We start from the raw sequence: 72,089 nt of genomic DNA, 5'->3' as shown, positions 1-72,089 counted from the left end.
TATACATATGTATATAACTGTAGCATTTAACTTATATCTATGATCTTATTCCTATAAGCTCCCAGGTGAGGAAACTTTCAATGAAGATGAGTAACCCTTCTGCAACTACAGTTACTTGTATCACTGAGAAGTGACTTTGACAGGGTCACATAAACATTAAGACAGACTTAAGTGCAACTGTTTACCATCCAGTTGTTGCCTCAGTGTGGGTGCCTCCATAACCCTGCTATCCCCTAACACCTTTCCCCCTCCCCTCTCCCCCCTCCACAACGTAACTGGTAGTCACTCCAAATAGCATTATTAGAAAAATGAATTAACTTGTCTTACTTTGTCTTTAATTGCCTGGTACTATAGCCTCTGAATTTTTTCCATAGTGAGAAATGTTACTTGAGCAATGAACTATGAATACTGAGCACACACACACCATAGTATATATGAAACATTTTATAACCCAAAGCAACATGTGCCTCTGCTCAACCTGGATCTTGAAAGACTGGCTGCCCTTTGGTGAAGTTCTTATAGATCCTAGTTCTGGGTAGTTCTTAGATCTCAGTTCAGACCTGATTTTATCACACCACAGGATAAGGCTCTGGAGAATGGTTTCATGGTAACCACGCTCACAAGACAGTACTATAGCAGAACATCAGTGTTAATTTAAAATGGAAGAAACATCTTGGTGAGATAACTAATAGCAATTATTTGGTCAGGATATTCCCTCATGGTGAATAGGTAAATCTACTCATGAGACCAAATTATTTAGACAAGTTGCTTAGCAAGAATTAAGCAAAGGGAGTTGAATGTTCTGAAAATATTTCCTTCAACCTCTCATACATAGAGATGCTTTAAAATAACTATTATTGACCTTTAGAATCTACTCTTTGGAAAGCCCTGGATATAGGCTTATGGAAAATAAACTTAAGAGAGCATTACTTTAGTTATATATTGAGGGGGGGTCTCAAATACTCGGAGTAGAACTATATCTAGCCTCATGACTAACAGAAAGACTATAGCCATCATATACTCTTAATTCCCCATACACACACACCACCCACACACACTATAAGAAAGGCAACCACTTTGACTTGGAGAGATGGAGTAAGATTGCACAGAGATAAGATAGGTTGAAAGAATCGAGATCTGGTCCTACATCCTGCTTCAAGCTATTGACATGAGCTTAGCTAAGTCCCTTGATAAGGTCCCTTGATATGTATATATCTTCAATTTTCCTTATCTGTAAAATGGGAGACTATTACACTTGTATTGGCTACCTTTCAGACTTAATGAGATTAAGCACGTTCTAAACCTTAAAATGCTATAGTAATGTGAATTGCCGTTTATGGCAGTCAGACATGGAATCATGAATATTATGTTACTTTATAATGCTTTGTCAATTGGACCAAATCAGCTTCTAACCGGTGGGGGACTGGAGGTGAAAAAGCAGGCTAGACATAGACTCAATATTAAAATGGAAGTTTAATTGCAGAGGGAAACTGTTAGGAAGCATGTATGTGGGGATGTGGGGAGATTCTCAGTATACCAGTGGCAGGAAGCTGTACCTTTCACAATGAGGGGAAAACAACAATGAGACGTTTGGTTAGGCTTTGTGATCAGAATTTGTCCGAGCTCAGAAAACAAGTAGTGTTGCTCAAAGCAATACAATAATTAGTGATTTTGCCAGAGGGTGAGCACAAAGGGTTATTGTGCCAGGACACAGTTTAGTTCTGGAAAACAGGGTGTTGCTTAATATCTTGACAACATATATGTCAAGAAGGACTTTCATACAGCCAAGTCAAGTTTATACTGGGGTTTTTTTTTTCCTTGTCCTCTAGAATTTATATGAAAAACATTGATAATGGTTTCAACTATATAGTTGAATTCCTATCAAAGGCACACTTTGAGCTTTTAGAAACAAAACTTGCTCAATTAAGCTCTATTTCTAAGTTACCTGCAATATAAGCTTAAGGGGAACTAAGTACTAGAGTTGGAAAGAATCTCAGATGAATGAATTAAATGTAATTCCCAAACAATTGTGTTTACAGAGCACCATTCTAAGCTTGGGAAACAGGATTTAGAGGAGGTTAGGTACTTGTCTACACGAAACTTGATGAAACATGAGACTAGATGGAGAATATAGACAAATAGATCATGATTATTAGAGAACTGCAAAAGCATTAAGTGTGAGTTCTGCAAGGGAAAATGGAAAGGAAACATCTTTATAGACGTTGAGGATCATAACTTTAAAGCTGGGAAAGGGACCTCAGAGGCCATCTTGTCCAACTCATTTTTACAGATGAGGAAACCAAGGCACAGGGGAATTAAATGATTTGTCTAAGTTCATACAGGTAATAAATACAAACATTGCCATCTCATACCTCTGCTTTCCTCCTCTGTATCCCAGATGCTGAAAATACAGAATGCATCTCTATATGTCCTTCCTTCTGCTTTGAATCTTTTGGGAGTCAGGACATGTGGGACTTGACTTTTGGAGGTTGTGAGTATTTTAACACCTCTTAGGTAGAGATGGGAGGGGAATGATAGAGCTTCCATCTTGGGCCAATGAAAGAGGGGAAGTTTTGAGGGAATATAGCAGAAAACCTCTGAGTTATTTTAAAAATCTTTGTGTTTGATGGGGAATTTTAAGGACTCTTTTTTCATGGGGGACCTTTAAAGACTTTTTCTTTTTTTTTAAAGAAGACAAAGCTGTTTGAAATTAAATTCAAAATCAATAGACATTAAATGATGAATCTATACAAAACATCACAGATACTGGGCCGGGAAAGACAAAAAGTTACTGCCCTCAAAGAACTTGCATTCTCTTGAGAAGAGATGGGTTATAATATGCACTTCCATTCTTTGAGAGATATTCAGATAATTCCTCCTTTGGCATAGATCACTAAACTCAGTCATGTCCATATTCTTCAGATTCTCCACAGATCATCACTTAACATGTTGGGCTTTACATTTTATTGATATCATAAAGCATTGGCTATTTCTGAAAGAAGCAGAGCTTTAGAAACTGAAATTGAACCATTTAAAATTTTAGTTTCTACTTTTCTGGGAAAATTCATGGTCACTCTACTAGGCAAAACTTCTTGCTAATTTCATTACTTTGTGAAAACTTGGTGAAATAATTTTCTGCTCTTATTGATAACTTCTTCACATGCTTTTTGGGTCATACACCCATGATCATAAAGTCAGAACTGGAAAGGACCTTAGAGGTGTATTTAGAGGTGTAATATTTCAAAAATTTAAGAGATATAATTTCTAAGTAATTAGTCATTTTAGTAATATCAGCATTTTTATTAATAAAAGAAGTCAGTGACTCTCTGGAATGTCAAAGATCCCCATGGAAATGGGCTCACAGTTTGTTTGCCTTTGGAAGAGTAAGTGTTTGTGAAAGGGATTAACAATTAGAAGATGAATACTACAATGAGAAGTAGGCTCACTCCAAGGAGAGGGACCTGAGAGAGTGATGATGTCACTCTTGGACAAAGAGACTATCTCTATACCCACCCAGCTTTGGACAATCAAACAATTTATTCCCATCTATCCTGAGTAAAATAATGGATTTCTCCACCTTAGTCTAAATTCCATGTAAGGTTGAAGAGGGTTAATTCAATCTCATTGCTAGTAATGTATTTCAAGAAACTGAGCTTTATATCCCTATCTAATATTCAAATTAGAAAGGAAAAAGGAGCCAAATGGAGAACTATAATTAATATAGTTAACAAATATGAATGCAGAGTTAGGTAAAGATTAATAAAAAGGCTAAAGTAATATAAAAATATTCATTAGGCTCAAGTGGCTTTTATACTAGAAATTCAAGAAGAGTTAACTAGTAATTACTATATGTTATGGTATTACCTACTGTAATTACATTAGTAATTTTAAATCACAATTATATTACTAATGCAAAAAATGCATTTAAAAAAAATTCAACTTTTATATGTGTTAAAAAGACCAAAAAGTGTCATAATGAAAAGACCTTTCCAAAAAAGGATCAAATGTATTTATCTAAAACCTAGAGACAATATTAGAAGCTTTTCCAGTAAGGCTTCCATTGTCATTTGACATAATGCTGGAAATGCTAGCTGTGGCAATAAGAAAAAAAAAATTATGGTAACAGAGATAAAACTAAGACAAAAATGATTTTTTTCATTGCTATATCATAGTTTACTTAGAAAATTCAAAAACCAACACAAATTAAACATCAAGAAACTAGAACTATGCAAAATAAATATAAAAAATCGCAAGCATTTCTGTATATTACTAAGAAAAAACAGCAAGCAGAATATATCTAGGTTATTTCTTTCATGCTTTTTTATCTTCTAATATTACTCTAGCTCCTCTCCCATTGAAGAAGTGGCTCTTTTCTTTCCTCTCTTCACTCTTCCCTCCTCCCTGCCCCCTTTCTCCTTCCTCCCCTCCCCATAAGAAGCAGGCTTTGGAAGTGAAATGGAAAGGAAAAGCAGTAAAAACTCTTTATTTCAGTACAAATCCAGCCGGTCAGGCCAACCCAAGTCTACAGGGATTCCAGTATAATTAATCTCTGTAAAAAATGAATAATTTTTTTTTTTCCTCTATAGCTTTGAGACCCCAGGCAGAGGCAGTATTCTGGCAAAATGCTGCAGTTTTAAATATCTCTTTCTTCCAGCTACATTTGCAATGCAAGTGGCTACCAAAGGTTTACTGGTGATTGCTAGTTTAAAAGACAAAGAAGCCATAAAAAGTATTTTTTTTTTTTTAAAGACTAGATTTGTTTTACTTAGGGTAGAAATAATGGGGCTGTGGACTCAATACCACTGCTAAGAAGCACAGGAATTTTACTTTCTCTGTTTCTGACCTGGACTGTTCTAACTCTTGTTAGGCAATCTTGTGGGCCCCTGAAATTTAGGGCTCACTGCATTGATGCTGACGTGGATAACTCACTGAAGCATAACCCACTGTAGCTCAGAACTGAGCCAAGGAGATCTACCTATTTTATCTTTCCTGGTATCTGATAGTATAGATATGCACCATGATATCAAACAATAATCTCAAATTAGACTTTCATAATCCGAAGAAACCAGGTTTCCACCCTCTCTGAAGGGGGATGGAAAGAAGAAAAGGGAGGAATGAAAAAGGAGTCCTGACCAGTTTCAGCAATGAAGCACCTGACCTGGGTTTCATGTATGATTTGATTACATTCTTTGGGTCCTAAAGTGTCTCTAGTACTTGCTCTTAATACAGTTATCCTTTTCAGATATCCTACTTTACTATCATAAGTTCTTGTGATTTCTTGAATTCTCTTCCATAAATTTGAAAGGAAAGCAGATCGAGTCTCTTAGTCAAAGCCATATTATTTACCTTAGAAAAGGAAGGGAAAATACTGAGAAACTTCTATCCACAATAGCTGGTAAAGGCGTCCACTTTGAGCAACCCTGATTTCCTTGACCACACTAAGATAGCACTGCAGATAGGAGGGGAGGGAAAGGTCAAAACAAAGAAAATTAATGTAAAATAATAAAAATCAAAGGGAGTTTGGTGCTATCTAATCTTAGTTTATACACAAAACAAAAAATGTCAAAAAGTATTTAGTTCCAGGCAAAACACAGAAATCAGATTATTTGGACTAGATTAGATAAGCAAAACCTAGAAGTACACACACACACACACACACACACACACACACAGAGAGAGAGAGAGAGAGAGAGAGAGAAAATTAATGTGCAAAAGTCCCAAGAAAGCAAATAAAAAGTGACTGTGAATCCTGGAAGGCAGTTTTATGGAAAACAATTTCTTATACAATATACCATAAATTCCAAATATATATATATATATGATCTAAGTAAAAATTAGAGAGATGGATATGTAATCTAAACAAAAAATAAAGAATGAAATGTTATTGCTTTCCTAAATATGGGTAAGGGTACAATTAGAAATTAGATACTATATATAGGAAAGATGTTATAAAAGGCAAATTTGTGATCTTTATATAATACAATCGATGCACCAACTAGAAGAAAGAGAAGTTGCAGAAAATAACTTTGCAATAAAAATCTCTGATTAAATTTTGGTAGTCCAAATCTATAGGAAATTATCGCAAAAATATATGATTAAAAGTAAACAAATACTTACTGAATGAGTAGACTATTGAGAAATAGTTTGCAAAAGAAGATAAGCTATTGACAAACATGAACAATAATTGCTGATAAGAAGAATGCAAATTAGAACAAATATTATTACACTTATCATATTTGCAGTACTGGAAATTCAGTGTTGGAGGGTCCATGGGAACACAAGCATGCTAATTTATTGTTGCTGAAATTTTAAGCTCGTCAGTCATTCTGATGACAACTTGAAATTATTGACTATATGCCAAAGAGGTTAATGACAGCAAGACCATACAGTTATCTCTTCTACATGGCGACTTTCCTCATCAAAATTTTTATATGATGTGGATTGGCAGAAGAAATTAAATGGAACTTTTTGGAGACTTTTGTAAAAGCTGCGGATGACAAGTGAAGGCCAGCAGACAACACAAGAGTCTAAGACCACATATTTAACCCAAATTTTATAATAAGGTACTATAAACACCCCGTAAAAGAAATACAGACTTCTCTGATACAAAAGAAGGGCCAATAAATTCTAAGCAGATTTTCTAGATGGCAGGGGTGCTATATCATTAACTCCTGTGATATGGAAGGGATAACTACACACACACACACTATATATATATATATACACACACACACACACATACACACATACACACACATACACACATATACACATACACACACATATATGTATGTGTGGGTAAACATTCGTAGGATTATTTTGTTACTAAAAACTACAAAAAATTATATATTCATCACTTGGAAAATGGCTAAACAAACTGGTATGTGAATATAATAGAATATTACTGCATCATAAGGAAAAATATATAGAATCCAGACAAACTTTGGGAGATTTTATGAAGTAATATTGAAATTATTGGTCAAAAAAGATGACCTCTTTTGAGACAGGTCAAAGAGAATTATCTATAATGACTTACTGATATGTATATATATATATATATATATATATATATATATATATATATATTACTATATATAAAATGTCTATAGCAATCTTTCACTTGAAGTTTCCTTTGCTGTGCCGGCCCTCTTCTCCCATTGGTGGTTTTTTCTTGGTGTTTCTATTTGGTTGAAGGGGATAGGCAAACCAATCTTCATTCCACTCCGGGCTGAGCTTATGACTTTCCAGACTTCTATAGGGTGTCCTTAGCACTAGATACCTACTTACAATCCACCTCCACCCCTTCAGCTACTTTTTTATGTTGTCTTCCTCCATTTGATTATAAACTACTTGAGTAGTTTATATCTCAAGTTCGTATAAAATTGGAAATTGAGACAGGTAATCATGCATTTAGATAATTTTACTTAAGTGTTTCTAGGCAATGTATTTTTTTCAGGATTAAAAAAATGTTTAGTTAGAAGTATACATTGTACCAAAACAAACTACACTTTGTCCTACATGGTTATGTGTATCCACTTGGGTCTGCCTAGATGAGGCTTACAGAGAAATAAGAACAACTAGATATATTTAAAATATATTCCTCATACATTGCTCCAAGGGAAAATTTGTTTCTTGCCAGGAAGAAAAGTAGGAGGTTGTTGTCAGAGGCTAGCTATTCTTTTCTCCTTAGAAAGGGAGATAGTGTCAAAATAGAATATATTGATCCTCACCCTAACATATTGTTAATCCAGGAGAAGGAATTTTTAGGTTCAAAATGAACACCTGATAAAGTTCTTTTAATCAGCATAGATGACCCCAACGTTATATAACCAAGGTTTGATTCCCTTCTAACCAAATGCCAATTTCAAAATGAGCACATGTGGCAAATAGTGAATAAACTCATTTATCCAAATCAATAGCAAAACAAATACCAGAGAAAACATAACAAGAGAATATAAACCAGACAATAAGTAAATGAGGTCTTCCTTTGGGAGTGACATAGCATATCTCAACCAATAGAGTCTCACATCTAACTCAAGGGGAAATTCCCTGATGTGTCTTTAGTGAAGTAAACTGGGAACAAAATGGCAACCGCCTTCATGTTGACTTCTTCTCAGTCTTTCTCTCCCTTTTGGAACTGGAGAGAATTTGGAATCCCATGTCTTTTCTCTCAAAACTGGAAATCAGAAGACTAGAATCTCTCTTTACTTCTCACCAACTTCACTCCTAATGCAGGTGCAGAGGACCAAGCAATCAAGTTTGACTAATAAGGATAGTCTCATGTAATCTTTTGAGCTAAGGGTTATATATACTAAAAGACAAAGTTAGCTTTTAGAACAATGGAACAGGTTGAGATTGTTTAAAAAAAAAAAAAGCACTTCATTTCTCAAATGAAGTCCAACCTTCTCTCTTAGTGTAACTCCTGATCCAGGTATATGTATATACTGATATCTCAGCTCTATGGACTGGTCATTCAACTCCATGCCATAGTCACATAACTCAAATATATAAGCTCAAGAGACATTACTCAATGGAGTAGTCAAAGCAAATGAACAAACAAGCAAAAGGAAAATCAGAAACTATTAACCACCATCTGACTACCAGATCACAAATTAGAGAAATATGAATCAAGTATGAAATTTCTCTTCATAATATATGGCAAATTGGCAAAGATGGCAAAAGTTTGAAATAGTGTTAAAGAATGACAAGTACATGAATGTAACGGAATACTGGTTTAAACATTCTGGAAAATAATTTGAAACTGCTAAAAAGTGACCAAAATGTCCAAACTTTGGCCTAGACATTGCAAGCTAGGGTAAAGACATAAACAAAGTGTAACATATATAACAAAATAATTTATAGCAGTACTTTTTGTGGTAAGAAAAACTGAAAACAAAAGAGAATGGCTAAAAATAAAGACTATTATCATTATACCATATTATTATTGTGTCACCATATCATTATACCATAAGAAAAGATGAATATGAAAAATTAGAAAAGTGGGGGAAGACATATAAAATGATGCATAATGAAGCAGTCATGAAAACAGAATCCACAATGGCTACAACAAAGAAAATGAAGAAAAGAAAGATGTTAAAAAAATGAACCTGAACATTGCAGAATTGTAGTGTGGTATAAACTCTCAGACTTAATTGATTGTTTATTATCTACAGCTACTTCTTCCCTTTCAAAAAAATTTCTCTCTTCCTTTAATGTTTCAGTAGCAGAAGGCAAAAGAAAGACCCAGAGATGAAAGTTTTCATCAGTGAGTGTAAGAAGGATATTTTGTTCCAATGTAATGCAGTACTTAAAAATAAAGTTTTAGAGACTGTTTTACATTATATCTCCCAAACCTAAGCATAGTGACTGGCATGGTAGGTACTTAATACATGCTTGTTTGTCAGAAAAAAAAAGTTTTATGTCTTTTGTATTCTTGTCCCAATCATTCTCAGGTACACCTCCCTTCTCCACACCTTTAAATGAGTACTTCTTTGTAACAATATAAATCAAGACCAATGAACATCATGATCTCATCTGACAGCATATGTAATACTTCACACTTGTTGAACCAGTCCTCTTTGTTAAAAGGAAGAAAATGGTAAGCACAATTTCTTAACTGAGTTGTCAAACAATGTATTGAATGTTTTGGGAAGTAATGAGGATCCAACAATGCATATGTTCAAATGGAGGGTGGAAATTCATTTCTCTGGGATGTTGGAGAAAAAATAGGATGTTGATACATGTATGATAAGGTGATTCAATTGATCAATCAGTAAACATTAATTAAACTTCCAGACATTGTATTAAGCAATGGGAATACCAGAAGAGGTAAAAGATAATCCCTGTCCTCAAGGAGTTTATAATTTAATGTGAGAGACAAGATGCAAACAAATATGTACAAAGCAAGCAATATGAAGATAAATAGGAAATGATTAAGAGAGAATGCCTTAGAATTAAGAGTAGTTTGGCAGGGCATCCTGTGGAAGGTAGGATTTGAATTGGTTCTTAAAGAGTGGAAGGTCAGTAGGAGGAGTAGACTTGAAGGGAGAGTATTGCAATTATTGAAATCAGCCAGGGAAAATGCCCAGAGTGGAGAGATGAAGTGTCTTGTTTGTGGAGCAGCCAGGAGGCCAATGTTACTGGATCAAAGAACAAGTGTTGGGGTGTAAGTTGTAAGAAGATTGGAAAGGTAGAGGAGGGGGTTCGTTTATGAAGGACACTGAATGCCAAACAACATTTTGTATTCGATTCTGGAGATGATAGGGAGCCACTGGAGTCTACTAAGTAGGAGAAGGAGTGACATGATGGGACCTTCATTTTAGGAAAATCACTTTAGTGGTTGAAGGGTGGATAGTCTGGAGTGGGAAGAGAATTGAGGCAGGCTGATATACTTGTAGACTTTAGCAGTAGTTCAGATGTGAGATGATGAAGGCCTATACTAAAGTGGTGGAAAAGCATAAACAGGTTTAAAAAAAGAGAGAGAAAGAAAACAGAAAGGATTCAATATAGCAAAACTGTTTTCATCCATACATGGGGAAAATGATACTTGTAATTCTTAATAATTAGTAGTATAGCTAGAAGTAATAAGGATATGTATACACACATATATACATATATAGATATAGATAGATATATGGAATGGGTATAAGGTGAAAATGAGGGAATGACCAAAAAAAAAAAAGGCATAAGAAGAAAATAGGGACTGAATGGGATAAATTATTTCACATGAAGAGATGTGAAAGGCCTATTACAGTGAAGATCATAAGGGGGGCAGTGAGCATCACTTGAACCTTAAGCTTATCTGTTCTGGTTCAAAGAGGAAATGATATATACAATCAATTGATTATAGAAATATATCTTACCCAATAGGGAAGTAGAATGGGAGGACATTAAGTAAAGATGGAATGGGAATTGATAGAAGGGAGACCAGATAAGGAGAGGAGGTAGACTGAAGCAGAATACTGATGAAGGAGGGAAAGGGTGAAAGGAAATAAAGATAAACAGGAAGAAGAATAGGATGGAGGAAAATACATAGGTAGTAATAATAACTGTGATACTGTGAGTATGAAGGGGATGAACTTGTCCATAATGGATGCAGATAACAGAGTGGATAAAAAGAAAAAAAACAGAATCCTACAATATGTTGTTTAAAAGAAATACACTTAAAATAGAGAGACACATACAGTAAAGGTGAGCAAAATCTATTGTGCTTCAACTGAAGTAAAACAAGCAGGGTAGCAATCTTGTTCCTCAGACAAAGCAAAAACAAAAATAGATCAAATTAAACCAGATAAGGAAGGAAACTACATCTTGCTAAAAGGTACTAGAGAAAATGAAGCAATATGAGTGCTAATATAAACCAAATGGTATAGCATCCAAATTCTTAAAGGAGAAGTTATGTGAATTATAGAAAGAGAAATAGACAGCAAAAGTATAGGAGTGGGAGATCTCAAATGTCTTCTCTCAAAACTTGATAGATTAAAAAAAAAAGCAACTAATGAGGTAAATAGAATATTAGAAAAAGTTAGATATGACAGATCTTTTGAGAAAACTGAATGGTAACAAAAAAGAACATACCTTTTTCTTAGCAGTATGTGACACCTATACAATAACTGACCATGAATGTAATAGGGCACAAAAACCTCAAAATCAAATGAAAAAAAAAAACAGATATAGTAAATATATTCTTTTCAGATCATAACAACAATAAAAATCACATTCAACAAAGGGCAGTCTAAAATATATTAAAAATTAATTGAAAACTAATCCAATGATAAAAAATAAGTGGGTCAAAGAGCAAATCATAGAAATAGTCAATAATTTCATTAGAGAGAATGACTATTATTAACAACATGCCAAAATTTATAAGATGCAGCCAAAGTAATAGAGGAAAATTTATTTCTGTAAATTCTTACATCAACAAAATGGAAAAAGATTAGCTTCAATGAATTAGGTATATAACTAAAAACCAGTAAGATAGATAAGTTATTGGTTCATTTGTTTAAAAAAAAGAAAGGAGAAAATAAAATATCTAGTATCAAAAATGAAAAAGATGAAATAATCCCCAATGAAGAAGAAATTAAAGAAATTAATTAGGAAATATTTTGCCCAATTATAGACCAATGAATCTGACAATCTGAGTGAAATAAATGAAATAAATGAGAATATAAATTACTTAGATTAACAGATCAGGAAATAGGAACTCTAAATAATCCTATTTTAGAAAAAGAAATTAAGCAAGCTATAAACAAACTCTCTAGGAAAAAAATCCTTAGTGGACAGATGGATTCATGAATGAAATCTACCAAACATTTAAAGAAAAAAATAATTTCAGTACATGAACTATTTGGGTGAAAAGTGCAAAGGAGGAATCTTATAAACTCCTTTTATGTCACAAATATAATGCTAATACCTAAACAAGGAGGAGCAAAAATAGAGAAAGAAAATTATAAACCAATTTCTCTAGCGATGCAAAACCTTTGAACAAATACTAACAAAGTGATTACATCAATATATCTCAAGGATTATATGCTATGACCAAATGAGATTTGTGCCAAGAATTCAGGGCTGATTCAATATTAGAAAAATCATCAACATAATTGGTTGATAACATCAATAACAAAGTCAACAGAAACTATATGATTACCTCAATAGGTGCTGAAAAAGCTTTTGACAAAATTAAAGCACCCATTCCAATTAAAAACACTAGAGACCCATAGAAATAAAGGAAATGTTCCTTAAAATGATAATCAGTATCTAAAATATCAACAAGCATTATCTATAATAGGGATAAGCTAGAAACATTCCCAATAAGATCAAGGGTGAAGCAAGGGTTTTCATTATCATCATATGTAATAATAGTACTAGAAATGTTAGCCTTAGCAATAAGAGATGAAAAAGAAGTTAAATGAATTAGAATAGGCAATGCGGAAACAAAACTATCATAGAGTACATAATGACATGCTTAGAGGGCCCTAGAGCATCACCTAAAAAATTACTTGAAATAATTAATAACTTTATCAACATTGTAGGATAAAAGATAAACATAAATTATTAGCATTTCTTTATATGACACACAATGCCTTGTAACAAGAAATAAAAAGAAAAATTCCATTTAAAATAACTATAAACAATATAAAATATTTGGGAGTCTACCTGTTGAGACAAATTGTGGAACTCCTTGAACACAATTACAAAACACTTTGTACACAAATAGAATCTGATCTAAACAACTGGAAAAATATCAATTGCTCACACATAGGCTGAGTCTATAATTTAAAAAATGGCAATTTTGCCTAAACTAACTTACTTGTAACCATACCAATCAAATTATCAAAAAAGCTGATAGAACTAGGAAAAAAAATAATAAAATTAATCTGGAAGAACAAAAGATCAAGAATATCAAGGGAATTTAAAAAATACAAAGAAAGATGGTCTAACAATACCAAATCTCAAAATATTATAAAGGAGGAATAATCACTAAAATATCTGGTATTGGCTAAGAAATAGAGTGGTGGATCTGTGGAATAGACTTAGTAAACAAGTAGTCAATGACAAAAGTAACCTAATATTTGATAAATTCACAGAGCCACAGCTTTGGGAATAAAAACTCACTATTTAATAAAAACTGCTAGAAAAACTGGAAAACACTATTATAGAAACTAGGTATAGACCAACACCTCATACCATATAACAAGATAAATTCAAAATGGTACATGATTTAGAAATGATAGGTGACATCAGAAACAAATTAGAAGAGTAAAAAACTGTCTTGTCAGACTTGTGGGAAAGAGAAGAATTCATGATCAAACAAGATATAGTGAACAATATAAAATGTAAAGTAGATAATTTTGATTACATAAAAATTAAAAATATTTTGTACAAACAAAACGGATGCAACCAAGATTAGAAGGAAAGCAGAAAGCTGGGAAACAATTTTTATAGCAACTATCTCTTAAAGGCCTCATTTATCACTTATCATAGAGAATTGAGTCAAATTATAATAATATGAGCCACTCTATAATTGAAAAATGATCAAAAGATATGAACAAGCAGTTTTCAGATAAAATCTAAGCTATCTAAAGGCATATGAAGAAATGCTTTAAATCACTTTTGATTAGAGAAATGCAAATTAAACTAGTGAGACAGCACTTCACACCTATCAGATAAAATAAAAGAAGAAATGACCTACATGTGCAGAAATATTTACATCAAGTCTTTTCATAATGGCAAAATATTGGAAATTTAGAAGGTGACTCTCAATTGGGGAATGGCTGAACAACTATGATATATGAATGTAATGGAATACTGTTATACAATAAAAACTGATGAACACAGGCAGACTTGTACAAACTAACGTAAAGTGAAATGAGCAGAGCCAGGAACACAGTGTCAGCAACATTGTGTGATAATTAAATTTGAATGACTCAGCTCTTCTCAGCAATATAATGAACCAAGATTAATGCAAAGGTTGGTTGTTGTCTTTGTTCTTAAAGAGGACCAAAATTACATCATTGTTAGAATCAAATTACAATGTATCCAACTGTTTTTGATCAGTCCAATATGAGCTCAGAATATTCTGCCATAATAGTCTATATGAATATTTAGGATAGCTTCTCTAATTTTGTGTATCTCATATTTCTTTTGGGCTAATTCAATTCTACTTTGCTCATAGGCACAGCACCTTCTTTGATGAGGGCATACCATGCTGGAAAGTCTTGTGCCAACATCTCTTATGTCATACAATTGATTCTAAAGTTAGTAAGAGATAGCTTGAGAGTGTTCTTGTATTGGTTTTTTTTGACCACCTTGTGAGTGCTCGCTATGTGTGAGTTCTCCATAAAATAAATTTTTTGCCAAGTGCACATTTGGCATTTGAACAACATGGCCAGCCCAATGAAGTTGTGCTCTCTGCAGTGGAGTTGGAATGCTTGGCATTTTAGTTCAAGAAAGGACCTCAATGTCTAGTATTTTATCCTATCAGGTGATTTTCAGCATTTTCCTAAGACAATTCAGATGGAAAATATTGATATTCAGCAAAAGTGGTGGCTCCAAGGCAAAAAGATTACTGAAAGAATTAATGTCAGCAGATTAGAGTGTTTCTCAGAGAGGGAACAGGTTGTTTGCTAACTTGGAGGGTAAGTTGAGCCAACACACAGTTGGCAACAATAGAGCAGAAAAGAAGTGAGTAGCTTTCAGAGATTTGGTGTACAGCATGGCATTTGTTCATCTGGGTTAAAATACTTGCAAATTTCAAGTCTGTTTCATGAAAATAATGGGGAAATTAAGAAGTTGCTAAATGGAAAAACAAGAACTCCAGCAGGATTGTTCATCTCTAAGAGGTAGCATTCAATTCCATGAAAAGTAAAGTAAAAGTACAAAGGACTCCCAAAGGAAAATGCTATCCATAACCAGATAAAAAACTTATGGACTGATAAGATAATATATTTTTCACTTATTTCATTCTTTCTAATGATTTTGGGTTTTTTCTTTTTTTCTTTTTTTTTTTTTTTTTTTTTTTGCTTTTGATCTGTTTCTTCTTTCACAATTGTGACTAATATTGAAATATGTTTTACATGATAGCTCATGTATAAACTATATCAAACTGCCAATCATCTTGAAAGAGGGGAGAAGAAGGAGGGAGGAGAGGAAGGGAGAAAAATTTAGAACTCAAAATCTTATGAAAGTTAATACTAAATTTTTACTTGACTTGTTATTGGGAAAAAATAAAATACTATTAAAAATAAAGTGGTAAAAGTGTCAGAAGAGAGAAGGGGGCATATTTGAAAGATGTTGTAAATTGTGAAATTGATGGACCTTGGTGAATGTTGATATACAAGACTGAGAGATAATGAAAGGATCCATATCTCCTGGGTTGTGATTCTGAGAGGTCATAATAGTGATTAATAGGGAAGATAGGAGGGGAGCAGTATGTAATGGGGAAAGATAGTTTTGTTTATCATATATTGAGTTTAAGATGTCTATTGGACATCCAGTTCAAGATATCTGAAAGGTATGTGACATAACAAGACTAGAGGTCAGCAGGATAGATAGATTCAAGAATCACCAGCAAGAGATGGTAATTAAATCCACAGGAATTAATGAGATCACTAAGTGAAATATATAGCATTGCGGGAGAAAAGTATCTAGGGCAGAACCCAAAGTATACATATAGTTAGAGGATATATTCTAAAGGAGGGTCTAGCAAAGAAGACATTGAAAAAGAAAAACTAGGAGAGAGTAGCATCCTGAAAACCTAAAAAAAAAAAAAAAATTAAAGAAGGAAAGAATTATTTGTAGTGTCAAAGCAAAAAAGTAAAGAAGGATGAAATTGGAGAAAAGGCTATTGAATTTGACAACTAAGAAATCATTGGTAACTTTGGAAAAAGCGGCTTTGGTGGAATAATAATGTAGGAAACTGGATTATAAGGGATTAAGAAGGTGAGAGGAGAGAAAGTTGAAATACCTACTATAAATAATTTTTAAATTAATATCTTTTCAAGAAATTTAGCTACAAAAAGCAGAAAAAATAAGAGGATTTTAGTTATTAGGGATGGATAGATCAAATAAAGGTTTTTCAGGATAGGAAAGACATGGAAATGTTTGCTGGCAGTAAGAAATGCTATTGATAGATAGAGAAAGATTGAAAATCTTCCAATTATACATAGTGATAATAAGTAGGATTTATCAGAGGGGCAATTTATTGGAGGAAACAGGATGGACTGGGATTTCTTGAACAAATAGAAGGGTTATTAAATGGTAAGGAGTAAGATCATATCATGTGAGACAGGAGTGAAGGAGGAGATAGTAGCAGAAGGCATCTGAGTAATAGAAGATGAGGAGGAGAGAATATGTGGTCTCAGTATTTTCTGTAAAATTGAGTAAAGTTCTCAGCTGCCTCCCAGTGGAGGGAGGCAGAGACATGGAAGGTTTGAGGAGGGATGAAAAGGTTTAGAAGAGTTGCTGTGGATAGTGGAAGAATGAGTTATTAAAGGAGATATTGTAGGATTTAGCAGTGAGGGCCCAATTGAGGTCATGTAACATAAATTTTTAATGGACTCAGTTGCATGATTTCCTCCCATTTTTATTAAGCAGAAAAGATTTAGGGAAAAAAGATGACCAATGTTGTGAGGGATCCAAGATTGAGGCTTGACTTGGTTTAATCAGTGATGTGATAAGGGGGCTAGAAATTCAATAGAGGAGGACAGAATTAAATCATCAAGAAATTGAGGTGGGAAAAAAGTGAAAAGAATGACTAGATCAGGAGAGAGAACTTGAGAGAAAATTGAGGGGTCAAAGGATTAGAAGTCATGGAGAAAATGAAAAACAGGATTTTTTTTTTTTTTTTGGTAAGGGAAGGTTGAGGTAAAAAACCAATACATTATTGTACATAAGGGGGTTTCAAAATTTTTGAACATAAAAATGCATTTGTGTGTGATGGCAAGAACAGGGACACACAAAAATGAGTGTAGTTAAGGGGATAGAGGAATAAGTCATGGGAAATGCATAGATTGAGAAGTTGGGGCAGTTAAGAGCATTTGAGGGCATGTCAATATATATGTTAAAATTTCAAGTATGTATTGTTATATAAGAAATGATGAACAGGCTTATTTCAGAAAAGCCTAGAAAGACTTCTTACATGAACTGATGCTGAGTGAAGTGAGCAGAACTAGGAAAACATTGTACGCAGTAACAGCAAGATTGTGTAATGATCAACTCTGATAGATTTAGCTGTATTCATTAATACAGTGATCTAAGATAATTCCAATAGACTCTGAGATGGAAAATGTCATCCACATTCAAAGAAAGATCTATGGAGACTGAATGTGGATCAAAGCATACTATTTTCATCTTTTTTTATGTTCGATTTTTTTTCTTATGGCTTTTCCCTTTTTTTCTGATGATTGTAATGTTTAATCTATATCACATTGCTTGCTCTCTTGGGGAGGTGTGGGGGTAGGGAGGGAGAAAAAGATTTAGAGCTCAAAAATATTACAAAAATGAAGTACATGTAAAATAGTATAAACATTTTCCAAATATGAGGGCAGGAGTTGAAGAGGAAAAATTGACATTGAAACTCATTGAAAAAAGGGCAGTCACTTGGGAGTCTGTATATAGCAAATAATAGGATTTTGATCAAGATATGATCATGAATAGCATGAATCTTAAAGGAAGAGAGGTTACTGACTGATGAAGGAAAAGAACCTGCAAGTGTCATTTGGGAGCAAAGATAGTTAAAATTCCTGCATCTTGACAAGTGAGCTGAGGAGAACAAGCCAAAGTACAACCAGTACTGGAAAGGGTGGCCAGGGGAGCTGTGTCATAGGGATAGAGGGAGTCAACTTTCAGTAAAAGCTAGTAGAGGGAACACAGTTGTCAAACAATTCATTGAATGTTTTGGAAGGTAATGAGGATCCAATATTGGAAATGTTCAAACACACTAAAAACTCCTTTGTCAGGGCCATTGAAGAAAGGATGATCTATTAGTATGGGATGGGAAAAGAAAAGATTTAAGCAATATAAGGATGTAAGGAAGTTTGTGGCCTATGGAACAGACATTATAGAGGGCATAGTGAAAGAAGTAAATGGACAGTTAGTTTGAAATTTTGGGTTGAGAGGTTTGGGTTGAGAAGGAGATAGGAACAGGGAATCAAATGGTGGGAGGCATGAGGAATGAGGTTTGGATGATTATTTACAGGAGTTCAAAGTCACTGGGATGTGAAGGATATGATCGGGTATAAGAATGTTCTTTATTGGAGGTCAGTCAACAAAGGGCAATGCAGCAGGAAATGGGAAAGGCCTGAAGTCCAAGTGAGTATTGTCCTTCTTTATATGGAAGATTCTCCACATCCCAGTTGGGAGACTTGACCAGCAGCAGGAGGTGGAAATTGCCTTGTTCTGGCACAGATGGGAATATTTATGTTTGGGAAGATGGGAGATGCTCAGACTAGCCTTTGCAGCTTTCTCTCAGATAATGTGATTTTTCTCACCTGAGGAGGCTGGGTGTGAGGCAATAGCAATAAGTTATGGATTCCCTACACAGTAGGAAGTTCTTTGGTGGTAGATTGAACTGACCTTTAGGTTCCTCCTACCTTAGATTCTGAGCTTTTCTAACTTTAGAATTTTAACACAACCATTTAAAAAAAGACAATCACCAGAAAATACTCCAGTAAACTTTTAAGGGTCATTAGGAAACCCACTTATCTAAGTCTGCTACAGGTGATCTTCACACAAATCTCCTTAAAGCAAAATCAATATTCGATAAAATGACTATTTGTTTGGGTTGCTACTTTGTCAAATTTTCTACTGATAAGTGTTTTAGATCAAATACACTATCATTTACTTTGCTTTTGTCTATTTGCTATTTCTCTGCTACTTTGAAAAAGTTAAAAAAAGTTCTCTCTTAATGCTTCATTTCTTTTTTTCTTTTGGTGTTGAAATTGTTAACTGTTGCTTCCTGGCAGAGACTGCTAAACTGAATGTTTTTCTTTGTCAAGACAAAGGGTTAACTGGAAAAAAACGAAAACTGATATGAAAGTAGCTATAGTACTTTAAGCTTTGCAAAGAACTTGTCTTACCTTCATTTTATGGATGAGAAAATTGAAGGTTGAAAAATGGCTAAGATGTCCATAAAAACATTGTTAGTGATTGAGTATATAAACTGATAGGTCTTCTGGCTTGAAAGTCTTATTCTCCCATTCCAGAATGGATTGTTAAAGAGAAGCTTGTTGGTTGCTACTAGTTGGGTAGCAAAGGAGAAGAATAAGCCCTCAGCCTTCTATTTTTCTACTCCCTTCCTTAACGCCAGCTACTTTTCACTTTATTCCCAAATTTCCCTTTCTAAGGATACTAATGAGGGACTGTTAACACCATTGTTTATTTTCATGTCCTTGAGAAGACATACAGTTAGCAGTGCTAGAGCAGCTTGCCTAGTCCTTCCATCAGAACAATGATGCTTAAATTCAAAATCTGAAAGGAAATATATTTTGTCTTTGTTTTCCTTTTTAAATTTCTCTTTGTGTCTCTCTGCTTCCTTCTCTTTGACTCTTCTCCCCCTTTCCCTTCTTCCCCCATCATACACATATCCCTCTGCTTAAAGCAGTGAGAAATTATAAAAGGAACAGAGGAAAAGTTAAGAGATCTAGATTCTAATTAACTTTTCTATTGATTTCTCTATAAATCTGGATGAGTCATTGCTCGTTAATAAACGAGGGAGAGAATCTTAAAGATTAATGAAGTTGCTGAGGATGCAGGAAATGCGACTTAGATACTTATGTGTTTCTTTCCCTCACCCCACCCAATAAATATTGTACATGTCTTCCATTAAAGAACAGAGCCAAGTCATATGCCTTTGTGCAAATAAGCTCTATTCCCGTATGTCATTTCTCAAAGTATGTTTTATCCTTATTAGTTGTGGATGTGTCCCTGAAAGTCACAATGAGGGATCATGAAGCTCACCAGCCTGTGGACTTCTAAATATATCACAAGGGGGAAAATGTCAAAATTTTTCTGAAATGCCTGAAAATGTCAAAAGAATTAAGATCCAATAAGAGTTTAACTTAGTTTCTACCAACATCTATCTATCTGAATTTTTCATATGCAAAAAATATCATTGGTGACAAGTAACCATAAATTGTGACATACAATGAAGCAGCATGATTTAGTGGCTAGTAGCTGGGTTACAAAGACCTGGGTTTAAATCAAACTCTTAGTTTGTAACTCTGGGCAAGTTACTTTACCAATGGGGTCTCAGTTTCCTCATTTAGATAATGAGGGGGTTGAGCTTGATTATCTTTGAGATCTCTCCAAGCTCTAAATCTATGATTGTATGATACTCATTCTATCTTCTCTTAACCTCTCTGTGCATTGGTTGACCTTGTATTACAGTCACAGAATTGGAAGGGAGCTCAGTTGCCTTCTAGTCCAGCCCATATACCAAAGGATTCCCTACTATAATATAGAACACAATTGATCATTTAACCTCTACATTAAGACCTCCAAGGAGGGAGAACCCACAACCTTTTGAAGAAGCCTATCCCCCTTTGTTTTGTTAGCTTTTATTGTTAGAAAAATTTTACTGACATCTTGGTTTTATCATCTGAGACTAAACAAAATAAACTGAATTTCTCCACCATATGACAGTCTTTCAAATGCTTGAGTTTTTACTCTACCCCAAGCATTCTTGATACCTTCAACTGGTACTCATGTATCATTACTCAAGCCTCCTCCATTATCTTGGTTGCCCTCCCCTGGACTCTCTCCAAATTATTAATGTTTTTCATAAATCATGGTGCTCATAACTGAAGGTGATATATTCCAGATGACATCTAATGAGGGCTGGACTATCTCTCCTGATTTCTAAAAGCTATGCTCCTTTTCATACAACCCAAAATCTGAAGTATGGGACAACATGGCTTTTATTTGTCAAACAAAAAATTACAACTGTACAAACAAATAATTTACTACTGTATATTTTATATTTATTTTCTTTCACTGATCCACTTTTCTATATTTTTAGCTAGTACCAAATGTTTTGATACTGCTGTTCCTTCTTTTTTTACATTTTTTCCTCATTAATTCCTTTGATAATTCTTGGCTCTTTGTTCTTCCAAATGAATTTTGTTATTATTTTTTTTTTCTGGCTCAATAATTTTTTTAAGTAATTTAATTTGGATGGCATTGAATAAGTAGATTAGTTTAGCTGGAATTGTCATTTTTATTATTTTGGCTCTGCCCAGACATGAATAATTAATATTTTCCTAATTATTTGAATCTGTCTTTATTTGTTTAAAAATGTCTTATAATTATATTCATGTAGCTCCTGAGTTTGTCTTGGCATATATATTCCTAGATAATTTTATACTGTCTACAATTAATGTGAAATATTTCTTACTATCTTTTCTTGTGGGGTTTTATTGGTGGTATATAAAAATGCTGATGATTTATGTGAGTTTATTTTATATTATACTATTGTGAAAATTATTGTTTCAACTAACTTTTTAGTTCAATTGCTAGGATTTTTCAAGTATATTATCATATTATTTGCAAAAAGAGATGGTTTTATTGCCCTCTTGCCCATTCTGATTCCTTCAATTTCCTTTTTTCCTCCTATTGCTATTACTTGGATTTTTAACATAATATTTAATAATATTGGTGATCATGGACATTCTTGTTTCATTCCTTATCTTGTTGGGAAACTTCTTATTCTTTTAAGGAAAAATCTATTTAAACTAGGCTTTCAATTGTTTTTAATAGCCATGAGTATTGTATTTTGCCAAAAACTTTTTTTTTTTGCATCTATTGATATATTCATGATTTTTCTTACTTTTGTTATTGTTATAACCAACTATGTTAATAAATTTCCTTATTTTAAAACGTCCCTGTGTTCTTGGTATAAATTTCTCTTAGTCACAGTATGTAGTTTTTGTGATATATACTTGCAGTCTTCTAGCTAGTATTTTATTTAAGATTTTTTTTTGCATTCATATTCACTATTGAAATTGGTTTATTGGTCTTTCTCTGTTTTGTTCATCATACCTTACATATTTATTCTATATTTGTTTCTTAAAAGTAGTTTAGTAAAATTCCTACTTTGCGTATTATTTTAAGTAATTTATTTAATACTGGATTAGTTGGCCTTTAACTGTTTGATAGATTATTTGTATATCCATTTGTTCTGATGCTTTTTTCTTAGGAAGATCATTTGTGGCCTGTCCAATTTCTTTATCTAAAATAGGTTTATTTAGACATGTTGTTTCTTCTGTTTTAGATCTAGGCTTTTTATGTTTTTGTACATATTCTTCCATTTCACTTAAATTGTTAAACTTATTGCATTATAATTGGGCAAAATAATTCCTAACCATTGATTTGATTTCCTCTTCATTAGTCGTATATTCCCTCTTTTCCTTTTTGATACTAGCAATTTGATTTTGGGAAAAATAACTCCTAACCATTGGTTTGATTTCATTTTCATTAGTCATATATTTCCTCTTTTCCTTTTTGATATTAGCAATTTGACTTTTCTCTCTCTTAAAAATCACATTAACTAATGGTTTATCTATTTCATTGTCCCCTCCTCCCCTCATAAAACCAACTTCTAGTTTTATTTATTTATTCAATGGTTTTCTTATATCCAATTTTATAAATCTCACTTTTAATTTTTAGGATTTCCATTTTGCTGTTTTACTGGGATTTAAAAATTTGTGTGTTTTTTTTTTTGCTAGTTTGTTAATTGCATATTCAATTCATTAGGTTTTTTCTTTCTCTATTTTATTACTGTAATCATTTAGAGAAGTACATTTTCTTCTGATTACTGCTTTTGCTGCATCTTATGGGTTTTGGGTGTTTCATTATTGTCATTCACTTTAATGAAAGTATTATTTCTATGACTTATTCTTTAATTCATTCATTCATTCCTTAAAAATAGGTTATTTAGTCTTTAATTTTTAATCTTTATTTCCATGCCCTTTATTAAATATTATTTTTATTATATTATGATATGAAAAGGATGCATTTAATATGTCTTTGGCATTTAGCTATGCCTTAATATATGGTCAGTTTTTGTAAAAATACCATGTATCTCTGAGAAAAAGTGTCTATTCTTTTCTACGTCCATTCTATTCTTTCCGGGTATCTATTATATCTAGCTAATCTAAGATTTTATTTATTTCCTTGGCTTCTTTTTACATTTATTTTTTGGTTAGATTTATCTAGTTCTGAGATGGGAAATTTGAAGTTCCCCCACTATCAAATAGGTTTTTCTTTAATAATTTGGATGATATAGCATTTTTGGATGTATATAGGTTTTAATATTGATATTATTTAATTACCTATAATAGTATCTTTTATCATAATGTAATTTTTCTATTTTTAGTTTTAATCAAAGTTAAAACTATTTTTTTTTAAGTATTAGTTAAAGCATAATGAATTCTGCCCCAGCTCTTTATTTTTACTCTCTGTATAGTTCTCATTTTTAAATGTGTTTCTTATAAATAGGATATTGTCAGATTCTGGCATATTGTCAGATTCTGGCATATTGTCAGAGTCTGTTTTTTACTTCTTTTGGCAGGAAGTAGGTAATGTGGTTCATCTTCAGCACTTTGTTCTCATGGTTAATTATTTCATTGGTTAGAGTCCTGAAATTTCCAGAGTTGTTTTTCCTTATACTTTTATCATTGTATAAACTATTCTTCTAATTCCATTCATTTCAGTCTGCTACAATTCAGAGATTTTTCCCCTATTTCCTCTAAAATTATCCATTTTGCCATTTCTTATGGCACAAAAATATTCCATTACATAAATATTTATACACATACACACACACACACACACACAAAACACAACACAGAAACAGATACATATATTTATTTAGCCAATCTCTATGGGGAGGAGGGAATCCATTCGTTACTAACAACCATAATTTTTTTTTTTTTTTTTTTTTGTACATACAGGTTAATTTCCTCTATGATCTTTGAGGTATAGTCCTAGTGGAGATATTGCTAAGTTAAAAGTAATGAACAATTTAGTGACTTTTTGGATATTCTTCTGAATTGCTTTCTTGAATGGCTGGATCAATTCACAACTTCACCAACAAAGCATTAGTGTAGTTGTTTCCCAAAGACTGATCTCATTTGCCATTTCCCCTTTCCTACATTTTTGCTGATTTGAATAGGTAAAAAGCAGAAACATCAGAATTTCTATTTTTCTAATTTTATTAATGATTTGTAGCATTTTTCATGTGGTTGTTTCTAGCTTGGATTTATTCCAAGCTAGAAATGGTTTTAATTTGTATTTCTCTAATTATTAATGATTTAGAACATTTTTTCAAATTGCTATATTAATAACTTTTCTGAAAACTGCCTATTCATTTTACCATTTATCAGTTGGGAAATGGCTGTATTGTTATTATTATTATTTTTTTTTTTACAAATTTGGCTCAGTACTATATATTTGAAAAATCATTTTTTTTTTTAGAGAAACTTGTTATAAATTCTACCTCTCCTATCTCCTTTCTTGCTTTTCTTCTAGTTTTACCTACATTGCTTTTGCTTATGTGAAAACTTTTAAATTTACATAATGAAATTTATCCATATTACCTCCCACAGTACTCTTTCTCTATCTCATTTGGTCATAAACTTTTCCCTTATGCATAGCTCTGACAGGCAATTTTTTCCATACTTTCCTAATATGTTTATATCACTTTTCTCTCCCTACTAATTTTGACTACATTAGATTTATTTATGCAAATAACTTTCTATTTTTTCTAAATGAAATTATTAATTATATTTTTGTGATCTTTTTTAATCAAATATTCATCATGGACTCTGTATTGATCTAAAAAATGATTTTTTCCTTTTACTTCCAATTTGCTTATAATGTTACTTTTTATGTCAAAGTTACATATCCACTAAAAATTTATCTTCGTAAATGGTTTAAAAGAAATTGAACAAGTCATAAAAGAACTCTCAAAGGAGATTGGAGGAAATTCTTGAACTAGATAAATTTTCAAGTAAATTCTATTAAAAAAATGATTAATAATTTCAGCATTAAATAAAGTGTTTACAGTACTAGGAAAAGAAGAAAATGCATCTAAGATGTAAATATGATCTTGATACCTAAACAAAGACACACACACACACACACACACACACACACACATTTCTGGAACTCAACAATCCAGTGAAATATTGGCAGTCTGGATTTTAGTTCCTCTGCTTCTGTGAAAAACAGACTGCTTTTCTGGTAATTCTTGGTTCAAATATTGCTGAAACCTAGCTTGTAAAATCTTAAGCATAATCTTGCATGGTGTGTGAAATAGATGCAATTGTTTGGTAATTTGAACATTCACTGTCATTGTTCTTCTTTAGGATTGGGACATAAATTGATCTTTTTAAATTCGATAGCCACTCTTGAATTTTTAAAATTTGCTGGCATATTGAATACAGCACTTTAATAGTATCATCTCTTAGGATTTTAAATAGCTAAGATGGAATTCTGTCCATTTCTCTAGCCTTATTGTTAGTAATGCAATGCTTCCTAAGGCCCACCTGACTTCATTCTTCAGGATATCTGACTCCAGATCACTACCCATATTTTTGTAACTATTAGAGATGTTAGATTTTTCATGTATACTTTTATATATTTTTATCACCTTTTCTTAATCTCTTCTACTTCTGTTAAGTACCTAAAATTTTTATCTTTTATCATGCTAATTTTTGTATGAAATGTTACATTCCCTTGATATTTCTAATTTTCTTCTAAAGCTCTTTCCCTTTCTTTTGCTTCCTTTTCTTTACATTACTCATTTAAGAAATTCATATTGTTTTTACTTGCCTATTATTTTAGTTATCTTTTGATTTCCAATTTTAGCACTCCAATCCCTTGGCATGAATGTGACATTTTTTGATGTTATTTCTAAAAGATGTTGTACATCTTCATAGAAAGATCAACCTTGGCCTTTTTAATATCAGTGATTGTGATGAGGTTCAGCATAGGGCAGAGAGTTGTGGGAACCCCCTTCTGGTTGGCGCAGGTCCTTCATAAATGAATTTATGAATCCTAAAAGTTAGATTGGCAAAAGAAGTTTATTGGCACTGGGAAGTCAGCTTTTTGCTTGGAGGCTGATTTCCTTAGTGTCAAGGTCCCAACAGAGAAGTAAAGGTCTAGCAGAGAAATCCTAACAGAGACACAAAGAGGGAGCGGTATAGTGCTCTTAGGGAAATGTGTGAGAGAGAAAAAGAGAGGTTAAGACTGAAAAGAGAATGTCTCTTCAGCAGGCAGAGAGAGTCCCTTGCAGGCAGCTAGGCCAAGGAAGGTCCCTTGGCCTGGCATGATTCTTACTTTTTGGTCTCTCTGCAAGGAATTGAGCTGAAGGAAGCTTGTTATATGGGTAGCTCTTGGTGGGGGCTGGGAGCAGTTTGAGTTGAATGAGAATCTTTGAATTGAATGAATGTCCCTGGACTAATCTCTAACTCAATAGGTCGAAATCTAGATCTCCAGCTGGAGCTAAATAGAAGTGGTCCTGAATTCAAATAGTCCCACACAGATAACAGAATGAAACTACTTTATTTTAATTCTTTGAAGTGGATCTCTCAGGGGAAAGCTTCTCTGAGGGAGTTTCTCAAATGTTCCCCCCCAAGTCCGAGAGAGAAAGTGAGAGTTTTGGGGCTCCCCTCATCAATTGGAACATAGATTTATATTACTATCATGTTGAATGTGGTTTTCCTTGGATTTAAACAGATATCATTTTTGTTATCTTTGAGATTATATGCCAGAACTACTTTTCTCACATTTTTATTGATTATGAAGGCTACTCCATTTCTTCAAGGGATCCCTGCCGATAGTACTGCATGTAATGATTACCCAAATTAAATTTAGCCATTCTTGTCCATTTGAGTTCACTGACATTCAAGATGTTAATGTTTAAGCTAGCTTTGGTTCATGAATCTTACATTTCAGTTTCCTATGTAATATTGATTTTTACAGCATCAGACTTTCCTTTTTTACACCAAACACATCCACTGCTGAGCTTCCTTTTGACTTTGCTCCAGCAGCTTCTTTTGCTGCAGCTACTTATAGTTATCCTCTGTTCTTCTCCAGAATTGTGTTGGTTACCTTCTGACTTGACAGGCTCATCTTTGAGTGTCTTATTTTTTTTATCACTTTAATACTGTTCATGAAGTTTTCTTGGAAAAGATACTAGAGTGGTATGCCATTTCCTTCTCCAGAGGATCACCTTTTGTAAGAAATCTCTAATATTACCTATTCATTTTGTTAATCCCATATGGCACGATTCATAGTTTCTTTTAGCTACAGAAGCTCCTCTGTCATTATAAGACAATGATCTAGAAGAGAATCCTAGGACCTACTTTTTGAAAAGTTCTTTCTTTTTCATTCAAATGGAGATATTCTTACTGTCTTCTATTCAGTTTAGATTCCCAACAGAGTTCTCTGAGAAGGGACTCTATTGTTTCTTCCAAAGATTAGTCCTGGAAGAAGGGGATGACAACTTGGTTACTTAACAAATTCTATAATGCTAACCCAATCTGTTTTTTAAGTTATCTATTCCTTTTTCAGGATTCATATAAATGTTACCTGAAATTTTCTTGGAGCAGTCATTTTGAAGGTTATTTTGGCATATAATCTTATGTTGCTCTCCATGCCCAGAATTCTCTCCCTTCCCATCTTCACCTTCTGGCTTTAAGTCCCAGCTTTAAAATCTCACCTTCCCAGTCCTCTTTAATTCTAGTGCCTTCCCTTTGTTGATTGTCTCCAATTTGTCTTGTATATAGGTATCTTCCCTATAAGATAGTGAATTTCTTAACAATTATCCTTGGGGACTATCTTTTGCCTTTCTTTGTATCCAACAGTATTTAGCACAGTGCCTGGTACAAAAGAAAAAAAAATAACTGATTGACATCTCTCTTTGCAAGCTTGAAATGACTTGGATACTTATTGATACTAAATAAATAAAATCGTTTCTGGCAGATGGCTTCCTAAATCTGAGTACAGCAATGATATTAACATTTTTCCTTGACATTCTGTAACAATGATGATATAATTATGGTTAGATCTTATAAATTAATATTGGATCCAATTAGTGGTATCATTTTTTTTTTTTTCTGTAGTAGCATTTAGCTGGTTAGTGAAAGTAGGAAAAAGGGTGGGTAGAAAGATCAAAGTTGCAACTGTGATCATGTAGGTCAATATGGATAGACCCCAAAGTCCAGGATTTAAAGGTTTTGAACATTTTCTAGAGGCTGGAAGTTGTGTGACTTAAAAAATGGATTAACTCAATTCAATCTACTAAACATGTCCTAACTGCCTATTATGTGTAATACATTGTATAGGTTCTGAGTATACAAAAATGGGTGTTATTTTTCTATCCTTGGCCTCAGAGAGTTTAAAATCCAGTAGGATTTAAATGATACAACCAGGCTTTTAATAGACAAAAGCTACCATACTGCTTAACTATTATTGCACACGGCATGTAATGGATAAATCTCTAGAATTCATTTTAGAATACATTCTGAGGGTTTTTCATTTGTTTTCCTTTCCTCTCAGCAGAAAGAAATGTTATATTTTCAGAAATTTAAAGCTGCCGCGTTGAACAAAATTCATATTAACTGTTTCTAGACTCCATGTAAGAAAATAATGGTTTAAAAAATTGCTTATACTGAATGTAAGAAGGCTGCAGTATCAGCTGAAAAGCCAGCATGTGACATGTTTTGCTCATCATTGAGAAGCACAGCCACATGCTGTGAGATGTGGAGGTCCCTGCTGTGAAATGATGTACTAAGTATTTGTTGGGTATTTTGTATTGTTGAGCTCTTTGTGTCTTGTGGTTAAAGCAATAAGTACCAGAATATGTGAAATGAGGACAAATATATTAAATATATTTTGTCATTCTTGGTCATATACAGTTAACTGCTTAGAAACAGCAGCAGCTAACAGTGAACATGATTCTGCTCAGCAAAGGGGGAAAAAAATATTTATTCTCAGAAATGTAAGTTCATGATGAATTCATGGGCAGCATAGATTGTTTCTTCTTTCCCCCTTCTTTTTGCTTTCCTAGAGTACTAGTATTGCCAGTGGGAAATTCAGGATCTCTCTGTCCCATTTCCTTTACTCTAAATGTTAGAGAGAAGTAGCTTCAGGTAATATGACTAACCCCACTCAGGGAACTACCAGGGAAACTTAAAGGTACTTGAGAGACTATCATAGAGAAATTGAAATGCTTTGAGGTATTTCTGATTTCATGGGAGAAGCAGGAGACACTCTGCTAGGTGTCTGATGGAATCTCCATTTCTTAAACTCCTGTTGGTGACTGACACCTGCTGGGAGATGATGGGTGGAGTACTTTTCTGTGAATTTGCACAGAGGTCAGTGGGGACCAAAGCAGAAAGGGAAGACAATAAAATAAAGGTTGATGGGCTATGTTAGAACCACAAAGTCTAGAAACCTGTACTGATAAATATCACACATACGTATGTGCATATATATATATGTGTGTGTGTGTGTGTGTGTATGCACTCACCTAATTTCACCTATATAGGCCCTATTATATAGATGCCTATATGTATTTATATTTTATTTACATAGGTGTTTATATATATATATATATATCATCTATATGGATAAAATCAGGTTAGCATGATGTTACAGATGACATTGAAGGGGAAGAGTTCACAAAATGTTAAACTAAGGAGAGAAATATGTGGAGGAGGAGGAGGATAGAATAGATTCATTTCTTTACCATGGTGTTAAGTATGCTGGGCTTCTGTCAGTGCATTAGTGAATTTAAAGTCTGATCAAATGTCAGCTAACTAAAAGCCTCCCTTTTTTTCCCACCCACCTGCTGGGGCAAACTCAAGGCTGATCATTCTGCTTTGCTGCTTCCTAACAAATCTCGGAGAGTATGTATACCTATGGTAGATAGTGATTTTAATTTTTTGAAACCTGAAATGTAAAGTAAGGTATAATTTGTGCTTATGAGAAATGAGAGAACTCATTTCATTTTAAGATTAAACTCTGTCTCTTCCAGTACCCTTCCCAAAATTTAATTCTTTTCTGGAAGGTCCTGATCTTGGGTCAACAAGAATTTTATTGATATTGGAGTAGATGTTCTTTGTCATGTATTGTCTGTTGTCACTCCTAATCCAATATGAATGACCCACCATCTTCCATCATCTGGTAGTATCTTGTCTCTCATCTTGACAAATAGGTATAAATGAGGGTGTCAGAGGTGAAGAGAAAGTAATTATCTGGAAGAATATACTCAGTTTTATTTTAAGAAAAAGATCATACCTAAACATTTAGAAAAAGATTCAAGAAAATGGAAGAAAAAAACCAAAGGACAAAGTCCAAGCCACCATCCTTTAGAGATGAATCTGACTAACTGGGCTCAGTTATCATTTACATTTTTGATGCAGTTTGATGTTTCTCTCTTTGAAACTGTGAAGGCAGAAAGTGGAAAGATATAAATAGGAAGTAAAAAAGATAGATGATATACCAATGAAAATCTGCAAAAAAGATTATAAAGCTCAGTAATGGAACTCCTCAAAAATTGAATCTTGGTTATTCAAACTTAGATTAAATTTTTTGTTCTCACATGTTAAGTAGAACAACCTTTACAAGACTGTTATCTGTAGTTGCTTTTAGGGCACTTAGCTTGCTTCATATACTTTTTTTTTAATACTTGTGTTTTTCTCAGACTAGCCCATGGAAAATTTTAATCCATAAATTCTATAGCTTAACACAGAAGGCAGAATGCTATAGGAGAAGGCTAGCTGAGTTGGAAAAAGTGAGATTGAGTCCTAGCTTTCACACTTATTACCAACCAGAAGTCCTTCAAATTACTAGAAAGTCATTTTCTCTAAACCTGAGTTTCCTTAAATATAAAAGGAGGACACAAATGCATGTATTATCTGTGTCAGAGTTCTGGTGAATTTTGCTAACTAAAAAGGGGGTTATATGTGTGTGAGCTGTTATAAAAGAATTAGCAATAGATTATTCTAATGCTCTATTGAAGACTAAAAGACTTTCCACCAAGGAGAAAATCAGAGTTGAGGAGAGAAAGATCACTATAGTCAGTAAAGTCATGACAATTATAGATAGGGTCAGTACTAACATGTCAAGTTTGAGCTGGCAGATAACTCTGAGCTATGATTTATTAGGTATGGATAGATCTCATGCTCCCAAATCTATCTCTCCTCAGCCCACTACAATTCCTAGAATTCCAGCCAGTATAATCATTTCTTTTTGAGTTAGAATGTCTTTTTTTTTTTCCTCCAGAAAAGACTGTGAAAAGGTAAACAATATTATCTAGCAGGAGTAAAATATAAGACTCTGAAAATTGCTAAAATTTTTATCAATGTACATATACACACTATATATATGTGTGTATGAAATTAGCTAGCTATGTTAGAAATCCAATGACTTCATTAAGAATGTACAGTTAGTAAATATCAGAGCTAGGATTTGAAACTAGGTCTTTTGATTCCAAATGATTTGTGTTTCTAATATACCACACATGCTAGAGAGCTTACTGTTGTACAGGGGATGAAAATAAAACAAAACTGGGGCTGAATTAGTGTCTATGGAAAAGAAATTTACCTTTCATGATTACTTGTCTTTTCCTTCCCATCTATAATATTAGGAGCCCTATCTTGGAAAATCACAGTATTTTCTAAGTAGTGTGTGTGCACATGAGTGTGTGTTTATGTGGGGTGTGTGTGTATGTAAAAGAGAGAAAGAGAAAGAGAGAAAAGAAAAAGAACTAGAAGAAGACAAAGAAAAAGCAAGAAGAGGAGGAAGAGGATTCCACCAAGGTGATTTATTTTTAAGGTAATCTTGACATCCTTCCTTCCTTCTTTCTTTCCCTCCTTCCTTCCTTCTTTTCTCCTTCCCTTCCTTCCTTTATGGATAGTACTCCTAATATTTGAGGTTGCTAATTTCATTTTCCAAATTCCTACTTTATAGACAGTTCATTGTTATTGATACCTTTTTTCAAGGAATAATTAAAGTTATCTATATAAATTACTAACATTTTTATATAGTATGGCTTTTTACCTTTAGCCTTCTAAATCACTTTGTTATGAACTTCATTATGGTATGTATGCTTTTGGGAATGTGTGTAAAGGGGAATAGTAAGAAGAGAAGAAGCGGTAGTGAGAAAAGATGCCAGTTTCTTTTCTATAGGTACTATGCCTTGATCTTTTTTGAGAAGTGTGAGAAGTGTGGAAAAGGGGTATAAATAAGACCTAGGGTTTATTGAATCAATAAGTAATAGGCTTGATTAATTTAGAAATCCTTAAAAACCATTAGAATAACTTAAGTAAAGATAATGTGTTGGGATTGAAAGGAAATTTGCTCATTCCTTTTGTAAAATTGTAAATTGATGGCCCAGTTCTACAGCTGGGGATCTGAGTATTCTGGTAACTTAGAATGGAAGCCATACAATTTGGCCCCTTAGAAGGAATTGTAGGGAAAAAAAAGAACCCTAACTCTGCCTTTTGGCTTTGGCCTCAGTCTCTTCCCCTCAACTTGGACAGAGACTAGCAAGGTCTCTGGGACAGCAACAGTTGATGATAATGTCTGCTTCAAGAACTAAGTACTGAGGTTATTCTGAGTACATAATAAGAAAAGGCAAATACAAGTTCAGAGAAAAGCTGCACCATCCAGAAGAGGAACTACACTAAAAGAACAAGTTTAAGGGAAAAAATAATGAATGAGCTTTGGTTTGGAATCATTAATACATGGTGAGAAGAAAGGTACAAAACATATGGAAGTTTAGAAGAGGATCGTCTATAGATAAATTGAGTAAACTTGATTTATATGTGGCTCAGGGCACACTTGCTTGAGACAATGCAAACAAAGAATTAGCTCTGGAACACCTTTCCTTTTCTTAGTGTTTCTTTATATAAGCTATAGAAATAATGAAGTAAAATTGCATTTGGCACAAGTTCAGTTTGGAATGAGGATAGGTATGGTAACACAGAGAATGGCTTGTCTTAGTGGAAGTATCACCAAGTTGGGATAATCAAGCTTCTTGAGGGAAGGAAAGTTGGATCTCTGGAGAGAGAGATCACAATAATGCGACCCTGGGGATTGCAGCCAGGAACAGCTGTATCACCCCTTCAGAGTTATGACTATAGTATGAGGTCAAATAAGTCTTGGCTAATTCTTTAGTCTAATTTTGGGAACTATTTTCTTTCTTAATTCCAGGATAATTTAGGTTTCTGAATTTGTTTTTTGAACTTTATTATTTAAGCACCTTAAAAAAAAAACTTTGCTAAAATATACATGAATGTTTCTAATCCTAAATTTATATACACAGTTAAGTATAAGGTATGTATATATTAACCTAAAATCATGAAGCAGTGTGGTTTATACAACTGTATAATCTGGTTGTGATGATGTTGATTTTTGAGATTAAAATAGAAACATATTTCATAAAATCCCATTTGTCGAAATAGTGTCAATTGAGAATTAGGTGAAAGGGAATAATGTAAGTATTGGCTTTAGCAGACTTCCTTTAGCTTAGATTATCTCTAAAATAGTGCTTTTCTCTTTAACTAACCAAATATATTTTTCTTTGCTCTTTTCATTACATCATTCCTTTGTCAGGCTAGTGGACAAAGAAAATCTTCAAGAGAAATATTTATCCAACTCTTTTCATGGTCTGTCATAGACTCAAAGCCCGTTTCTATTTCTTTCTTATTTAAATAAATATCAAATGTCAATTCATATTGCAAAAGATTAAGAAAATACTCAGAATAGTGAGTTAAAGTAATTAAAATTTCTACCGTTATTGGAAAGGAAGTAAAATATCTCATGAGCTATTTCTTTAAATCCTAGAAAAAAAGTATTACAATTTAAAAAAAAAGTGTTATTGGTACCTTTTGTTTTTAATACAACTTTTTTTTTCCTTCTGGATATAATCCCTCACAGTTCTTCAAAATTTGAACTCTATTTTATAACAAAGTAAAATAAACAAAAACAACATATGTGGCATTCTCTCTCTCTCTCTCTCTCTCTCTCTCTCTCTATATATATATATATATATATATTTATATTTCTGGTATTTCTATGTAGGTTTTTTTTTCACCATTAGAGTACATGCCCCTTGAAGATAGGGACTTTTTCTGCTTTTCCTTACATATTCAACATATAGTCATATAGCAAGCACTTAATATGTGCATATTGACTGGTCGACTTCATCTGAATCAGAACAAAAGGGGAAAAACTAAATCTTTCTTTTGAAATATGGTTCCTACCATCTTTAAAGATACCAAAAATTATAGTGCAGTTGCTTCTATCCATTTACATGCTAGGGAACTTCCCCTTTCCTTGAGGAACGGAATGACCTTTTACCAAAAACTACAGGTATTAGACCATAAGTTCCTGTGTGATAAATTACCACCATTGTGGTAATTGCTGGTCTTTTCTTGCTGGTCATTGCTGGTCTTGCTGGTCATTTCTTACAGAACAATAATATTCCATAATATTCATATACCACAATTTATTCAGCCATTCTCCAATTAATGGGCATCCACTCAGTTTCCAGTTTCTGGCCACTACAAAGAGGGCTGCCACAAACAAATCTGAGAATCTTTGTGTTCACAGGAGGGATATTGAAGGGTTAAAAGCTCTAGGAGATTATTTGTAAGGTTGGTTTCAAGCTTGGAGAGGTTTGTATTGGCAATATAGCTCTATATGTAAAAGCAGAAATTGAAACAAAGGATGGGGGGGGGGGGTTAAGGGAGGTGCTTTGCAATGGTTGCAACATAGAGATTTTATTTCCTTGGCTTCCCTCTCTCCCATTCATTTGCATGGGAAACCAAAAAGAATATGGAGATGAAAAAACCAGTGGACTTCAAATCAAATAGCCTGCGGCATTTTGTTGAAAGGGAGGCCCTAAAATGTTTCCAAAGAAGAATAATTTGGCACTTAGACTTTCTGAGGGATTACAAGGATTTTCTAACCCTAAGAAAATTAGAGATGCAGGACAGATAATATTATCCTTAGTGAGATGGAAATTGAGGTTAAAAATTAAGCTTAATTCCTTCAGGCACTATGTATAGCCTGCTTTTTCTATATTCCAAAACAAAACACAAGAAAAAAAATCATTACCCTTGTGAGGCAAAGAATTTTCTTTTAGAAATGAAAAACTTATCTATCATAGACAAGACCCTGAGAAATGACAGATCATCCTTAGAGGGGAAAATGGCAGCTAAGAGGTTTTCCTTAGAAATTTTATATCTCTAAATGCTTATAGGAACAAAATAGAAGACCACCAATGAATTGGGTATGCAATTAAAATAACTGGAAGAAGAACAAATTAAAAATCTCCAATTTAATACTAAATTAGAAATTCTGAAAATCAAAGTAGAGATTAATAAAAGTAAAAGTAAGAAAATTATTGAATTAATAAAAAAATTAAGAATTAGTTTTATGAAAAAACAAGCCAACAAAATAAATAAACCTTTGATTAATTTGATTAAAGTAAAATAAAGAAAACCAAATGACCATTATCAAAATTGAAAAGGGTGAATTCACCACCAATTAAAGAGAAAATTAAAGTAATCATTAAAGTAATCATCATAAGTAGTCATTAATCATTAATATTTTCCTCAGATGTATGCCAACAAATCTGACAATCTAAATGAAGTGTATAAATATTTATAAATATATATAGAACAGGAAATAAAATACTTAAACCATCAATGAACTCTAAGAAAAAGTCATGGGGAAAAAATGCTCTAAAACATTATTAGTTAGAGAAATGCAAATTGAAACAACTCTGAGGTAATACTTCATACCTACCAAATTGACTAATATGACAGAAAAAGAAAATGATAAATGTTGGAAGGGATGCAGGAAAACTGGGACAACTAATGCATTGCTAGTGGATTTGTAAACTGATTCAATCAATCTGGAGAGCAATTTGGAACTTTTCCCAAAGGGCAAACCAAACTGCATACTCTTTGACCCAGCAATAATACACTAATAAGTTTGTATCCCAAAGAAATCATAATAATGGGGAAAAGACCCACCTGTACAAAAATATTTATAGCAGCTCTTTTTGTGATGGCAAAGAATTGAAATTGAGGGATGCCCATTAAATAGGGAGTAGCTGAACAAGTTATGGTATATGAATGTAATGGAATATTATTGTGCTATAAAAAAAGATGAACAGGCAGATTTAAGAAAAACTCAGAAAGACTTGAACATAAGTGAAGTGAGCAAAACCAGGAGAACATTATACCCAGTAACTGTAACACTATGCAATGATCAACTATGATAGACTTAGGGTTTCTCAGTACACAGTGATTCAAGACAATAACAAAAGTTTTATAATGGAAAATGCCATCCAGGTCTGGAGAAAGAAATGTGGAGACTGAATGCAGATAGATACTATTTTTACTTTTTAAAATTTGGTTTTTGATTTTTCTTCAGTTTTTCCCTTTTGTTCTGATTCATTTTCACAACATGACTAACATAGAAATAGATTTAACAATATATGTACAGTTTATATCAGATTGTTGCTGTCTTAGGAAAGGAGGGAAGAAAATGTGCAACTCAAAATCCTTTCTTAATAGTGTTTTATTTTTCCAAATATATGCAAAGGCAGTTTTCAACATTTATTTGTGTAAGACTTTGTGTTCCAAATTTTTTCTACTTCCTCCCCATATCTCCCCTACTCCTCATCACTTATTTATTTATTTTCATTATTTCTTATAAAATAATACTATTCCATTACATTCGTATACCAAAACTTATTCAGCCATTCCACAACTGACAGACATCCAATCCATTTCCAATTCTTTGCCACTACCAAAAGAATTGCTACAATCAATTTTGCACATGATCTCTTTGGGATACAGACCCAGTAGTGATACTTCTGGATCAAAGAGTATGCACAAATTTACAGGTCTTTGAACATAAGCACTCAAAATTTTACAAAAATCAATATTGAAAACTATGGCAATTGAAAAAAAATGCTCTTAAATGCAAAAAAAAAAAAAAAATTACAAAAGGAGAGTTTTCCTTTGGTGAATGACAAGATATGTGACTTTCCAAGAGAACTAAAGCTTATACCTCTGGGATCTAAATTAAAATAAGAAGTATCCCAAATCAAGATGACTGGAATCTAGAAGCAGGAAGTAGAGAGAGGCTATACAGGCTGTTCTCATGTCTAGGACAGTGCTACTTTGGCACTGACCATTGAACATGAAACTACCAGATTGTTTAATGGAAACTCCATGAAAATAGCAGGGAACAACCCTTGGAAAAATTATTGTGACCATACTTATACAGCCAGTATATTGTAACATTTGACAGACATCACATGAAGCCAGAGTGCTAGAGGAGAGAGTTCACACGTGTGCTATGAATACTCACTCTTTATATGTGGAAAAATATGGCTTGGGTTCATTTTAATCAACATGTTCTATTCTTTCTTATAATAATATTTCATTAAATACTTTCCTTTTGAAATAATTGTCGCCCTCTAGCCAACTAGTAAAAAGTACATACATTGTTGGGGGCTAATGAAGCATAGAACTATTATTTTTTAGAAAAATCCTTTTTTATAAGGCAGTTAGTATATTGTCTCTGGATAGGTTGCCTGGAATCAGGAATCAGGAAGAGTAGAATTCAAATCTGGCTTCAGACATTTAACTAGCTATGTGACCCTATGCAAGTCACTTTACCCTGTTTGCCTCATTTTTCTCATCCATAAAATGAAGTGGAGAAGAAAAGGCAATTTATTCCAGTATATTAAGAAATCCCCAAATGGGATCATTAAGATTTGGACATAGATGAAATGACTGAACAACAACAATGATGTTCAGAAAGGGGGAGGTGATGGTCTCAGTATAGTCAGTCCTGACAAATTTTGTCTATTGTATTTTGCTAAGTAAATGATACCTCATTATAGAAAGGGTGTTTATAAACTGGAGAGTAATCTAGAGGATGGTAAGAGCATACCAAATGAGCACTGCTTGGAGGAAGTAGAAATATTTTGCCTGTATTAGGGAGCACTTGGAAGTAACAGGAGATCTAAGTAATTGTCCAAAGAAATACTAAACTCCTCTGGTATAGCATCCAGAACCCATTCCCTCCACATCCAACATAAATCTCTACTAATGAAGAATGAATAGATTGGAAATATCTTTTCAGGTCAGTTCTTGAACTTCAGGGATGTACTTCACAAACTTTATAATCCTGGAAGACTGTGCCAAATGTAAACCATCCTAGGGACCCTGTGATGTACAAGGTCAAGATGACCTTGAACAACTTGTATTAGCTTCTCTGAGAACAGGATCTATATGCAATTTGGAGATAGGTGTACCCTCACATGCGTGAAAAGGAAGGGGAAAACACAGAGATATCTATTGAAAGAGATGACAGAAATCTAAAATATTCAAAATTTAAAGTTACACTAAGACTTTTGTTATACCCTGTATACAAAATAGTTAAATACATGTAAATTTGAAGGGAAGACACTAGCAACTTGGGAGATGGGTGGATCAGAAAAGGTTTCATGTAGAAAATGGTGCTTAGTGCTTAAGTTACAACTTGAAAGAAGAGAGACTCTCTAGGTAGAGATTAAGAGGGAGTGAATTCTAGGCCTTTGGGATAGCCAAGTACACATATGGGAGATGATGTGCCCAGTGTGACAAATAGGTAGATAGCCAGTTTGGTTGGATCACAGAGTTCAAGAGGGAAAATAATTCTCACTGGGGCTGGAAAGATAAGTTGGAGCTATTATGAAGGCCTTTCACAGACGGGTTGATTTCACAAGCAATAGGAAGCCACAGGAATTGACTGACTAGGGGAATCAAGTGGTCAGATTTGTGATTAAGATAAATTACTTTGTCAGCAGTGTGTAGGACAGATTAGAATAAGGAAGAGCTTTAAGGCAGGGAGCACAATTAGGAATCTGTTGCAATCTAGGCCTAGAAGTAATTAGGATCTAAATGAAGATGGTAGCTGTAAGAGTAAAGAATAGGGATTAGATGAAAGAAATAAGGTAAAAGTAGAAAGGGCAAGACTTGAAAAGTGATTGGTTATCTGTAGTAAGAGGGAATGAGGAGACAGAGGCAAGATGCAAATTATAAACCTGGAACACCAGAAGGAAAATGAATTCAGTTTTGGACATGTTGAATTTAAAACATCCCTACCATATCCAGTTTTTTCTTTGTTGAAATAAGGCAATTGATCTGGAACTCTTAAGGTCCATTTCAGCTCTAAAATTTTATGTTTCCAAGACAGTTACTTATATTGCCCACCTGACGGGGTTGTACTGAGCAAGATATTTCATACTAAAAGCCACTAAACTCCTTTGGGTTCATCTCACCCTTAAATTATTTTAGCTTGGGAACCCTAGGAGCATAAATAAAGTCCAAACATTTGGCACAAATAACAACTCCCTTTGGGATTTGCAATGTAACATCTAACAATTGCTATGTACAAATAATTGACGTTTTCTAGACTATATGTAGTAGTGGGCTTTACTTTGATGAGAATAGGGCATGTCTTATGGGTCAGATAAGTGGCACAATGTAGAGCACCAGACCCAGAGTCAGGAAGGTTCACTTTCCTGAATTCAAATTTGGGCACTTACTAGCTTCATGGCCATGGCCATGAGCATGTCTTGCAGTCCCATTTGCTTCCAATTCCTCCTCTGAAAAATGAGCTGAAGAAGGAAATGGCAAAGCACTCCAGTAATTTTGTGAAGAAAACTTACAAAGAGCTGGACATGAATAAAATGACTAAACAACAAAAAGTGATGGAGGAATATTATGAAAATGTTAGAGTTTTGACCAAGTCCTCTTTCTAGACACCAATTTGTGTAAAACTGATGCCCTTGTTTTGTCTCTATAAAGCTGAAGTAAAGGAGAATGTTTCACATTTGAATCTTCTAGAAAAACAATTAAATAATATTGCTTATGGGTGTCCAATATTTACTAAAATGCAGGTTCAGTTTAGGGACTTGTTAACTTGGCTTAACAAGGTGGAAGTTGGTGAGTAACTTTGTAAAGTCATATGCTGCCTCTTTAGGATATTGGAAAGGTCACTTTGGATGAGGTATCTTGTGGAGTGGATGAGGTGCTTTGGTAGGACTGGTACCTCTGTGTAAGAGCTGCTCATCCACGTTGGTTGTCTACCTTGTTCACTCAGCTCTCACAGGTGGCTTCAAGAAGCTGTGTCATGCACAATGGTAACAGATAGGTCTCAGACATGTCGGCGATTTAGGGGGATGTCTACCCTAGGCACATGAAGACTTCTTCCAGTGGAGTGGATGGATGAGAACAATTTGTTCCACACTCTTGCAGGAGGCTGAAGCAGGTGTTGTGAGCTGCTTTGATCTTCATTGGACATTACAGATGCTGAGAGCATCCATTGCGTGCCAGGCCATTGTTAGTTGTCTCGCCACTGGATTTCAATGATTTAGGAGAGTGAGTGAAGTCAATGATATTATACAATCCAATTCATGTATAAGTCAAGATATCATTTTTGATGTCATCGGTCCTCTTTGAAAACAAAATATAAACAATAACAGCAACTATACTGTAATCCACAAAAGGGCATGGACAGTGTCCTATCTAAATTTTGTATTTTCCTAGCACCTAGCACTCTTTCCTTCTCATAGTAGACGCTTTATAAATGTTTGTTGAAATGATTTCTTTGGTCAGTTAAAACTGACCAAATGAGCTCCATTTGGGTAGCTAACACACTTGACAGTGATAGGGGACCTTTTCCAAGGACTTAAACATTTATGATAAGATCAACATATCCTAGAGCAATGGTTCTCAAACTCTTTTTTTCAGTATCTTTACGGTATTAACAACTATTGAGAATATGTCCCAAGAGTTTTTGTTTACATGGGTTACATAATATATATTTATCATAAATAGAAAAAAACCTAATTTTGAATTTGTAGACCCTCTGAAAGGATTTCAGAGACCCTTCAGGATTCACTGCACCATACTTTGAGAACCACTGTTAGAGCAAGAAGAGACCTCAGAAGTCATCAAGTTCACCTTCCTTGTTTAACAAATGAGGAATTAAAATACAAAGAATACTGTAGGATTATGGAAGGATTGTGAAAATATGAATATTAAATATTCTAGTAGAAATTTTGTTTTGGGAAAATTTCAATTATTTCTAGACCTTTTAGAATGGTAACATTTAGATTGAAATAGTTTATTTGAATTATTTTGATTTTTCACTGTTCTTTACTCCATTTATTTATTTCTCAGAGTGTCAACAAATATTATTAAACACGTACTCTGTGCCATTGTACTATGGTATATTAAGTACTGTGTACTTTTTGGTACTGTACTAAGCACTGGGGAAACAAAGAAAGCCAAATACCGGTTCCTGATGTCAAGGAGCTCATAGTCAAATAGGAAACAATATGTAAACAAGCTATATATGGGATAATTTGGAGCTAATCTTGAAAGGAAAGTACCAGCATTAAAGAGATGGGAAAAGTTCTGTAGAAGGTGAGATTTTAGTGGAGATATGAAGGAAACCATGGAAACCAGGAAATGGAGATGAAGAAGAAAATTCTAGCCAGTGAAAATGGAGTTGGGAAATGCAGTGTTATATTAGAAAAACAGGAAAGGTTAGTGTTGTTAGATTGCATAGTATGTGGAAGGTAGAAAAATGCAAATCAATTATAAAAATTGGAGGGACAATGTTAAAATGGCTTTTAAAAGATAGAGAATTTTATACTTTTTCCTGGAGTCATTGAAGTTTATTAAATAGGAGCCAAACTGAGGATTTTATATTTTAGCCTAGAGTTGATGGGGAACCACTGGAGTTTATTCAAAGTGGAGAAGGGTGACTTGGTCAGACCTGCATCTTAAGATGATCAATTTGACAGAGGATAGATTTGAACTGTGAGAAAATTGAGTCAGGAAAGTCAATCAGAAAACTATTTTAATAATCCAAGTATGAAGTTATAAGGACCTGGACCAAGGTGATGGCAAAACAGACGAGAGAAGGAGACTATATGTAAGAGATGTTTTGAAGGTAGAATTTTCTGACTTTGGCAACAAATTAGACAATGGGTGTGTGAAAGAGAATGAGAATTAAAGATGACATATTGGTTACAAGCAAAGGTAATTGGAAGAATGATGGTGCCCTGGATTGTAATAGAAAAGTTAGGAAGATGGGAAATATCAGTTTTGGACATAATGAGTTTAGAATGTTTATAGGACATTCAGTTCAAGATGATTGAGTAGGCAAATGGTGATTTCAAGAGGGGAGATTTGGAAAGATCAGTTTTGGATCTGATTTAGATAAATTGATCTGAGAATTATCTACATAGAAATGATAACTGAATCCCTAGAAACTATTGAAATCTCTCTCTCTCTCTCTCTCTCTCATTCCTATTGACTAGCTGATGACTTTTGAATTTTGAAGGGTCCGAAGATCTAGTATTCCCATTGTCATTGATAGCAGTGTCCCTAAAGCAATGACAGCTGATAAATAGAACAAACTAAACACATATAAGAAAGGAAATCTCTGGGACCATAATTTCATGAAGACTAGGAAGAAAAGAAAGCATTCCCAATATCTAAGATTTGTGAGTTATTCCATATATATATATATATATATATACACACACACACACACACATACACACACACACACAAATATGCCTCAGTATCTTTTTAATGTAAATTTGAATGAATTGCTATGAACAGGAGCTATGAACAAATCTCCTTGATTTGGGAGATGGTCTTTTTTTAAAATAACAACTGCTTTTTTCTATACTTGCTTAATATGTACTGCTTTAAAAAGCTCATTAAGTAAGCTGATGATAAATGGAAAAATCACTGATGGGGGCTCATGAGCAACACTGCAGTGACCCTAGGGATTATAACTTCAAATCTTAAAATAAGAAATATTTTTTGACCTCTGCAGGGATAGTAATAACCACTGCCTTTAGAGTATTAGAACTGCCATTGGCAGTATGAGTTGGTAGAGTAAACCCAAAGTAAACCCAGAGGGGGTGCTACAAGAGTAATAATAATGCTAATACAGCATAATCACTATTGACAAATATCCTCTATAACAAGCAAAGTTTATATCCCCAACTCCATTTTTAGGTAAGAAGGTTAAAAAGAATATGAAAATTACTAGAAGACTGTGAAAACTTCTAGGTGTTCTAATCTGTGGTCTAAAATTATACAGTAGTCAAATCCTCTTATTTACAGTCTTGCACTTCAGGATATATCTGTCCTAATTCAAAATGTAGTAGTCTCTATTCTATTCCCACTCCCCATCCAAAGAGTGTTTTTTTTTCTTTTTTCTTTTTTTAATAAATGAAGAGGAGAAAAAAAGAGGAAAATAAAATTAAAAAAGAAAGCATATCAGTTCTATAATAATCATAGCTAATATGTATATAGCATCAATTATGGGCCATTCTCTGTGCTAAATGTTTAATAATTAGCATCCCATTTGAGCCTCACAACAACCCTGGGAAATTTAGGTGCTGTTGTTGCCCTCTCACCTCCCCCATATTGCAGTTGAACAAGCTGAAACACACAGTTTCTATTATATTTGAATTAAAATCTTCCTGACTCTAGGTCTGGCACCCTATTCATGTTGCCATCTAGCTGCTCAGTAAATTCACATTGTACAGATATTTGTCACTTTGGGGTGAAGGACTACGGAGGGCACAGATCTGTAATTTTATTTGGATGGGGAATTTTCCAATAAGGAAATTTCTTTTACCAATGCAGATAAGCAATTGTTCTGAAATTTATTACCTTAGAGAGTTTGTAGGGGGAAATCTGAGATTAAGTGACTTTCCTATCGAAAAGTAGAATGTATCAGAGGAAAATGAACACAGGACTTCCTGATTCTTTGTCATCTCTCTGTTCTCTAAGCCACTCTACATATAGCCTCTCTGTGCTTCTACATATAACAATATATGCATATTTCTAAATATATAGAGAAATTTATTATTATCTTTATAGAGAGATATTTCTGAATATGTAAAAATATGTAAGTATACTTATTCCTCTACATAGAAATATTTATATATGTGTATATATTATATACATGTGTATATACAGACATATGCTTCTCCTTTCATTATTTCCCTGGATTATCTCTTTCCTTTTTTCTTCCAAATCCCTTGAACATTTTCCTTGAGAAAGCTGATACCTGCTGAAAAGCAACACAGCATCTTTTTAAAAAAGATCAGAGAATAGAAAAGGAACACTTCCCAGAGGCAGCCACTGCCCAGGAGATCTGAGAAAAAGCTCAAAATCAAATGGTGAAGACACTTGATTTGTTAATGTGTGGGCTAGGCATGAGTAAGGGATGACAGAGGCTGCAGAGAGATCCTATTGGGAGCCGCTGTGTGTGTATCAGCATGTACCAGAGAAGGGGGAGGCAGGCTGAGGAAGGAACACATTGTCCATTACTAATTCTCAATAGCAGTTGGTGGGCGGACTTCCCTGTGGGTGAAGGGCAAGGCTGAGGAGATGTAAAAGCAACATTTCCCAGGAAGAGTGGGAACAAGAGCGGAGGCGAGTGATATTTTGGGGGTAATTTCCAGCAGGTGGTTTCTGGGCGAAACCACAGAAAGACCCAGGAAGTACGAACGGCAAAACTGACCCAGAGATATGTGCTCTTCCTGCCTGATTTTGTTTCCTGCATACTGATCACAGTTAGCACAAGGTTTCATGATCCTGGGGGTTGGTCAGGTAAATCCTGGGGTTTCAGAAAAAAAAAAAAAGTGGTCCAGAAATGATATAACAAGAGGAATAATTTACATTCATGTATCACTTTAAATGCCTATATGGTGGGTTATAATGCAATTATTTATTTATTTGGAAGGCAATCAGGATTACGTGACTTGCTCAAAGTCACACAGCAGTGTCTGAGGTGGCTTTGAACTCAGATTGGTTCCTGACCCCAGAGCCAATTCTTTGTCCACTGCATCAACTAGCTGCCCAGCAAGTAGTAATTTAAACAACCTTTTACAAAGCATATTGATTTCTGGATTGTTGAAAACTTGGAAGCAGACTTAGGTAATGTTCAGTGTGATAGGTTAGAGCTGGAAGTGACCTCAAAGAATTAATTTTATAGATGGAGAAAAATAAGCTTGCTGAAAATCACTTGAATGCAGCTTTCCTGACTATTTTTTTCTATTCTATCACACTCATCTCTGTTGCCATGGCATATAGTTCTGTCCTTAATCCTGTACTGTTAAGCATTTTTTTTTAAAAATCAACAACTAGGATGAAGTTATAAAAGACAGGCTTGTCACATTTTTAGATTCTTCCCCTTTCTACTTATCTATACTTTTTAGTTTTATCTGAGCTGCTGTTTAGGCAGCCATTTGACCTGTCAGTTTAGTCAGTATTCACTAGTTTTTACCTCAAATAGTTTTTGTTCAGGACCTTAACTGAGCCTCCAATTCCTAGTGTCCATGTGTTGATAGTACCACCTTTTCTTTCTTGTCTTTAACTTCTTAAGAATTTTCTTGACCCTCCTCTTCATACTGAATATTCCTTCAGTTTCTCTCTGAACCTGTAGTTACACTTAAAAGACATTTTCTTTAGTTATTTACATTTACTCCTCCCCTCTATGAGTTATTTGCTCAGTTGGCCTAGACTTAGGAGTGAACTAGAAGCAGCAAGTACCAGCTAGAGAGAGCTGATTTTTAAAATTTCAGTGTGAGTATTTATACTTTGGAAATGGACAAAGAATAGACATCAGGGCTTGATTTATTTTTGGTGGTGTTGATTGCTTCAACATATGAAAATGATGAAGAAAATGTTAATAATGTAAATTATACTTAAAAGTTTATTGTACATACATCTTTTCCTTAGCACACCATTTATTGGATATTAGCCAGCACACCTTCTTTTCCAGCCTGTAAGTCCCATTTTAGAAGATAGTTTCAATATATGAGAGAGTTAAAAGACAAATGTTCTTTTCCCATTGGTTTTATATTTTTCCCCTCCACTAAATTCTTTTCATAGTGGCATTAAATTTAGCAACATTTTTTCATATTCCTGAAACCTAAATATTTTGAAGGGATGTTGATTGATTTCTGCAGTATAGTATCATGGTAGAGACATATGTCATTTTGTCTCTAACTTGTCTTCCTAATACAATTAAATTATGACTACACATTTATGTTTTACAACTCAAGCAATTGGGAAGGCAGAAGATATATGTGAAACATCTGTGGAAACATACATCATTTGTGGAGTAAGATAACAAGCTAAAGTTAATATAGAACATTGGTCCAAATATAGGACATCTCTTATGCAGGGTGTTCCAAAAATCTTAGTGCAGTTTTAATCTATTATGGCTTAAAACCATGGAAAGACTTTTGAAACACCCTGTATAAGCTAACCCTAAAATGAGGCTTCTTTTAAGGAAAAAAGTATATAGATTTAGACTGAAAAATAATACTCTGAGGCTGCATTCAGATTTTAAATAAGCCAGATTTGGGAAATAAATGGAGCCTATCTTTGGACTAATATATTATAATTAATTTCATACTTAAGCTCTGAGAGGACACATAAAGAAGAATAGGGCCAATAACTGAAAGCTTCCCAGAGGAGGTAGATTCTGGGCCATGTTTTGAAGACGATGACAGAGCACTTTTTTCAGTGAAAAATGAAAAGGTAATGCAAGCAGCAGAAACAGGCCTTTCTCAAGTCTAACAAAAGCTTCTCATCTCTGACTTCAGGATAACAACTTTTATCTGTAGTATTATCTGCTGTGTGCCAAAACCTACCTCTGAAGATCAAAGGGCTCCCTACAGATCACCCTGGTTGTGCAGGGCTATCTTCCAATTCTGGTGACTGGTATATGAAACTTCTCTCTCTCTCTCTCTCTCTCTCTCTCTCTCTCTCTCTCTCTCTTTTTTTTTTTTTTTTTTTTTTTTTTTTTTTTTTTTTTATCTCTGAGGCCTGTAATGTTGAGAAAGGGAACAATGATGGCCTTGAAAATTTGGTTCCTCATATTTAGAGATGTTAAAAGTTCCACATCTAATCTTGAATCAAACTATACATCATCTTTTGGCTAAAAAGTTGACTTGGGAAGGATGGATTATTTGGGATTCTCCACTTACTTCAAAATTTTGAAAAGATTATGATTTAATTGTAGGGGTATCACCTCCACTGTTACAGACCCCATTTTCTTCATATCCTATTAGATGACTCCATGAATCCCTGTAATCAAAATTTCATCAGTGGCGATCCTTCCACACATACAAACATGTGAAATCCAAGTATTTTATCTGGCAGCTATGGAGGGAGGGGAAAAGAGGGAGATGTCCCCTCAGTTTGGAATGTTGATATTAAGAAGCTCTAAAGATCCATGGAAGAACTTGAATCAACTAATCCCAATGGCAGAAAGGCATGGCTGATGCTGGAAAAAAGGTAGGAACCAAAGTTACATAATGAAAAGTACCATTTTTGAAATTCAAAAATATGGAGAAGGAAGAATGGATAATTCCACATACCTAATGAGGTTTCCATGAGTAATGGGGTCATTGTCATTGTGTGGTTCAAAGGGAGGAAGAACAGTATCTCCAAACTCTTTTTCACTCTACCTTCCTCAAGGGAGATGTTTATTTCTTTTGAGAGTAGAAGCAGGAAATTGGGGCCAAGAAGATATTCTCTTCGCAGAGAGAAGGGGTACAAGGCTAAAATTTTATTTATTTCCTTAAATATTGTTTGTCTAGGTAATATGATTGAGTTCTTTCTAAATTTTGATCACTTTGTCATTTTGAGGGGAAGAACCCCAAGGTTTATATTCAAGGCTTGACCCTTTTTCCACCTAATGCCGGTTCTATATTGAATACACATTGGAAATAGCAAAGAAGCCTATTTATCCAAATCCAGGTAAAATAGAAATCACAGAAGGTATACAGAGGAGAATAGATACCTGACAAAACAAAGCGAAGAAGTACTCTCGTTGGAAATGAGATAACACAACCAAGGGAAAATGTTCTAGATCTCACCCAAGGGGAAATTCCCTAAAGTCTCTAAAATAGCAAGCTTGTAATAGGGACATGATGAAGACTACCCACTTCTCAATGTCTTCCCAGAGTCTTATCTTTCAGCAATCTTAAATGGAATTAGTCTCTTCAATTTTTTCTCTCCAAGCTTCAAGTTGATGGGAAGACAACTCTAGCTTGGAGTATCCCTAAGGAGGATTCCTAGTTGAAGAATTCCCAATGCAGAACTGTCTGAGAATAGAAGCTTTAGTCTCCCATAAACTCCATCCTGTTCCCTCACATAAGGCAGGGCCTTCATTCATGTCTGCCAATAAGGAGAAAATCTCATACCAACAGGCTTTGGGGCAGGGGTTACAGGAATACAACTACCTCCCTAAAATACAGGGATGATACCAAAGTGCATATGACAGCCCAAATAAGCTAATTCAATCTTTGGGTGCATAGAGCTTCCCAGTATTAGGAGGGAGTCCCATTGGAGTATCCATGTATGATTGCCTCCTTGGTGCTAGAGGGGAATAATTAGGTATGGGGTTTAGGGGACATATAAAAGTTCTATCCAAATACTTTCATCATCTTTGTCTTTCCTGTCTGTAATAGTAACTCTGGAAAGGGGAGGGACATATTTGGCAGTGTCAGTAACGTATCTTTTATTCAGGTATTTTTTGTTTCCAAAAAAATAACATGAGACTGACCATATTTCTCTGTTTTCCCAAGACTAGTAAGAAATTTCTGATATGCAATATGAACATGAAAGCAACAAATTAGTGGAAAAATTGGATGTTGAATATTGGAAATTTTGGAAGTATGACAAACAACAATATACTTTTTAAGCTAACAGTTACTTAAGCACAAAGCTTTTGAGCTCTCTAGTGCAAATCAATATGGATTCACTTTTTATATCCACCATGGGTAGTAGGGAAGTAAGAAGCTATTCATAACAGGCTCATGAAGGAGTGGTCACACAAAAGACATTTTCCACAATGATTCAGAGCCCTTTAGCTTTCAGAACAAGGAAAGCGTTGGAGTGAACAGAGGGCATTAGGCAGGCATTTATCCCACAGAGGAAATGATGGACAGATTGAGGCCCATATGAGTTTTTTTGGCAAAGGATAACCAAAGTTCTGGGTTTGTGAAGTAAAAATCTGGCAAAAGAAATGAGCTTAATGAATCAGGGAAAGGTAAACTTCAGCTGCATGTGGATTGAACATGTCCAGCTGACAGTGAGAATTACTATTTACTAACAATGCAGTCAAAGTGACAGTTGAACAGAAAATTCAGATCTTATCATGGCTACCTTTTATTCTGGGCTAAATGAAGGTTTAATTTAACAATATTCAGTGGTTAGCAAAATAAATTGAGGTTTCATTTCATTAACATTGAAAATTCTGCCTTTCTAACCTGGTGTTTTGTGCTCTATTTTTCTTATGCATCTAATCAAACAAATCTAGGTTTATGTTTGATTGTGAATTTCTAAATGCTAAATCCTTTCTTAATAAGTAAGCTGAGCCTTATAACCAACAAGGATACTGAGGCCAAAATAGGTCATGTCCATCTATGGAACTAGATTCTTGCTGTAGGCTCCAGTGAGCTTGAGCCCCATTGAATAAGAAAATAAGTTTGTGCTAATATTTACAAAGTCATTTACCATTTCATAATGAACAATGACAACTTTTATGACCTGCATCCAGGTCACACATTCTGTTTGGTTAGTCATTGGTTTAGGATTTTGTAGAGGATTTTCATAGTCCTCTGATTCTCTGCTTGCCAAATAGTTTAGCACAACACTGGAAGAAACAAATAGGTAAACATATCCAGGGAAAAGATGGGTTTGTCTTCTGAAAGATTTTCTTAAAGCTTCATGAAAAAAAAAATGGAAGAATTATAGGTTTGTTAGTCTTCACTTAGGGAAAATACCTATTAATACCATTAGTTGCTTACTTTCTTAATGTTTCCCAATATTGTGTTAATTCCCATCTGTTCTTCCAAACACAGTTTAATAACTTATAGATACTAACATAATAATAAAACGAATAATGCTAGTCATATAGACTTTATTTTTCAACAAGATCTGTGATTTTATTGGCATAGGAAAATCCCAGTGAGGAGGTGCTTTCCCCAATGAAGATTCAAGACATTTAGATATATGTCTGTGGCACAAAGAAGGGTTTTGTGTCTTGCGCAGGATCACATAGCCAGCATGCATCAGAAGTGGGACTTGAACTCATGTCTTCCTGACTCTAAATTGGTTCATTAGTCATTGAACTATGCTGCTTTTCATGCTTATATAGCACAGTCACTGCCATCCTGGGAGGTAAGTGGTATACATTTTTTGGACATTTTTCAGGTGAGCAAACTGAGAGTCAAACTTCACACAGCTAACAAATGTCTGAATTAATATTTAAACCCAGGTATCTCTTGCTTCCAATTCAGTGCTTCTTCCATTAGATATTGGACATATACTCATATAATTTAAAAGAAATTTAGACTGGCACACCTCTAAGGGAACTGGACATACATTCTAGGGGTTAATTTATTTTTAATTAATTTTTAAAATTTAAAAAATAATTTTTTATTTCATGCAAAGAGAATTTTCAATATTCATCCTTGGAAAACCTTGTGTTCTAGATTTTTCTCCCTCTTGCCCTACCGCGTCCCCAAACAACAAGCAATCCCAATATAGGTTAAACATATGCAATTCTTATAAACATATTTCCCTATTTATCACCCTGCACAAGAAAAATCAGACCAAAAAGGAAAAATGAGAAAGAAAAAACAAGGAAACAATAAAAATAATGAAAATACCATATTATGATCCACATTCAGTCCCATGGACCTCTCTCTGGATGCAAATGACTCTCTCCATCATAAATCTGTTAGAACTGCCCTGAATCACCTCATTGTTGAAAAAGTCAAGTTCATTACAGTTGATCATCACATAATCTTGTTGTTCCCCTGTACAATATTTTCTTTGTTCTACTCAATTAATTTAGCATCAGTTCATATAAGTCTCTCCAGGCCTCTCTGAAATCAGCCTGTTACAGCATTAATTCTCAAAAGAGAGAAAGCCCTATTCCTAGAAGGATGCTGCCTCTGTAAATACTAAAGAAAGCTCAAGCCATGCCCTGGCTAGCCAGGACCTTATGAGATGCTCTGACAGTACAGATCACCAGCAGAGGATCCAAAATATCCTATAAATCTGCTCAGTAATCCCTTGAAGTTGCATTTCCCTCTAGGAGAGCATAATGGTTTAATAGATTATTGTTTTATGTTTCTGTATTCATGCCTAGAAATCCTGTGTGTCTTAGGTATTTTTAATTGTAGAGGAAATAAATCATCAGACTATATCTGATTTTCATGGTCCACACTTGTGTAAAATGGAACTAAATATGTGCCAGGAATGATGGTAAGCACTGGGGATACAAAGAAAAGAAGACAATTCTTGATCTTGAGGAGCTCAGTCTAATTGGGGAAGCAATATGAAAGCAACTATGCACAAACTTCAAATAAATTAGAAAAAAAATCAGCATAAGGAAAGCACTACAATTAAAAGGAATGAGGAAAGGCTTTCTCTTGAAGGAGGTATTTTTATCTTGAATTTGAAAGAAGCCCAGGGAGGTCATAAGGGTAGAGATGAGGAGAGAGAACATTCTAAACATGAGGGACACAGTCAATGAAAATGCTCAGAGGATGTATCATTTGAGGAAAAACAAAGAGGTCAGTAATCAATAGATTTTCATTCCACTGATATATTTGTTTAGCTATTTACTACTTTTTAGACGGTGTATGGGATGTTCAGGGAGGACTAGAACTTTTGGTGTGAGGGCTTGTTGAACCATTTCAGAGTTGTTTATCCACCTTTGGTGTCCACTTGTCATCCAAGTCTCTCACCTGTGGCTCCAAGAAGCTAGCATATATAACAGTCACACCCAGGTAAAACTGTCTCTGCAGATTGGCTTTATCTGGTTTACCAGGTTGAGGGTAACCAACAGACCTCAAACCCATCAATGTTTCCCCAAGCATGTGAAGACTTCCTCCAGCAGAATGGGCAGTTGAAAACAATTTATTGTCTCTGAAGGCTGCCTACATGAGCAAGGTGGGCAGGCTGCATTTTGGCTCTGGGGGGAAATCTTGACAAAAGAAAATGAGATAGATATGTCACAGATTGGACCTTTTTCACTCACAGCTTCAAGTACACAAGGAGATATACAATAAATTGGCAAAGATTGCTTGTGAAAGTGGGCAATGGAAGGCTCGCAACTTCAAAGTTATTGGGATATGAAATAGTTTTCTCTTTCTTATAAAAGAAGTCTTGTAGAAGTAACAGAAGTAAGCTCAAAAATTAAGCTATACTCAAATGTCTCCCAATATACCAGTCGAGTTATAACAAATTTGAGTTTCTGAAATATAAATCATGATAGATTGTATGTTCATTTGCTTCTAGAGCTTGTGTTCTTAATTTGTTCTCCTGAACTAATTTTCAGGTTTTTTTTTTGTTTTGTTTTGTTTTTGTTTTTTAGCAGTACCAAATTTTGATGATTACTGCTTTGTAGCCTAGTTTGAAATCTAGTACTACTAAGGCCTCAAAGGCCACCCCCCAACCCTTCCCACCCTTTTCCACCTTCCCCCTTTATTTCTCTATACTCTGTGCCATCTAGCATCATTCCCCTATTTCCCTAGATGAATTTTATTTTTTTTATCTTTGTATTAAACTTTTTTATTTTATTTTATTTTTATTTAATAGCCTTTTATTTACAGGTTATATGTATGGGTAACTCTACAGCATTGACAATTGCCAAACCTCTTGTTCCAATTTCTCCCCTTCTTCCCCTCACCCCCTTCCCCAGATGGCAGGATGACCAGTAGATGTTAAATATATGAAAATATAAATTAGATATACAATAAGTGTACATGACCAAACCATTATTTTGCTATACAAAAAGAATAGGACTCTGAAATATTGTACAATTAGCCCGTGAAGGAAATCCAAAATGCAGGTGGGCAAAAATATAGGGATTGGGAATTCAATGTAATGGTTTTTAGTCATCTCCCAGAGTTCTTTTGCTGGGTGTAGCTGGTTCAGTTCATTACTGCTCCATTGGAAATGATTTGGTTGATCTCATTGCTGAGGATGTCCAAGTCCATCAGAATTGGTCATCATATAGTATTGTTGTTGAAATATATAATGATCTCTCATCCCTGCTCGTTTCACTCAGCATCAGTTCGTGTAAGTCTCTCCAGGCCTTCCTGAAATCATCCTGTTGGTCATTTCTTACAGAACAATAATATTCCATAATATTCATATACCACAATTTATTCAGCCATTCTCCAATTGATGGGCATCCTAGATGAATTTTATCATTATTCTTCCACATCTATAAAGTAAACTTTGATATTTTGAATGGTATGACACCAAGTAAACTTATTTAAGTGGCATTGTCATTTTTATTATACTGGCACGGCTCAATTAGTATAATTGTGGGCAATTAGTATTCTTTTAATTAATTGGATTTGTATTTCCATAAAGGATATATTTTATAGTTATATTATAATTCCTATGTGTTTCTTAGTAGGTGGACTCCCAAATATTCTATTTTGACTACATGTTCTCTCTTTCTTCCTGCTGGGTTTTACTGGCCATATACAGAAAGGCTGATGATTTGTGTGGATTTATTTTATATTCAGATACTTTATACAATAGCTACAGTTATTGATTCACTTAATTTTTAGTTGAATCTTTAGGGTTCTTTGAATTTCTAAGGTTCTTTAAATAGACAATTGTTTCATCTAAAATTTAATTTCCTCTTTGCTTTTGCTTATTTCCTTGATTTGTCTTTCTTGTCTTATTGCTATAGCTAGTGTTAAATACTAGCAGGGAGAATAAGCATGCAAAGTAGTAGCCCACATTCCTAGAATGCTATGAAGTAATTCTGGTGATAATAGATATTCTTATTTTACTTATTGCAAAGGATTTTAGCATTTTTCTATTACAGATACTTTTAGCTCTTGGTTTTAGATATATGTATCAAATTAAGAAAATATCTACTTATTTTTTATATTTTGTGCTTTTTAAAAAACAAATGGGGGAGGAAGATTTTGAGAAGATGGAATAGGTCAGAAAATTTCAAGCTCTCCATATTTCCCCCACAAAAGGAATAAAATTTTGCCTCAGGATGAAGATAGACTGGTTAAAAAACAAATAAAACATGGGGCAGAACACCAGAAGCTATTAGAGAAGTCCTGAAGAAGGACCTCAAGACAGAGTTTTGGCCCCTGTAAAGTAAAAATATTTACAGTCTAATGCCAATGAAATAGCAAGTGGGAAGCTCTGGTGTTCAAAAGTAGCCAGGGCCCCAACCACAGGAACTTTAACCCCCTGGAACATGGAAATTTGGGGGTCTGAGTCCAGGAAGATTGAAGGAACTCCTGCTAAGAAACAGCAGGCCCAATTGTGCTTCTAGGATACCACCCTAGGCCAGAAGGAAGCAGCACATCTGGTGAGTGCAGAAGCAGTGGAGTAGGGACTCTGCTGGCTGTAGGCACCTGCAGGAGAATGGAGTTCTTGGTTTGGGGTTCTAGGTCAGAGGGGAAAATTGAGAAGCCAGAGGCACCACCTCCACCCGCTCTCTCTACCTCAGATACTAATAAATTCTTCTTTAAAAAATGAGCAGGCAAGAGAGAAAGTACTCAAACATAAAAAGTTACTATGGCAATAAGGAGGACCAGGGTGTTCATCTTCAGAGAGGATACTAATGTAAAAAATGTAAAAAAAAAAAAAAAAAAAGCCTCTCCTATACCAGAGTACTATTAAATGGTTTCCTGCCCAAAAAAGGGTTATAGAAAAACTCACAAAAGACTTTAAAAATCAAATGAGAGGAAGAGCTAGGTGGTGCAATAGATAGAGCATCAGCCCTGAAGTTAGGAGGACCTGAGTTCACATCTGCTCTCATATATTTAACACTTCCTAGCTGTGTGTCCCTGGGCAAATCACTTAATCCCAATTGCCTTAGCAAAAAAAAAAAAAAAAAAAAATCAAAAGAGATCAATTGAGGAAAAATGAACAGGAAAACCAATCCAAGAAAAAGCAAGATGATAATTTAAAAAAAACAACCAATTAGAAAAGGTGATCCAAAGTCTTAAAGAAGAAAATGACTTTTTGAAAATTAGAATTGGGAAGGGTCAGCCAGTGAAGTTATAAGAGACCAAAAAATAATAAAACAAAAAAAAGAAAGAAAAAAATAGAAGAGAATGTGAAACATCATAAAAGAAAAATAACAGATCTAGAGAACAAATCTAGAAGAAAAAACAAGAATGACTGGACTACCTGAAAAGTATGACCAAAAAAAGAACTTTGACACAATAATACCAGAAATAATTAAAAGATATTGTCCTGAAGTGTGATAAAGAGTGGAAAGTAGAAACAGAAAAAATTAATTGATCACCACCTCAAAGAGATTCTACAAGGAAAACCTATTGGAATGTGTCTGCTAAATTTTAAAATTCCCAAATCAAAGAGAAAATTATACCAACAACATAAAAAAATTCAAATATGCTGTAGCTACAATTAGAATTGCACAAGATTTATCAGCAGCTACAACACAGGTTCTGGAATACTATATATCAATAATGAAAAGAAGCAGGATTGCAGGTGAAAATATTATATCCAGCAAAATTAAGTATAATATTGAATGAAAAAAACAGACATTCAATGAACTGTCATATTTTTTCAATAGAAAATTTAACTTATAAGAGCCAAAATTAAAGACTAATTTCAAGGTACTCAATAAAAAAAAACTTTGATGTTTCATATGTGGAAATGGAAGATTTACAATAGTAATTGAGTATTCCAAAAGAAAGATTGAGGTAGAGCTGAGTATGATGTGACTCTTAAAAAAAGCAAATTGTCTCAGAAAAGGCAAAAATAATTATACTATATGAATGACATGCAGTAGCAAGAACAGACATAGAAGAGTTAGATGGGGAGGAGGGTTGGTAGTTCTGAAAACCTATTCACATAAGGAATGAGTTAAAAAGGCAACTATATACATGTCTATCTATCTAACATCCATCTATCTACCTAGTTATGCCAAGAAGCATATAGCAGCCACCAAAATCTATAGAGAATTAAGTGGGGGACAGAACAGGATAAAGTGTCACACAAAAGGGTATGTAGACACCTGTCAGATTGGCTAAGATAACAGGAAAAGATAGTGATGAATGTTGGAGGGGATTTGGGAAAACTGGGATACTGATGCATTGTTGATGGAGTTGTGAATGGATCTAACCATTCTGGAGAGAAATTTGGAATTATACTCAAAAAGTTATCAAACTGTGCATACCCTATGATCCAGAAGTGTTACTACTGGGCTTATACCCCAAAGAGATACTAAAGAAGGGAAAGAAACCTGTATGAGCAATAATGTTTGTGGCAGCCCTTTTCGTAGTGGCTAGAAAATGGAAAATGAATGGATGCCCATCAATTGGAGAATGGCTGAATAAGTTATGATATATGAATGTTATGGAATATTATTGTTCTATAAGAAATGATCAGCAGGATGAATACAGAGGGACTTGGAAAGACATTAATTGATGCTGAGTGAAATGAGCAGAACCAGAAGATTTATATACATTTTAACAATGATACTGCATGAGGATCAGTTCTGATGGAAGTAACTATCTTCAACAATGAGAGAATCCAAATCAGTACCAATTGATCAGTAATGAACAGAACCAGCTATACCCAAAGAAAGGACACTGGAAAATGAGTATGGACCACAACATAACATTTCTACTCTTTCTGTTATTGTTTGCTTGCATTTTTTTTCTTCTCGTTATTTTTACCTTTCTAAATCTGATCTTTCTTGTGCAACAAGATAACTGTATAAATATGTATATATATACATATATATATATTGTATTTAACATATACTTTAACATATTTAACATGTATGGGACTACCTGCCATCTAGGGGAGGGTGGAGGGAAGGAGGGCAAAAGTAGAAACAGAAGTTTTTGCAAGGGTCAATGTTGAAAAATTATTCATGCCATATGTTTTGTATATAAAAAGCTATAATAATAAAAAGAATCAGAAAAAAAGAAGGGTGTGCACATTAACAAAAGTTGGATAAAGTATGTAGGTTAATGGGAAAGAGGTAAAGAGTGAGGGAAAAGGTGACATATAGGATAAGGTGAGGTACAGAAGGTTATTTAGAGGATTAGGATGAGGTGTGTAGATTAATGGGAATGGGATAAAGAGGAATGGTAAGAGTTGGGGGAGAAAATAAGGGAGGGTTCCATGAGTATGTTTGGGTGGTGGTGGCTAGGCGGTTGAGTAATAGCAAGGTAAGTTGAGGTGTAGAATTAAAGTAGAAAAGTTAGTAGGGATAGGAAATAAGACATATATACAAAGAAAATAACAATGATCAGGAGTAGAATTATTAGAAATAATTAGAAATTAGGGGTAGTAATCTTTGATTTCAAAGTCAAACTTAAAAAGATTCAATAGAAAGAAAAAGCTACATTATATGTCAGTCATCGATATTGTTTTACATATATGTATATATGGTATATAGGTATGTGTCTAGATATGTATGTGTATGTATACATATATGTGTATGCATGTGGATGTATATATGTATACATAAATATATCCATGCTTAACCTATAGCCTTCTTGACAGAGATGGAGAGGAGGAAAGGGAAAAAAAATTAAAGTAAAAAGTGTGCAGCAGAGACAAAAAACCTACAAGGAAGCAAAGAAAAGATGGATAGTTAGGAATATAGTGTTTTCTATTATTTTATATGCTTTCTTGAAGTGAAATTTATTGTTAGATATTTTGAATCCTCCCTCATTTCTGTTGGGCACAGGACAATATTTTTGTTTTTGTTTTCTTTTTCTGTCACATCTCTCCTGTTTTAGTCAATTATTGTTCTAATTTCATTTTCTTTAATGAAATCATTTATTGTTTCCATAGTTTATTTTTTAGCCCACTAATTCCTTAATGTTGATTTATTTAGTCTCCCTTTAAGTTTGAGTTCTTTCTTCAAAAGACTTCCACAAAGTATGCGTTTAAACTTTTACTTTTGTACATTTGTCTATGAGGTTTTTATGCTCTAGTAGATGATCAATTTTTGTAAAAATGCCAATAAGTTGAAAAATGTTTTTATTACTATTTCCATTCAGTAATTGACAGAGATATATCATTGACAACTTTTCTCATGCTCCATTCAGATCCTAATCTTTTTTCTTATTGATATTTTTAGATTTTTTTTTAAGTTATCTAATTTTAGATTTATCAGAGAAGGGTATGTTGAATCCCAAATATTAAAGTTTTGGTGTCTATTTCTTCCCACAATTTGAATTTTACTTGACATTCTAGAGTCTATATCATTCAATGCTTACACAAACACATACATGTATATATGTAGTATGTTTCAAAAATCTTAGTGCAGTTTAAAGCTTTACTGGGTAAATGGATGGTGAAATTAAAGAACTGAATATAGATTGTACTTTCATGAAATTTGTGGGAGATTGTTCAGCTCGTCTGTGAAAGTAAGGAAAAAGACAACTGTAATTTGAAGGGATAGTAAAGTTGAAGGAAGATATTTTTAGGAATGGTGAAATGTGAGCATATTATTAGATAGAAAGGAAGAAGTAGAAAAATAAAAAAGTGAAAATACAAATGAGAGGGAGAATAAGTGAGGGAGCAATGTCCTTGGAGAGAACAAAGGGACCTGGGATTGAGAGAATAGAGAAATAGTTCTTTTTCCAAGATCGGAGAGGAGGAATGAATGAGAGGAAGAAAAGAAATATTGAGATAGCAACATGACTGTAGTCAGAGCTATAACTAAGAATTTTTCTCTCTGAAGACAAGCAACATGAAATATATCCTCTTCTGGATGAAGAGAACAGAGGGGCAATACTAATGGGGGGGGGTAGTGTGAGACAGACTTGGAGGGAGAAGTAGGATTTGGGGGAGGGAACTCAATTTAGCTTGTCTGTAACTTTTATTAAAAAAATAAGAATTCTTGCTAACTAATTGCTAAATTCTGTTGTTTCTGTACTGCTGAAGGTATTAAAAGTACTCTCAGTGCCCCTTAAATTTGGCACCCTCTAAATTCAATGTTCTGGGAATAAAGTCCTACTCATCTCACTCTAGTTATGACTCTGGGAATGACGATAAGTACAGGGAGGGGAAGATAAGGAACCTTTTACTAGACAGCCTATATTTGTTCAGTAAAGTATGTGAGGGCATCTGCTGAGAGTTAGGGAGGCCTTCTCTTAGAGAGAGTAACTACTTATTTCCCTGACAGGAAGATTAAAGAAATAGCTGCAAAGCAAAACCTTTTTTTTTTTTTTCTCCCACCACCAACTGTTATGGGAATGAAAGTCAGTTCTTTACTTTCGGATGCAACTGTTATCAATCCATTCTTCTGAAACCTGCTGACAGACCAAATTCCTGGATTTGGCCCAGTATAGATCTATAACTAAAGAGTGTCAAGATGTTACAGCAAGTGTAAAACACCATGGCCACTTAAAGGGGAACAGGATGTGGGCAACAAATTACCTGCTTGCTTCAGAGACAGCAGTGGAACCTCTAGGTATTACAGAGTACTCACCTAAAAACTAAGCAGAAGTAGATAGATGGGCTGACACTCGTCCATTCTAAATGGGGGTGAACATAAGGCCAATGCAGTGATTTTTTTCTAAGCCCTAGTTTGGCCCTATTTTCTATATATATATATCCCTTTTTTTTTTTCATTGAATATGAAAATACTCTAATTGATTATTTCAAGTATCACTATTTAGAGTAGTGAGTTTTTATGTTTCTCCTTCAGAAGAATTATTATTGATGTTTCTTTCCTTCCCACAGACCTTTGAAGCTATAAAGGCAGAACATGGAGAATATTTTCAGTGGATTTTTTTTCTTTTAACAATGGGGACAAAGTATTTACTCCTAATTAAATTCATTGCTTATTTGAACAAGTGTAATTTTAGATAAATCACTGTATCTCATTGTGTCTCAATTAGTTTTCTCATCAGTAAAATCAAGGAAATAGGCTGAATTATCTCTAAGTTTTCTTTTAGCTCTAAATCTGAGATCCTACAAGTCCTTTCCTTTACTACTTACTGATATGTCTGATCATGGATGGGCAGATTGATTAGCCTCAGTGGGAAGTCACCCACACTTAGTTGCTTCATCTGTAAAATGGAGATAATAACATCTGACTGATCTGCCTTTGGTGGTGTGTCAGATCTCTTGAAATGTCTCATGAAGTAATGATTTCTATTTTAAATAGCAAACACTTGAAGAGACTCATGACAATTTTCTGAGGGGTTTTAAAATCCATACATGTTTTATTTTAAGACTCTTTTGAGGATTAAATTTTCAGAAAAGAATATTTATATTTTAACCTCTTAATTCTAGTGACTTTCCTCTCTAAACAATTTCCTATTTATCTTGCATCTAAGTTGTTTGTACATTATTGTTTACTTGTTGTCTGCCCTGTTAGATTGTAAACTTCTTGAGGGTAGGGATTTTCTTTTGCCTCTTTTTATATTCTCAGCACTTAGCACAGTGCCAGGCATATAGTAAGCATTCAGTAATGCTTATTGACCAACTGACTAATGAAGACAAATCACTTAAGCAAGTCCATGTGTAGAAATTATGACCATTTAGTGAATAAATTCTAGGCAGTTACCTGAACCAGATTGCAATGAAATAATTTGATAAAGTCTAGTCTAGTATGTACATAAAAATTCTAATAAATATATACATAAATAATAAATATATAATATTTATTTGGAATTTGAAGCAGCTAGATCTGGAGTCAGGAAGACTCATCTTCTTGAATTCAAATCTGGCCTCAGACACTAACTGTGTGACCTTGGTGAAGTTACTTAAACCTGTTGTTTCCTCATTTGAATTATGAGCAGCAGGAGGAAATGACAAACCACTCCATCTTTGCCAAGAAAACCCCAAATGGGGTCACAAAAAGATGAACAAAATTTGAAAAGTGACTAAACAAATCTGAATTCAGTTTTTCTTGACTCCAAGTCCAACACTTTATTCACTCCTCATATACTTCTATTGTATTCACTCATCATATATTTCTGTTGCTGGCAATAATGTTTTCATTCAAATGAGGCAGTGTATAGAGTTTTGGAATTGGAAAGAGCTGAGTTCAAGCTTTCAGACACTTATAAGCTATGTGACCCTAGGCAAGTCACTTAATCTGCCTGCCTCAATTTTCTCATTTGTAAAATGATGAAGATAATGGCACCTATCAGGGTTGTTATGAGGATAAAAAGAGATAATTGTAAAGCACTCAAAAAATCTCAAGATATTATATAAATGCTAAGGATTATTGAAAACATTTTTCGATGTTAACTCAACTTTCAAAGTTAACTCAAGTATATTTATGATTTCACAAACATGATATTCAGAGGAACATAACAGTAGAATTCTAATCCATAAAATACATGCCAGACTTGTTGATTCTCTTATTCACTTTGAGAAGGAAGATGGAATTCTATTTCAATGTGTTTGGATTTCTATTCTCTTTGCATGTTCCTTTGCACAAATCTATGAATACTGTTTTCTGCTCAACATTAAAACACTTTTCAGAACGTTTTTTTTTTTTTGGCCAGGTTGAAAGATAGTATGATACCAGGGAGGAGATGTTTATGCTCACATTTTCACAATCAATTTGTGCAAAATGTATTTAGGGAATGGGAGTGTTTAAGTATATGCTCATGAGCAACCCCTTTGTAAGAATTGGTTGTAATGGGATTTCTCTTAATTCTGTTAGTTATAGCATGTGGTTATTTACAGCTAGGTTTTTAGAAGCCTCTGAAAGAACAACAGATTTGGAATTAATGGACCTGGGTTCAAGTTCTACCTTTGTCACTTATAACCTACATGATCGTGGGTAATTGCTTTTAACCTCTGAGTCTCATTTTCCTCTTTTGTAAAACAAAAGGGTTAGACTATGGGACCCCTAAAGTTGCTGTCAAGTCTGCATCTAATGATCCTGTGAATCAACATGATATTTCTGTTTTCTTCCCACGCTGCTAGTATTCACTGCCCGTTGATGAGGTTAGTCTATATAGAGGAAAGGAAAAGCCTGGGTTTCCTTGGTAGCACATAGTGAGAGGCAGATGGCCATATTAGAATCAGTACTGGGATAGGACTGTGAAGAACTATTCTTCTTTGCTAGTTGTGTCATTATAAGCAAACCCCTTAACCTCTCTTAACCATACAGCAGATAAACAGGTCCTATTTCTCCCAATCATAGGCCTCTTAAGTCCATGAGCTAGAAGCTAATCCAGGCAGAAAAAAGATTTCCTGAATTGTAACCCTTAATAGTTTCAGGTCACTCCTGATTATACTAGGATTTGGAATTCTGGGGCTAGTTGTAGTTTCCCCACCTTCTATGCAAAGGTAGGATCTATAGAAATTTACTGTGCTAGACATGGAGTGATCCAGTGATTTGTTGGTCTCTCTACCTTGAGAAAAGGTGTGGAGGTTTTAGGGATATCCTGAGAGATGTTTAGTAGTTATTGAGCTGCATACTCACCAAGAATGTACCAGGCTCTTCAAGTCAGGCTTTGTACAGTTTATTTATGTGGCTAGGGAAGGGGAGGGAGGATGCAAGGGAGAAAAGGAAGGGATGCTGGGAAAAAGGGGAATGGTGAAAAATATGTCTGGATAGAGTTGAAACCTTTTTTGGATTATCAGAAACAGAACTCTTGGATGCTGTCATTATGACACTGATGCATATCAACACCTGGTTCCCTATTGCTCCAAAGGTCAAAAGGGGATATTCAAGTAATTCAGGTCAATTGAACAAATATTTAGTGATCTCCTACCAAGAAGAAGGAGGAGAAGGAGAGGGGAAGGAGAAGCAGCAACAACATTCATTGAACAGTAATTATCCCCAAAGAAGAACAGTCTTTATTCAAACCCCAGGCTTTGTGACTAGCTGGATTCTTCCAATCCATTAGCAGGTGACCAGTTCTCTGATGATGAACCCTCTCTGAATTCAACTAGTCTGATACTCAGATGCAAGTTCCTTAGTCTGTCACCAGACTGGCCTGTGAGAGCTTATAACCAGTGTCATTCAATGCCCAATGTCATGAGCACTAGAGAAGTGCTTTAACAGAGGGTCACAGAGATCATTAATAGTATAGAAACAGCCAACTGTCTCCTCCTTTCTCTCAAACACTAGAGGGTTTTTTTTTTTCTTTGATAGTGACTGTACACTGGGAAATAGTTCTCTCCCCTTCCTTTAATAACTTGTGAAGTTTTCAAGAAAAGTCTGTTTTAAAAGTAATCTCAAGGCATCTATATTCTAAAGGAAATATTCTGCAACAAAGAAATCAGGTATTTTGAACAAGTGATAGCATTACCTAGGAAAAGACTATATTCCTCCTGGGGCGCTGAATTAGGAGATCAAAATCTTAGCTACTCTGTAGCTTCAGTACATGAAAAATAATTTGGGAAAGACAAAGCAATGATGTGGGTTTGGTACCTTAGTAACTCTGCAAAAAAGTTGTGGGAAGAGTAATGAATTTATGCTATTTAGACATTTAGGAAGTATTCAATTTTAAAATACTCCAACATATATCATAAACATTCATTTGAGACTCCCCCCCCCCCTTTTCTTTCATTTTGCTAAAGAGAATGGAGAAAGGGATAAGGAAAAGATTTCACTTTGAACTGATATTATATAAAATTATCTCCAAATAATTTTGTGATAGAATGCCAATAGCCAGTTTTATTCACAATATCATTTTTATTTTAAATTATTTCAAAGTATCATTATTTAAACCCCTTAGCTACATTTAAAATGAAGAGGAAGAGGTTCATTTCCCCATCTTTTCATATTTTTCAAATTTCTAAGTATTAAAAAGATGCATTCTTCATTGGTAAATGAAAAATGCTGAATTGCTTAGTGTTGTTGCCTAGTTATTTCAGTCATGTCTAAGTCTTCATGTTCCTAGGTGGGGGTTTTCAAAAGTACTGGAGGGGTGTGCCATTTCTTTTTCCAGCTCATTTTGCAAGTGAGGAAACTGAGGCAGTGTTAAGTGATTTGCCCAAGGTCACTCACTGAATAAGTGCCTGGGGCTACATTTGGATTCAGGTCTTCCTAACTACATGTCTGATGTTCTATCTACTATCCCATCTAGCTGCCTAGAAATACTCAAAGGGAGAATCTGGGAGAAAGAAAAATGGAATGAAAATAAAAAGGGAAAATCTTTGATAAAAGCAACCTTTTGCTATGTGTTTTATTGACCACAAATCATATCAATTTTTTTTGTTTTTAATATATTCTCTTTCCAAGTACATTTATTTTCTTTAACTTTTCATGATCAGTTCTGATAAACATGACTCTTTCCAACAATGAGATGATTGATGCCAGTTCCAATGATCTTGTGATGAAGAGAGCCATCTACACCCAGAGAGAGGACTATGAGAACTGAATGTAGATCACAACATAACATTCTCACTGTTTTTGCTGTTGTTCACTTGCATTTTGTTTCTTACTCATTTACTTTTTTTTTATCTGATTTCTCTTGTGTAGCAAGAGAATTGTGTAAATGTTTATATATATTGGATTTAACATATATTTTAATATGTGTAACATATATTGAATTGCTTGCCATCTAGGGAAGGGGGGGATGAAGGGGAAGGAGGAGAAAATCTGAAACACAAGGCTCTGGAAGGGTTAATATCAAATTACCATGCATAAGTTTTGAAAATAAAAAGCTTTATAAAAAATAAAAATTAAATTAAATTAAAAAAAAAAACTTTTCCAAGTCATTTCTTTAGATGAATTTCCTGAGGTTTACACATATATTCCTTTCCCATGAATTCCAACAAGGAAGTTTTTGCTTTTCTTTTAGTCCAGAGCTTATTCTTTAAATGTTAATAGTCAAAAAAAATAAAAAAAAAAGAAAGAAAAAGACATTTTTTTTTAATTTCTAAAAATAAAGGTGCAGCACTGTAATAAACGCTTCAGGCCACACAAGTTGAACTTGATATGGAAAACCATTATCTCATCCTGTCTCCTCCCAAACCCATACTTCAAGAAATTTTATTTTTGCACAGTCTTAGGTCTGCAAAGAACTTTGAGAGGTGATCTTTGAATAGAAAGAACTAAGCTTTCTAAAGAATATCACTTCCACAGACTTTTTTTTGCAGAATTTCAGGATGGAAAGAACTTCAATGGCCACCCAGTCCAACCATATCCAAAAAAAGTGGTCACAGCTATAGGGAAGTTTAGAACAACCAAACCCAGTACAAATGCTGAAAAGACTGTACTCGCACATGTAGCATGAGGGTATTGTGTAGCTCAAAGGGAGGCAGAATAGAGATTTGTGGGGGCTGTAGGGGATATATGGGGTAAGTAGGCTAGAATTATATATATATATATATATATATATATGTATATGCTGCTTTAAATATTGCTAGTTTAGGGGATGTGGGTTTCAGGTTCAGGGTAACTTCTGATTGCTCTTTTATTAATGGGGAACTTTATATTTAAGCCTCTTTTCACCAAATGATGCTTTTACAATGAACACACATAGCAATTATCAAAGAAATCCATTTATTTAATTCAATAGCAAACAGAAATCAGAGAAAGCATGCATAGAAGAATATATACCAGACAAGGGAAGGAGCTCATCCATTGGGAGGAGGCAATTCAGCACATCCAAGAGAGATAAAGTCCTAGATCTCACTTAAGGGGAAGTTTCCTGAAGTGTCTAGTGCAGCAAGCTGAAGATAGGGACATGATGGAGTAGTTATATGGCTCACTATATAGCATGTTGGGCCTGGACTCAAGAAGAGCTAAGAGTTCAAGACACTTAACTAGCTGTGTGATCCTAAACAAGTCAATTAGTCTTTTGCCTCAGTTTCCTTATCTTTAAAATGGGGATGATAATACTCACCTCCCATGGTTATTGTGAAGATCAAATTGTATAATACTTATAAAGCACTTAGCACAGTCCCTGGAACACAGGAAGTTCTATTTCTTCCCAGAGTCTTTTCCTCTAGCAGCCTGAAGTGGAATTAGCATTTTCCATCTTCTCTCTATGAAGTTGGAAGCCAGAAAAGTCCAAAGCATGTAGAAAGTAAAAAATCAAAAGAGACTCTTGAAAAAACTGGAAGAGATTGAAACTTTCCTCTCTAGTACTCTCACTCCCACTCTCCTATCCCTTACAAAGTCATTGGACATTCTGCAGAGCATTCACTCATATCCACCAAGAGGAACGATCCATACTAATAGGTTTTGGGACTGGGGTTATGTAGGAAAATATGGAGCACAAAATAAGACAAAGCTAGCTAGTTTTATTGCGGGAATGTACTTACAATATGAAGGACAGTCAAGAGAGAATGGTGGAAACAGGTCTAGTTCCCTAGGGCTCTGTGAGTTTTTGTAGGGCTCTTATCTGAATCTAACAAGATCTGGTATTGAGGGAAGGGAACAAGAATTTTGGACTTGGGAATTGGTGCTGATTCATGCTCATGAAAGTTAGGATGGTGGAAAGACTCTTGAGGAATTGGTGAACAACTGTATTTAACCTTAGTCATGAGCGAAAGGGGCTTTGAATTGTTACTTTTGGTCTCACTTTGACAAGGTGATTCCGGAATTTTAACTTTCCCTGAGATTTCTTCAGTTAGCAGAATGGGGTTGCTACTGGGGTCCTGTTAGTCGTTTAATCTTTGACTGGAGAACTTCCCTTGAGAAAACCTATTATCTCATGAGACAAACCATTCTGTTCTGGGATAGCTCTAATTGTTGAGAGTTTTCCCTTACTTCAAACATCACTTTGCCTCTTTTCAAATTCTACTCATTACTCCTAGTTCTGGCCTCTGGGGCTAAGCGGCACAAGTATAATCTCTCTTCTATCTGATAGCTTTCAAATAGTTAGAACTAGATTAGTCTTAAATCTTCTCTTGGCTAAGCATTTCCATTTCCTTCAATGAATTCTCACATGGCAGACTCAAGACCCTTCATTATCCTGATTGCCATTTTTTGGAGCATGCTGTAAGATAAGGAACATTTAAATAGGCTCATCCTGAAACATATTGAACTATAAAAATTTTCTACTGAACATAATAAACATTTTTTAGGTGTCATTTCTGTGTTGACCTTAATTTTCTAAATGCATGCTTTTCTTCAAATACTACATATATACATAATACATATGGGTGTGTATGTGTGTATGTATATCATTTATCAAGAAATATAGAGGTTAGTTTGTTGAACAAGAAATCAAATGTTCCTTAGTTCATGCGAAGTATGTTAAGCAGTATTGCTTAACAAATGCTGCTTTTAGTGTCTCTTAACAAAGACAATGTCATAAGTATTTGCTCATATGACTCCTGTAGACCTTAGCTGCCACTTTGTGTGTGTACCATATAACACTTGGAGCCCTGTAGTAGTGTCATTGCAGGGTGGTCAGTTCAAATAGGCTTGTATACTGGTTTTCCTTAAATCTGAGTAATTATCTGATGAGAGGAGTATAATACTACAGTTACACACCAGGGGGCTCTCTCCATGAGCCTCAATTTAATTATTATTCAGTTCTTTCAGGGTTTTTTTTTGGCAAAGATATTGGAACATGTTATTTCCTTCTCCAGCTTATTTTCTAGAAGAGGAAACCGAGGCAAACAGGACAAAGTGATTTGATGTCAATGGAATCTAGCAAAAAATTATGTCCCCAGTTGCAACCCAGTATCTGATGGGCCCTAGTGAGGAGCAGACTGACTCTGTAGAATTATCTTGTACTGAAATTATCATGTATAGATGGAGCCATCCTGTACTGAGACCCACTGTTAACTTGCTTATCTGGAGTTAAATTGTAGACGTCAACTCCCAAGGCTATCTCATAGAAACAGGACCACCATGATCACCAGTTGATTTACTGACCTAGACAATTAGCAGGGTTTGTATATCTTGCTCTGAGTCCTTTCCCAATAAACGGCCCCAGCTTGCCCCTTGGTAATTGCCAATTCATTAGGGATTTTGCCGGCTTGCTAAAGCTTGGCCTCTTGACTGGAAATAGCTGAGCCTGTGGTTTCGTTCTGGACAACTCCTTATCTTCACGACTTTTAACATCATGACTTCTTGTACCTCAGAAGCTGAATGAAGAGTAGATTGGAGTGGGGAAAGATTGAGGTAGGAAGACCAACCAGCAGGCTAGTGTAGTAATCAAGGTTTCAGGTAGTGAAGGCTTGCCCTATAGTGATGGCAGTGTCAGAGAAGCATTAGAGAGATGTTGCAGAGTAAAATCAACCGTCTTGGTAACAGTTTGGATATAAGGGGTGAGAGATAGTGAGGATTCCAGGATGACTTCTATGCATCCTGAAAGACTGGGAAAATAGTGTAAACCTTTACAGGAAGAGAAAAGATAGGAGGAGGGGATAGTTTAAGGGGAAAGAGAATTAAGTAGTTTTTCATCAGGCAAATGTACTTTCTATTCTCTTCCCTTTTCAAACAAACAAAGAAACAAAACAAAACAAAAAAAACCCTGCTATTTAAATTCAGCACTTAGCTGGGGGATGGTATAGAATATTGTTGAAAATATTTAAAAATAGGAAAATTTTGACTTTAGAACTTTGTTCCTACATCTGGAACTTCCTCTTTTAGTCAACAATCCTCACATTTCCAGAACACAGGAACTCACCATACTAAGTTCCCATAGTTTATTGTAGGCCTTGAAAATGAAAGTCAAATGTTAAATACTTCTAAATACAGTCATCTGCTTCCAATCAACTTCCCAAATTCTTTCTTCTTAATCTTCCCATTAATGAGTATGACCCAAGAATCTCAAACCATATTCAATTTGTGAAAAGAGGAAGGGCATGCATTCCAGAGCTAGTTTCAGGCCACTGAATGTAAAAAAGGGAAGACTTGTTCTTAGCTTACCAATTCATAGGGATTCATGGTAGGTTTCCATGCTCTGAGTCTTCCTTCTTCCTGTAGTTATCAGTAGATAGAATCTTGGCTCATCCATTATGACCTGACAGTCCTTAATCCCAAAGTCAATTGTTGTTCATTTGTTTACTGGGCAGTCAGTGCAGTCAAAGTTCAGTGCAGTCAAAACTGTCAGTTCCCTATTCCCAGCAAAGTAAGCAGGAAGTCTCTGCTATTTGATTAGAAACATAGCACTATTTCCAGGGGAAGTCACTGATTATGGCAAATCAGAAGTCTCAAGGGGATAAGAAGCAAAAAATCATAAATCTATTCACCAACATATAGTGTCTTATTACTTTCCAATAAAAAATCACTTATTAAACATTTTCTATGTGCCAGGAACTGTTCTAAATACTAAGGACACAGAGGAAAAAAAAAAATAACAGTTCTTATTCTCAACTAGCTTCCATTTTAGTGGGAAAGACACATATAAATCAGTACTTACAAGATAAATACAGAGTAGATGAAAGATAACTTTAGAAGGGATGGTGCTAGTAGTTAGGAGGACTAGGATGGCATTTCCAGAGGAGACAGTTCTTGAGCTGAGTCTTAAAGCCAGGGATAACAAACGTTAGAAAGGGATGTGATGATAAATGTTTAACAACTAGCTCAGGAATATATATACCTGCAAGACACACCTTTAAGTTAAACTTAATCTGCATTATTAACATTCTCCATCACTTTCTTAAGTCTAGAAAATCAACAAAACAATAAATCAAACTTTGATTTGTAGTGTTTGTTGATTTCTGAAGTACAAATGTTCCCACTGAAAATTGAACAATCCTAGCACATAGGACCTGGCTCTATTTTACTCCTGGATACATGAAAGAGATGTTGCAGAGGAAGAAATATGATTTGACAACTCATTAGATATGTGAAGTTGACAGAAAAAATCCAAGGATGACATTGAGCTTGCAAATGTGGGTGATTGGAAGAATGGTGGTGTATTTTCACAATTCTATATTCCCTTTTGGGAACTCAGGGACTTTTGGATTCCCAAAGAGATGAAAACACTTCAGAAATACCTAAACATATATTAAAACCTGTAATACATAATAATGTGTAATATACTGATATACATTATATAAACTTTATTTCTCTAGTTACTCAGAGAATCAGGTTTATTCTTATATTACTTTATTTGGGCACTGGATAATATTATGGTCAAACATAATGAATAAAACTTGACTTATTATTTTGTCAGTAAAAGGAAACTGCCTCCACAAAATCCTACTTCATTGTTTCATTGTGGTATAGAGGGGACTCTGGATTACTGAAGTCTAAGCCAATGAAGTATAGGATCTGGCAAGTGTCATTATTCTGAAAAAGGATTCAAGTATAGTTTTGGGGATGGACTGGATCTTCTGAGAAACAACTTAGCCAACATGTCAGTAGTATGTTGACTCACTAGTTAATGAATTCTTTGCCCACTGTAGTCCACAAAAATTGCAAAATTGTCTTTAGAATTGTCTTTAATTTTTCTTATATTTCCGTAATGGTGGTGACAGTAGAGTGGTCAGATAATGGGCAGAAGGTGCTAAGCATCACACAGTTTTTAGACCATCTATAAATGTTAATTTAGCAGTTGGAACTCTAAATATGAAATTTTTATCCTGTAACCAGTCAATGAATTGACATTCATTGAGAATGACATAGAGAAAACAAGTCACATCAATAACAATATGAATTCAATGCAAAATTTGACAAGATCATTCAAACGCAATAAAAATGCCGAGATTATATGATTGTGATTATGCAAAAACTTATATGTCAATCTAAGGGGTGTGTATTTTATTCTACAAGAAAGCAGGAGCCAGTGAAGGTTTTTAAGCAGAAGAGTACCAATCTGAACTTTCCATGTCTTTTAGTAATCATTCTTTTCTCTCATTTCTTACAGTACAATAGTTTAAAAAGAAAAAGAAATGGGTGATTGGTGAGAATTGGACGAGCATGAACCTATTGAAGTTGAAGAAGTAAATGAACAAAGGAGCAAAGAGTGGAGGACAGTGTATTCCAATGATTCTAAACCTTTCTTAGGTTTTTAGCTTCAGAGTAGAGGTCGACTAATGAAGATCCAGGCTTCTGGCTTCTGTCTAAATAAAAAAAAAACATTCAGAAAGATTAAGAATCAATAGGAAACAATGTATTGCTAGCTGAGGAAAGAGGTATTATCCAGGAGGAGAGGGTAGTTGACTGTGTCAAAAGTTGCATATATATTTTGTTTCATGCCTCACTTATGATAACCTTTTCTACATAGTTGCATTACTTAAGGGATCATAGTTGATCTTAACTTATGTATGAGAATATTGTCATAAGAGAAGAACCTTTAAGACAGTTTAGCAAAACTAATGCAGACAACATCAGAAGTGAAGCAATAAACTGAAAAAAAAATTATATTCAACGGTTCTGATAAAAACCTCATTTCTAAAATATAATAGAGAATTGACTCAAATTTATAAGAATTCAAGCCATTCTCTAATTGATAAATGCTCAAAAGATAGGAACAATTTTCAGATTAAGAAATTGAAACCATTTCTATTCATATGAAAAGGTGCTCTAAATCATTATTAATCAGAGAAATGCAAATTAAG

General features: G+C 34.4%; 1 long non-coding RNA gene across 1 annotated transcript; it reads left to right on the top strand.

The window, feature by feature from the left end:
• The first annotated feature begins 30,090 nt into the window (after positions 1 to 30,090).
• Positions 30,091 to 60,621, top strand: LOC116422433. Its single transcript, XR_004233063.1, has 4 exons — positions 30,091 to 32,343; positions 47,708 to 47,933; positions 50,603 to 50,825; positions 60,384 to 60,621. It is a non-coding gene; the product is annotated as an uncharacterized LOC116422433 (long non-coding RNA).
• Positions 60,622 to 72,089: the final 11,468 nt, after the last annotated feature.

This window comes from Sarcophilus harrisii, chromosome 3, assembly GCF_902635505.1.
Source record: "Sarcophilus harrisii chromosome 3, mSarHar1.11, whole genome shotgun sequence".
Classification (NCBI taxonomy): domain Eukaryota; kingdom Metazoa; phylum Chordata; class Mammalia; order Dasyuromorphia; family Dasyuridae; genus Sarcophilus; species Sarcophilus harrisii.
This window is presented reverse-complemented; position numbering and strand designations above follow the sequence as displayed.